Consider the following 72089-nt stretch of genomic DNA (forward strand, 5'->3'; position numbering starts at 1 on the left):
AAATCATAGACGCAAAAAAGCCTTTGTTTGGTGATATAATAGCATACCTAGAAACTTCAGAGAATTGATAATGAAATACTATTTTATTTAAGTAGCAAGTTATAAAATCAGCATACAAAAATCAATGGCTTTTATATACATAAACCATAAATGGTAGAGAAAACCCCCTTTGCTAGTAGTAACAAAGGATTTAATACTTAGGAATAAATTTAACAGGAAATGTACAAAACCTCTACAAGTACAATTTTTAAATGCTCATAAAAGATACAAAATAGGCTGGAAGAAACAGAAAAACATTCCCCTTTTCCTTCATAGTATGATTCAACATTATGAAGATGCCAATTCGACCTAATTAAAGCGTAAATTCAATGTGTTCCCAATAAAAATAATGATAAGCTATTTTATGAGGTTGGACCAGGTAATGCTAAATGAATTAGGAAAATCAAACATTCAAGAATAATAACTGAACCACCAAAAACCAAAAACTACAGGGCACCTATCAGACACTAAAACATAGTTTATAGCCACTATAATTAAAACACATTTGTACTGATGCACGAGTAGAAAAAAAGACCAATGAAATAGAATAGAAAGCCCAACATTAGACTAAAATACATATGGAAACAATATATACAACCAAGGTAGTATTTCATTTCACTGGGGCAAAGGCAAACTAAGCTTTAATAAATAGTGCTGACAGCTGAGTAACCATTTGTAAAAGAATAAAATTAAATCTATAGCTCACACCATCCAGAAGAGTGAACATCAAATGCATTAGAAATTTAAATTTGAAAACTAAAATCACCTAAGTGCTAGGTAAAAAAACCTGAGTTAATTGACATAAGGATAGGCTTTTCAACTCTGATTCAGAATCAAAAGCTGCATAACTATTGGAGAAAAATGGCGCTTACTGGAAAATGGAGACTAATATGACCATAGACAGAAAAATAATTTATTGGGAAGCTCTCCCAACAGTGGGGGTCTGAAGAACAGACATATTGGTGGGGGGTCTGAAGAGAGACTTTAGCCCCCTCCTGGAAGAGGGAGACTTGAATTTATGCAGAACTTTTCTAGGTGGGGAAATGATAGTTAGAGGGAGGGGGTTGAGGGTCTGAGTGAGGTACAGGGACCACTAGGAAGCCCTAGAGGTGAAAATTTTCCCTGATAGTGACTAGAAGATAGGGAGTTAGGGAGTTTTGGTTTTTTGGAATGCTGCAGGAGCAGATTTTTTTGTTGTTGTTCTGTAGGAATTTTATTTTTTTCTGATATGTAGGTAGAGAAAGTTTCCATTTCCCTTTATTCCCATCTTTACGTGTTTTATTTGTTTATCCTATGGGGAAGTGCTGTGCCTTAGGTCCATAGAAGGGGGTTTGCCTTTTTCCCAATGTATATCAGGGGAAACTGAGCTACAGCGTGTTGATTATTGCAAGCCTCTAACAATAACCAAGAACCACGAACTTAGAGACTTAAAACAGCATACACTTACTATCTCAGCTCGCGTGGGGAGTCAGGGTGCTGCTCGAGGTGTGGCCATGGCGAGCCGGGGCTGCAATCTCCTCGGAGATTTGGGGTCCTCATCCAAGCCCGCTGATGGTTGGCCAGTTCAGTTCCTTGTGGCCACAGGACGAACGTCCCCGTCTTCTTGCTGGCTGTCAGCCTGCTCCTGGAGACCACCCTCCTGTCCGTGCCTCGTGATCACATCCGTAGGTAGTTCACACCACGGTTGTTGGCTGTTTTCACTCTCCTGTCCCACTTCAAATCCCTCCTTCAGGAAGGCCTGAGTCATCTTTACAGGCATCACCTGCCTTGGTCAGTGCTCCCGGGATCATCTCATTGTTAGTTAAACCAACAGCACATCGGCAAAACCCTTTTGGCTTTGCCATATACCTTCACCTGATCTCTGGAGTGCAACCTCCTGTCATATTCACAAGTCCCAAACCTACTCAAGGGGAAGCGATTGTGCGGAGCGTGTATCCTGGAATTGGGAACCTTGGGGGCTAATTTAGGGTTCTGCCTACCACAGCAATAAGAGGTGAAGTTGTCAACTTGACTACACAAAAAATTTTAAAATTTGCATAATGGAAAACATTATAAACAAAGTCAAAAGACAACTGACAAACTAGGAAAAATTGGAACATACACCAGAGACAAAGGACTAAAATATTTAAAGAAAAACAAGGCACAAAAGACTAAAAAGTCAATTTTTAAAAATGGGAGGAAGATATGAAAGACAATTCATAAAAAAGATATAAAAATGGACCACAAAACTGAAAATATGCTCAGACTCACTTATAGAGGAATGCAAATTTTCAACCAAACTCTGAGATGTCATTTTCTCTCCTATCAGACTGGCAAACTTAAAAATATTGTGACGGCAGCACATTCTGCTGGAGCAGCTGTAGGGAAACACATGCTTTCGAAGAGTGACGGTGGGTGTGCAACTTGGGCCAACCCATCTGGAGGGCGGTATGGCAGGACATAAGAAAATTACATGTCTGTTGTCCTTTTGACCCAGAAATCCCTTCTTTGGGAATTTTCAGTGAAGATATAATTCAATAATATAAAAATACCTGTGGCCAACATTAATTGCAGTATTGTTTGCATTTGCAAAATATTATACATAGAAGACTAAACTATGGAACACAATTCAGCTGTAAAAGAGAATGAGGTGGATCTCTGAATAGTTACAGAATTATCTCCAGGACATACTATTAAAAGAAAAAAAGCAAAGCTGAAAAGAGTGTCTAAAGTGTGTTGCTCATCATGTATGAAAGAAGGTGATATATGAGAAAAGATGTGTGTACCTATTCAATTGTGCTATAGCAGCACAGGAAGAAGAAAATAAATGATAAAGGAGTTGGTTGCCTACAGGGTGCATATGGGAAAGAGGTGGATGAAAGGGGGCATGGGAATGGAGTGAGGAGTGATGAAAAAGGGAGACTTCTCTGGGATATATTTTGGGCAGCATTGACTCTTAGAAACAGTGTATTAGTTTGCTTATGGCTGCTGTAACAAAAGACCACGCACTTGGTGGCTTACAGCAGCAAAAATGTTATTTTCTCACAATTCTGGAGGTCAGAGTCTGCAGCTGACGTGCCATCAGGGCTATTTCCTCCCAAGGCAGAAGGGAGAACCCAGCTCTTGCTGGTCCTGCCTCTGGTGTCTCCAGGTGCTCCCAAATTCCCACCTTTGTCAACTGGCAGCTAATCTCCCCCTGACAAGTATCCTTGGGATGCTAGAGGGGGCCCACCCCAGAATCCAGGAGTATCACCTTATTTTAATCTCATTTGCAAACTTTTTTTTTTCAAATAAGGTAACATTCCAGATTTTCATGATTTTGATGTGGATATATTTTGGATTGGCACACACAGTGATATTTCAAAGGCCTGTTACACACCCCCAAAACTAAACAGCTAAAATCAACAAGGATATGAGGGGAAGCCAAAAGGTAAGACAAACACTAAAAGTTAACTTAACTGTATTATTAATACAAATAAAAATAACCACTCAGTGAAGGGTGTGATGTAAAAGAGAAATAACAAATACATTTGGAAAGTAGTACCTTAACTGAGTACTAAATGATTAAAGCCCGAAGAACCACACATAAATGCTCTAATTTAGTTAATAAATGTGTTTCTCAAAGGGTATGGGTTAGCAAATTTCAAACTACTTGCAGTGTGAACTTTAGTACTTAAATTGAACAAATATATACAAATATCATAGTTAATAAGAGTCAAGTTCCTTAAGGTTAGTGAAAGAAATTACCAAAAAAACGGGGGGGAGGTAGCTTAAGATGAACCATGTAATATCTGATAAGAATCCATCAGTACTAAGTCATAGTTTTCATGTATATAGATAGATAGAGTGATACAGAAATGGTTGGCGTACATATATTTCCCAGTTCTGTCTGCTGGGAGTGCTTAAAAACAAAGACATTGCTGTAGTATTGCACTGCAAGTTTCTAAGTACCTTTCTCCAATGAAAGGAGCAGGGCTTCTTGGAGAAGTGACTGACTCCAGGGCTAAGGCAAGAAAAAGACCAGACGAGCCTGGGATACCTCGTGGTATCAGAAAGTAAGCACGTGCTCAAAAAAGATGGGGACTTCATTAAAAGCATGAAGGAGTTCTGGAGAGAAAAAGCTGAAACAATTTTGAGCAACAAAATGTTATTATAATGGTATTAGGTTAGAATCCATAGAATAAAATTATTTTCTATGACTTGATACTGAAAAAAAAACAAATAAATGAGGAGAGAAGGGGCAGTTCTTCCTTAGAGTAGAATTCCAAGTAGCGAATGTATAAGCAATGAGGAAACAAAAAACCCTCATGAGGCAAATACCAAAGTGATCATTCTTGGAGAAAAGTTGCACTAATGGATGCTAAATTGGGTAGGCAAAAGTTTGAGGAGAAACAAAATGTTCATGAACTCAAAGTACGGTCCCTGAGTTATTTGCTATCTAAAAAGTAGGATAGTAACTTTCCAGTAAAGAATTTCAGCAAAAACCACCTTAGCCAAGGGATCAATCACATTCCACCAGAAATAAAACTTGTTAAGATTGTGATCCCCACAATATTGAACCCCAAGAAATCAAGTCTCCATGATATTCCTACCAAAGATGCATAGTCTCAGGCCAAACATTAGAAAACAGTAAACCAAATTAAGTTAATCAAATCCAAATGAGGAAAAGGGAAAAAGTATACTGCATATTTCAGTTATGCAACAGAAAAACTGTTTAGTTTAGATTAGTTTAACCCTAAATAAGGAATACTTGAAAAACTGACTGAATGGTAATTTTTTAATGTATCAAAGTCATGAAAGCTAAGGAAACACCGAGGAACTATTAGCAATCGCAGGAGATTAAGGAGAAACGACAACTAGCTACAATTTAGTAATCTGGATAGGATCCTGGAACAGAGAAAGGACATACAGGTAAAGTGGATGAGGTTCATACACAGCCGTTAATTTAGTTAATAGCATTGCACCAACTTAATGTCATCGTTCTCATCATTGTACTCTGTTTATATAAGTTGTTGGCTTTTAGGAGATATGGGCGAGGGATTTTTGGAATCTGTTCCAAGTTTGTAACTTTTCTGAAAGTCTCACTTCAAAATTTTAAAAAGTTAAAAAATGACTGAACACACACAATAGATGAAAATAATACAGTGTACCCAACAGTTGACTTAATAACACATCAACGAATCAAATCCCTAATGCTAGATGAAGACGGGCTCCTTCTTTCTTTTCTCTCTTCTTCCTTCCTTTCATTCCCTTTTACTCTTTCTTTTTAAGCTGGATGAGAAAACACAGCTGGTAGCAGCAGGTTTGTACAACTTGTTGTGGTTTCAGGACACTCTCAAAGGCTTCATCAGAAGGATTCAAGAGATAATTCCTTGATTAAAATCAAGTGTGGAAGTAATTTGTTTCCATTTGACGAGCACAATCTTCTTACCTTCTTTCTCTGAGCCAGGTTTACTTCCACTCTTCAGACTGTTTGGGCAACTGTAATCAATAGCTATTTCTTCCACTGAGCAGAGGAAAATAAGAAAAGTAACACAAAAATCGAGAAAACGCTGGAATGGGGGTGCGATTGTAATCACAGGCAGGCTCTCAAGAAAAGAAGGAAAGGGATAAAGCCAGTGAAATTTCTTTTCAGAAAGCACTTTAGTTCCAATATTTGCTCATCACGAAATGGGCAATTTGATATAGTTCTCACAGGTTGTTTAGGTTTGGGTAGGAGTCTTAAAATGGACCAAACTCTAAATGGAATATCCCGAATAGTTTTTTGTGGTTTTTTTTTGCCTAATTTAACTTGCATAAAGGCAGGACAAGATCCAGTATTCTTTTTGTTTGTGGGTGTATTTGTGTGTGGTACGAAATGGGTCATGCTCTGAGATCAAGTGTACCTATTGTATTCCTCCCCCTGGTAAAATTTTCCAACTACCTCACCGCCACTACTACCACCCTCTTAAGAATCTGTCCTTTGCATCATTACCTCACTGCTCCCACGTCTCTAACCATGATCAGATAAGCAGAACAATGCATGGTCAGTTAAAGGAATAAATATGTGTGCTGGTTTTTGTCCTGAGGATAAAGAGACTGCATTGCCAAATGGAATATTAAATAAGGACTCACTCTATCATATCATACAATTACAGGATAATTGTCAGGCATATCTCACAAAGGGGCAGACTAGATAAAAGAATTAAAGGAAAGTGATTTGAAGGCCATGTGCCATGGAGTAGGGGAGAAAGCATTGTGCAGACAAACAGAACAGCTGGGGTGCTGGGTCCTTAGACAAGTTGTTGAACCTTTTCAAACTTCACATCCCCCATCGATATTACTGAATATTGTCCACATCTATAATGTTGTGCAATTTCAACAAGTCTGTTAAATTTGACTCCATATTTACTGACAATTCACCCAATCATTTGATTCTTTCAAAAAAATATTTCTTATATCTATGTCTCAGTGTGTGTGTGTATATATATATATATATATTCTTTCTGTAATCATCATACTGAAGTGGGGAAACTGTGTCCAAATATATATTTACAAGACAATAAATACAGTGTATTTATCTAACTACTCAGATGGTTACAAAATTGTTTAGAGAGGTATTCTTAAAGATCAGAAATTGTAGCTTTTGGTGAATCTTATCTGAGGAAAGAAAAAGCAGCAGAAAAAAATGATACCTCTTAAGTAATCTCTAATCTGGCTTTGGAGCCAGCCATACCTATGAAACACTTTCTAAAGTCATTAGTAATAATTTATTGTGGAAATCAGTGGACATTTTTTCAGTCCTTATCTTAACTGGTGTGGTTACAACTTCCTTTACTTGAAAGTACTACTGCCAATAACTCCTCGTTCTCCTAGTCCTTCTTTTATCATTAATTCCTTTCCCTGATGCCCTCTATTTTCCCTGGATTTCTACCTTTGACTCATACTCACTGACTACTATCCGGTCTACTTTGATTTTTTAACACATATTCATTTGTCTCTTAATTCTAAAGCTCAGTAGGTTTTACAAGCTTCAGGTATAGATGCGTGTGTCTATTAGACATCTCTTTATGAATGTAACAAGAATACCTAATTGCCAAGAAATTGAAAATTGAAGTCGCAGCAAATAGACACAGAGAACAGACAACCGGGATGGGGGGGCGGGCGGGGAAGGGGAGAGAAATAAATAAATAAATCTTAAAAAAAATATTGACGTTTTTTATCTATGCCCTGCAAACCTGAGCTTCTTCCCCATTCTCTACTTTTGTTGTTGTCATCATTATACATCCAATCATCCAAATCATAAATCAGAAAAGCAGTGATGACTTTTCAAATGTCCTTATATGCAATAGCTAATATCAAACTTTCTGTCCTTATCTATTAAATATTTTTTGAATCTCTATACTATTTCCAATTTCTGATTTCTTAATTTATCAGTCAAACTAGTATTGTGTAACTTGGTCAAAAGTGTCTCTTCTGGCCCCATGGGATATAGACTTCGTTACTTCCTTATTTTTCTGGATGTTCCTCATAGCCTCCAGGGCCAAGTTCAAGCCACTTAGCCTAACACCTGCAGCCTGTGGACCTCTGATGTGATTTTCTTCCAGTCTTATTTCCACTTGCACTTTATGATCAATAGTAAAATACATGTAGTTCCCTTTTAAAAATTCATGTAATTTTACACCTCTCTTCTATTATACAATCTGTATCCCTTGTTTGAAATGTCCCCTACTCCCACCTCAGCAGTTTGGCAAGTTATTTTTATTTAGATATCTTTCAGAACTGGCCCAGAAATTAATTCCTTTTGGGAACCTTCTCTAACCTATCCTTTCTCTCTGTACCACCTCATTGCCTTGCACTTGTATCATTGTACAACTCCTAATCTATGGAAAACATGTTTATTGCTTGCTTGCTTTCAATTCCCAATCCCCCCTACCTGTAAACATCTATACCTAGTCAAGAGTCTGATGCCCGTAGCAAGATAGGATATGTTTCCTGATCTAAACGAACTGAATTTGAACCATACCAGAACACTTCTATGGCTGGCCTCCCCCAGTAAAGGGTGGGGAGCAATTGTGTTCCCTATACAAAAGCACTTTTTCTTGAGAAGCCTAGGGTTAGCAATTAAGTTTAAAATGTTTTTCTATCATATATATTGTTTCTTTTTTCTTTTTTGTTGTTGTTGTTCCACTATTACTGTAATAGTAGAATTGGGCAATGCAAGCTTATGCAGAGCAAACAGAGCTTTATGTATTAATATGTAGCACTCTTTAAGCAAAAGTCAAAGAATACCCTGGGCCTTCCTCTTAGAGAACGTGTAGACAATGAGAGAAAAGCCAAGAAAATGGTTTATGCCTACAACCCAAACAAGAATTGAAGAGCACAATGTTATCATTCACTCTAAAATCCTCCCAAATCCAAATTTCTGTGACTTAAAAAGCCCCTTTAGAAAAGAAAATAAATACTCTCCCAATAAAGAGTAATCAGGTTTTAAAGCTTTAAATTGATCCCCAAATTATCGTATATTTTTTAAGGCATTCAATAATGAATTTGAAACCACAAACGTCAGTTTCTATAATAAGTGTTCAATGCTTTGGAATGTAACTAACTTTGTTTTATGCTTTTCACAAACACTCCCCCTTCTTTATCATTTCTTTCTCATTTTGTTCATTTATGGGCCTCATGATTTCCTTTAGTTCTTTGTCCATGTTTTCTTTTTGTGCTTTGATCCTATTTATGAGAGTTGTTCTAAGATCTTTGGTTAGTAATTCCAGAGACTGTGCTTGCTCTGGAATACGTTTCTTCAGATTCTTCCCCCCACAACACCCCCCCCCCTACCCCCCATGACTGGGCCACAGTTTCCTATCTCCTTTAATACTGGACTTTTTTTTTTTTGATAACTTGACATTATAAGTATTTTATTGTGGTCACTCTGGAAATCTAGTCATCCCAGTCTTTTGTCCACCTGACTAAGAATAAGAAGGGGAGAAAGAAAAAAGGAAAGAGAGAGAGGGCGAAAAAATAAATGCCAAAAGACAGACAAAACATCCACCTACCCCCAAAAATCAGAAGGGAAAAAAATAATGAAGTGCCCTGTGCCTCCAATGCTAGTGGGAAGCCAGAAGCTGCTGCTTTCAAGGCCAAAACATAGGCCAGGAACCCCGCTCATCCCTCAGGAATTTGCCAGACCCGAAAACGTAAAACAGAGAAAGAAAACACCAACTAACCAAAAATAAAAATGAAAAAGAAAGGGCAAGGCAGGTGAAAGAGGTACACTGGCTTTCAATGTCCTGCGTAGATGCTGGTATAACTCCAGAAGACGCTGATTCTGAGAAAAACCAGGGCACTGCTCCCTCAGGGACACACCAGATGAAACAACACGAGAAAGAGAGGAAGCCAAGAAGAAACCCAACCAATGTAAAAGTGCCCTGGGTCTTTAATTCCTGGTAGCTGGAGTGAGACCAGAAGCCGCTGTGGCTGAAACTAAAGCCAGAGTCCGTGTTGTGTCCTCAGGGATCTGCCAGAACAGGAAATGCCACACAGGACAGGAAACAAACAAACACAAACCAAACCAGCTCTTTGCGTCCAAGTGGATGCTGGAGGGAGGCTGGACATGGTGCTGCTCAGAGGAGCAGAACCGAGGGCAGCTTCTGGGCTGGTTCCTCTTGGATCCCCAGACCAACCTCAGCCCCAGCTTTTGGAGGACACAGCCACCTTGCACAGCTGCAGCTGTTCTTGCAACTCCTGCCCTGGGGCTGAGCAAAGGGTGCCGGAGACTTACGGAAGCCGACTCTCAGCGGGCTCTGCTTCCAGTGGCACTCCTGCAGTTGTTTTAAATGTTCATTATGGTTCCAGGGTTACCACCTCGTTAATTACGGTCTTTTTTTCCAGCTCTTTCATTTTTCTAGTGGAGGGAGAGATTTCTGAAACTTCTTATTTTGCCATTTTGTGCCTGTGCTCCTTAAATTTGCTTTTTATCATAAGCTAGATTACTAGGTATATACATTAAACTTTCTCGTCAGCAGTAAATTCCTTGACCCAATATGGCAAATCTTTTTTTTTTTTAACTTTCTCTCAAAGTAAACTGTCACCACCCTCACCCCCAGGCTAGATATATCTAAAAGATTCCCTGCAAGGAGTAATGTGTTTAAAACAAGTATAGATATATAAGAAAAAAATCAGGACAGGTAATGCCATATAACAATAAAAATAAAGCTGAATAGCCTTAACAGGACTTCTGAATTTTACACAGAAAATTTTTTAGTAAACCACATTTCCAAGAATAAGAATTTCCATTAAATATTAAAAATAAAAATCAGAATTAAGCATTTATATTATGAAAAGAAAAGAAGGAGAATTATTTTTAAAGGTATTTTCCCTGTTTAGCACGTAAGTTTGATTCTGAAATAATGTAGTTTTATCATGCTAATTAAAATGCTATTTTAAAAATCCCCTTTTTACTAAAACCAAATGAACAATTAAAACCCATTTTAAAAATTATCAGACTTCATGAAAGTAAGAAAATGAAATTCCTGGTTGTTTAGAAATGCAAATACCTTCATTCTGCAAGAAAAAAGGAAAAAAATACCCCTAAATATAGGTAATAACAAACTAAGATCAGTAGATGATATCCTATTTATCTATTGATTTCTATAATTTAAGCAAGAAACATGTCAGTGTAGGTAAAGATCACTGAAAATACATAATCTATCACTACCTTTCACTTGCCTCCCCTTGCCTCTTATTTCACAATGAGCAAATTAAAACTCCTTTGGCCCACTAGTCAAAGAGGATCCAGTATGGTCACACGATTAATTAATTAATTTATGAAGCCTCCTGATGAGGCTTCATAGAAATGAATGAGATGTAAAGGAATATACAAAGTCTCATTTATGTAATGTTCTTACAAAATGATTAACATGAATCTTACAATCAGACTAATTTAGGTTGCATGCCTCTAAAATTGGTCAATAGCAATCAATAGTTAAACAATATTTGTACTCTTTGAACCTCTAATTTGACTTCTCGGATATAATTATTTGTGTGGACACAGATTTAAATGCTAGAATACTCACCACACTGTTATTAATAATAAAGATTTAAAACCTAAATGTGAAATCACATGGGGATGGTTATATATTCTGTGCAGATTGAAGACCATGTCGTTATTCTGAAAAATCACATTTTCAATGAATATTTAATATATTGGATAAGATAGGAAAATCTATTAATATAATATTATGTGAACAAAACAGCACATAAAAGAGTATATACTCATAAATCTAACTGGATGTGTAGGCGGCAAGAAAAGCATTGACCAAACGTAAACCAAAATGAAATGCTTATATCTTAATAGTGGAATTATAGCCTTCACTTAAAAAAAAACAACAGACTTCTTTCTTTTCCCCCCACCTCCCTCATTATTTGCATTTACTGTCTGCTCTCTGTATCTCTTTGTTGTGTACTCTCTGTGTCTGCTGCTCTTCTTTTAGGAGGTACTGGGAACCAAACCCAGGACCATTCATGTGGGAGGGAGGCATCCAATCACTTGAGTCACATTGGCTCCCTGCTTGTTGTATCTCTCATTGTGTCCCCCTGTTGTGTTTCCCTGATTGTTGTTTGTCCTTGTTGCACCAGCTTGTTGCATCAGCTTGTTGCAACAGTTCACCATGCCAGCATGCTGTCTTGCTCATCGTCTTTAGGAACCAATCCTGGGACCTTCCATGTGGGAAGTGGGTGCCCAACTGCTTGAGCCACATCCGCTCCCTATCCTTCACTTTTTTGGTAATTTTCTAAAACTTTTATATGCTTGTATAATCTTTGCAAGCAAACATATTTAAAGAGTGAAGATTTTAGCAGTAATACTTGCATTCAATTTATTAATGTATTCATTGTAAATAAAAGATACCTATTTACTGACAAAATTAACAATCTGTGTTAGGGAGTTTGTGATTTGATGTTCTTGAATGTAATGGATGTATACATTTTCTTAAATAATCTGTGACACAGGTTTTCATTGATTGTGACCAAATTTACTACCAACTGTTTATATTATATATAGTGCCATGTCTCTAAATTTTGAAACCTGTAAGGTGCCACAAATAGATTCAACAGCAGGAATACCATGAGTGGCAAATAAAAGACATAAAAGTAAAGAACAAAGAGTAAGACCCATAAAGAAGAAATAGACTATTAAAACAAACAATGAACCTCAGTAACTGCAGTACCAAAACCAAACAAAAAAATGTAGTATCTTGTCTAGTTGCATTCTTTAAAAGTGTCCATTTTTACACATCGAAGCTCTGGTTAATAAAGTAGAAACATTCATAATAAATAGGACAATGAACAGTCTAGATACAATTGCTTCATATAAAAAAATGCTAAGTATTAATCAAAAGAAATAAGTGCATGTCTAGGAATAGCAGGCTTTAAAACAATATTTAGAAATTTTGTCTAAAAGCTAAAATTCAACTCTTTGCCTTTCTTTCATATCTCTTTTACAGTGTTTTTCAAGAGTTTAGAGGCTGCTATATAGTTGTGCTTTCTTTTATGTTCAAGGAAATTACACACACTCTTATATTAAAGAATAAATGTAGGTCCTTAATGTAGACAAACTAAGATTTTTTTTTTAAAGTGCTTTAGGTGCATGCAAAGTTTTCTAGCAATCAGTGTAGTGAAAAGGGTCTATATGAACTCTTAACAGAATTAGACCAGACTTTGAATTTCACTCAACTCCTTACCAACTGTAAGAATGAACTTAGGTATATGGTATATCTTTTCTTTCTCTCTGAAAAATAACTATAACAAACAGGCCTACCAAGAGTTATTGACAGTATTTAAGGCCCATTGAAATTGCACAGTGCTTCGCACATTAAAAATGCTACTCTCATAAACATTCCTTGATTTAGCTAAAAACTGCATATCTCAGAATCATTCAGAGGTAGGTAATGACCATATACTAGAGGATATGATTCATGATTCAAAGAAGATCCCAATTTAAGTGGATACCAGATGAATTTTTCCATGGTCAAAATAAAAAGACACTAAATTACTATATTAAGAAATCAATGCGTGCTTTTAGTTGAGGAAAAAGCAATAAAAAATAACTTCTATCTTAACTATGTTCCTTTCTAGTGAATACAGAATCCTAAATTGTTTATTAGATGTTATACATCTTACTTGGCAAAAACCATGCATGGAAGAACATTTGAAGTCTATTTGAAAATATACTGCATTTCAGCTCATGCAAAACGCTTCCTAAAATGGCTAATATTGTATGCAAGTTAAAGGCCAACAAGGCACAGTGGAAAGATCTGTGAAATGGGAACTAGGAAATTTGAGTTCTGATATGACAGAAGTGAAATCTCAGAAATTAATTTCATCTCTCTGGACTTCTGTCTTCTTATGGATAAAATGACATCTTGAATAAAATATTTCATACATTTCTTTCCCCAGCAGGAATGAAAATGTATCCTACCCATTTATACTGAGGTGAACTCTGTTCTCTATTTAGTCTCGGCTTGACTCTGACTTCTATTTCTGATTAATTTTGCATTCAAATGCCAATATGGTTAAAAACAAAATAGTGGAAAGAAGCTGAATTACAGAATACCTCTCCTCCATATGTAATTAAATGACTCAAAAGTAAGTTTTAAAAAGGAACTAGGAATTTACTAGCTTACCTAATGAGAAAATAGTTTATAATATCGAGCCCTAAATTACAAAGTCATGTCCATGGCTAAAGAGAGATGTTGGTGGCTAAATTCCTAATCTCTCAATCTTGCCCTTATCCCTCCTCTACTCCCAGAATAAATACGGAAAAAGAAAATGAGGCGAAAACATCTTAGGAATTCATAAATACTCAGAAAAGTTGTCTGAAATACTGTGATAAAATAAAAAAATAAAACAACATTTAGGCAAAGGTTTTGAAGCTGTTCATTTTTAGAAGTCCCTCAAATTGTCCCAGGATCTTAACAGACAAAAGGGCCTCCAGAACCTTCTAGAGTATGGTGCTGGCTAGGGAAGCAAATGGAAACACAAAGGACTTAATGGGTAGAGTGGACAACAGCACAGTTCACTTAACTATTTTAGAATTGAGAAACTATTTCAGGTCTCCTGTGATGGTTAGACTAATGCATCAACTCGGCCAGGTAACTGTAACCAGTTGTTTGGTCAAGCAAGCACTGGGCTAACTGTAGTACACTGGCATTTGTGGACTTTAGTCACCAGTGACTTCACCACATAGATGTGTGATGACATCTACATCCATCAGGGAGATTGCCTTCAGCAATGAGTGAGGCTTTATCCAATCAGTTGAATGCCTTAAAAGGGGAAGTGATTTCAGCATTAGGGTAGAATTTCCCATCTGGTCTTTGGACAGCCAACGTCTCCGGGAAACTCATCAAGGACCTTCATTGGATCCCCTGGTTGCAGCCTGCCTGGGGAACCTGGACTTGTGCATCCCCACGGTAACGTGAGAGACTCTTATAAAATCACATACTATTGACAGATATCTCCTGTTGATTGTTTCCCGAGAGAACCCTGACTAATACATCTCTCATCAAGCGTGCCTCACCACTTTAGTGCCAGTTACACAGATTGGAGGCCACGTAAGAAAAAGCAGTACCCACCTCTCAAACAATAGCACAAAGAAGACAGAGCATTCCAATATGGGATTCATTGTAATTAATAAAAGTCACTCACACATATTAGGAAAATTAAATCTGCTCACATTAAGCAAGGGTACACTGAAAATAAATGCCATGTAATTGTAAAAATATAACTCTTTAAAAAGAATAATAACAAATATATTAAGGATGAAAAGAGCATAGTACGCTGCAAAAGTGTAAGAAAGAACCCTACGTGGAAGAAAATTAAGCACAGAATAGAAGACCAAGCCCCACCAATGTTTTACACTGTAGAAGAACTTAAGAAGAATAAAAATTTAACAAAAGTAAATTTCAACAATGAATTGATAAAATTACAGAAACTGACTTTCTAATGTAACAAATAGGGCAGCAGAACTTTTATATAGAGTCAGAATAATTTCGTGTGCTGTGGAGAGATACTTTCTGACTTTGAATTCTAAATCTTCCCCTTACTAGCTATTTGACATTGGGCAAATTATACAACCTCTTCATGCCTTGACTTATCATCTGTAAAATGTAAATAAAAATGCTATCTTCTGCATTAAGTTTGATGTGTTAATCAGCATGAATATTTTTGAATAAATTTCAGACCTAACAAACAGTTTAGTTGAAGGAAGAAAAGTGTTGAGCTAATTGCAGATGATTTGGAGTTAAAGGGGAAATTAATAAAACTAAAAGAAAAAGATAGACTTTAAAGTGCAAATGTCAGATTGAATATATGCAATAAATTCATTCCATTCTAAAAACACACTATAACTAAAATAATTACAATTTTTCCATAAATATCCAAGAATGATGAGAACAGAAGAAGTAGAGGTAACAATAACTATTGGAAACTAGAAAGCATATTGGTGCACAGTAAATTTCCAAGAGTCACGCCCTGCTGACATGGGTTAAATCAAAGCCCTAATCTTTTATCAAGTAAACCGCAAACCTTTAAATTTAATATAATCTAAGGGTATCACACCCAGAGGAACAGACTAGTTTACAAACACAATTTTACTTTTTTTGGGGGGTGGGATTCATAAATAACATCAACCTACCACAACTATCACTACACAAATGTAGGAATTATAATTATATAATAGAGTGTAAAAGTTGAAAATACAAATAGAAAAATACTTTTAAAATACTAAGTGTAAGAGACAGTGCTGATATTCCCATCCTTTATAGCATGAAGTAATTAATTTCTATTTACTGAAACTGAATTGTGTTGTTTGAAAAAAAAATGACTTCAATTTCCTAATGTTTTCCATGATCTTCTCTTCTTAACTTTAGAGAGACTTTATATAAATAATGCTTCATGACAAACAGTAAAGGTAAAAGTTATATTTATCTGAAGTTTAGCGTCCAGCCGTCTTGCTATACCTTTTTCTTCTATTAAATACCAGTAAACTCAAATACCTCACCTTTTATTTTTCAAAAGCATGTGCAGTATTATTTGCTTTTATAAAAGTATTTCTATTTATCCATCTGTCTTTTTAGGTAGGAAAACTCTCTCTGTATGCATGGACAGTCGTTACTTCTAGAAATTTTGTGTAATTTGTTGCTTCTTTCCTTGTATTTTAAGTATTGCTTGAATGCAGTGATCATGTATCATTGTCGTAAAAGCAAGAAGGCACTCATTTTAAAATTTTATTTTAAAAGATGTTGCATGCAGAATATAGGGTTAAAAGTGTGCTCTCAAAACTCAAAAGTACCAGAAAACTCTCAGATGCCCCATTCTTTGGAAAAATGATCCCAGTTTGTGATGCCTGACAAGGTGAGAGAAAGACAGGGTTTCAGTGAGATTGGTCACTTTGGAAAGGAAGTCCTGGCAATAAACTAGGATGTATGATTAAGTATATGACATTGGTTAAAATGTTAGTTTTTCCTAGAGCAGACTACTCTGAAGCATTCAGAGAGTGTCCATCTTGAGTCATAATTTGAAAAACCCAGCGTTTAAAGGAAACTGACTTAATAGACTACCACTGGCAACAGAGGCTGATAGCACAAAACATATTCACTGGTGAGGGAGAATATTTTTGACCTTCTCTCCAGAGAATCAATGTTTCTGCAATGGCAAAAGGACACCTATTCCTGGAGAAGCTCTGTCAATTACAATTGTCCTCTGATGGTACTCAAAATACGTGAAATTCAACAAAGTCCCTCAGGACTTTAACCTGAGTAAATGTGTCCATATGGTGAGGTCACATCAGTCGTAGAGCTAAGGACACAGCTCCTTATTTCCATATGTTCTCTCAGGGAGAAAGACAAGGTCAACCAGCAACCACTGAAATCCCTCCACATCATTAATTTGACACAAATTCCACTCAAGTTGCTAAGTCATGAGAGAAGTTCTGCGGAATCACATATCCCTAAGGAGAAATGCATAGGTGTGTCTGGCAGAAACATCATTCCCATTTATCAATGCACTGTTTATATAGCTGAGATAGTGTGCCGGTCCATATAACGCCACATGGAACTAGCCTCTACACATCCGCTTCCCCCTCAAATACCGTGTTGCTCAGATAGCATCTTCTATTCTCCCAACCTAAAATACACTTCTCCTCTCTGCCACCTAGGTAAATCCTTTCCACCTGCCAGGCTCTGTTCAAGTCATATGCACTTAAATTTCTCCAATTTCAATTTAGACCAATAGCTCTGCCTCTCTGGCCCATTACGCCAGCTGTCATGAGATTGTAAAGGGTAAGTGTTTGGTCTGTGCAGTCAGATGGCAGCATTGGAATCCCAATACAAGCGTTTACTAGCTTTGTGACCATCATCAAGTGATGTCAAGGCTCTGTGTTGATCTCATCTGTAACTTGGAGCTAATGATTGTGCTCACCAGCCAGGTTTGTCATGGTGACTAAATGAGATTATGCCCGTCGAGCGTCGTGTTGTGACCATTTCATGTGTGCCAGATTAGTTTTCAAAAATACTGCAGAGTGCTGGAGGTGCAGTTAATGTTGGGGTTTAAGATATATTTAGGGGATTTGAATCTCTGGACTGACAATGTGATAGCCAGATCCTGAGCCTCAACAGACTCCAGCACCTACAATCTGATTTATTGGACTTACCACACTCAGCTAAGATGGAGTTGAAGAAGGACAACCACCACACCATGGAGCCTAGAGTGATTACAACTGAAAATGGGAGGATTGCATCCAGCATCCAGGTGGAATCTGACCCTCCTCTTGACATAGAGGTGCAATGGACACAACCAATCCAATGTCCACATAGAAGAGGTGGCATTGGATTGGGAAAAGTGGACATAATGGACAAAGGGTATGGGGAAAGGCAGGAAGAGATGAGAGGTGGAGGCGTCTTCGGGACATGGAGCTGCCCTGGATGGTGCTTCAGAGGTAATCACCGGACATTGTAAATCCTCACAGGGCCCACTTGATGGAATAGAGGAGAGTATGGGCCATGATGTGAACCAATGTATATGAGGTGCAGAGGTGCCCAAAGATGTACTTACCAAATCCAATGGATGTGTCATGATGATGGGAACGAGTGTTGTTGGGGGGGGGGAGAGGGGGGGGTGGGGGGGTGGGGTTGAATGGGACCTCACATATATATTTTTAATGTAATATTATTACAAAGTCAATAAAAAATAAAAAAATTAAAAAAAAAATACTGCAGACTTTCGTGTGCTAAAAGCCGTGTCTGATGTCTAGTACAATGATATGCACTGAGCAGATATTAAATAAATATTGATTCATTTATTTCAGCACAATGCTATAGAAAAATCACAGGACTGGAAGAGAGGAAAACCAGATTTATTTTTCCTCTAGATCTGCCGCACCATGAAACTGTGTGATCTTGAAAAAATCACTTCAACCTTTCTATTCTTCAATTTACTAGTCCATAAAAATAGAGTAAGTCAAAAATTTCAAATTGTTATACATAGCAAATCATCTATGAGAACTAAATGGGGGAGATTGGAAAGATGCTATCTATTTGGTCTAAACTATAAACATCACCTTTCTTTTTTCCCAGCTAAATAAAAAAAGTTAACGGTTTTTACCTTCTTAATAACAAAAGCAAACTTTTCCAAAAATCAACTCCTTCTCATCAAGGAGAATTGAGTGTAAAATATTTAACATATGTCAAAACACATCTTGGAGATTGTCCAGGGCAGTCTGTATTAGTCTGTGAGTTTTTAGACTCCCAGTAGCAGCATCTAAGCTGGTGTATTCTGGCTATGCAAATCTCATCCATTTTTTTAAGACTCTGTTCTAAATATGGGATTATCAATAAAAATGCCACGAGAAAACAGCTTTGAAAATTTAATTTCTTCCTGAAATACAAGATTTCCTTAAGGCAGGTCTGGAATTGGTTGTGCTTGAATGCTAGCCACTTTCATTATACAAAAAAATTTTTCTTAAGGTTGTTAAATCCTAATTTTGTGAGAAGTTGCAAAAAAAGAAAGAAAGCAGCCCTGCACCTTTCATCATTAAAAGCAGCATAATTGAGGCCTTTATCATCTGTCATGAATTGTCTCTCCTGTAAGCCCACCATGTCATAATATTCTTTTAGATTAATGTGGAGCCCTACAATTACAGAGTAGAAATCATCAAGGTGCACGATATAGCTTGTCTAGGGGCAGAAATTACCCTGAATGCTAATGCATTAGCCAAGAACCATGGGAGGAATTGCTGCTGTCGCCAAATCCAGAGGATCTACAACTGAAAAATGGGCAGCTTTGCCATCTCTCAAAGTGATCGTGAGTAGAAGGTGAACTGCTAAAAGGGACCTTTATATTCTTCTTTTTTTTTTTTTAACCTATTATGTGTAATATCTAACACTGCCTAGGAAATTAGCAAAGATTTTAAGGCTTTACTGCTTTCCAGAATGCAATGCCTTTGCTAACTATTGTGTGCAACCTAGTAAAGCCCCACTCCTATGTCCAATCTTCGGTGATTCTATTACTGACCATACTTTCCCCTTTTCAAAATGCTAACATCAAATGAAAGTTTTTGGCATCTACCAAGTTTTCCCTGAAGAATTGTACTGTTCAAAACAGTGGTCATCAGTCATATGTCACCATTTTAATTTAAATCAATTACAATAAAATAGATTTAAAAATTCAGTTCCTCAGTAGCACTAGCCACATTTCCAGTGCTAAGTAGCCACATGTGGCTAATGGCTACCATATTGGACAGTGTAACTAAACATTTCCATCATCACAGAAAGTTCTATTAGACATTACTGCTTTAGAATGTGAGACCAGGAAAGATTCTGTATCCCTCAGTGCCTAAACAGAAGAAATGGGAAAACTAACCCCCTTTATAACAAAGGAACATTTTAAGTTGTTTCAATAGAAGGAATTGGATACAGGGAGTTGATTAGACAGAAGATGAGATGCTGAGATTCAAACAGGGACAATGCTGTGAGCTGGATATTAGCAACAGCAGGAAGTCATCACCCGACTAGGCTGGAGAGAAGAAAGGGACAGAAAGTTATGGGAGATTATTGGACCCTGGGAACTAAGGGTATTTGCCACCAGTGGGCCCCATGCAGAGTTGGCCAGCAGGCCTCCAGCCACGGAGAAGATGCAACTTTCTTTACTAAAATGTACCAAACTCTGGGGAAACATATATGGTTTCATATTATCCCAATTAACTCGATTGAGAATATATCATAACAATTAATTAAAGTTTACATAAATATTTTTTCTCTCTTTTGTCTCTCCTTATTTTCCCAGTCGTTGAGGATCTATATCTCTTTTTTCCCTGATTTTTCTAGTTCCTTTCCTAAGTTCAGATTCAGAGTAAATTTCTTACCACCTTAAAACCTTCAGAGTGTGGTAGACTTCTGATTTTCTTTTCAGAGAATTGCTGAGTTAGTTTCTTAGACTGCTCAAGCAAATACTATGCAGTAGTTTGGCTTAAAATATGGGAATTTATTTACGTATTTGGGAAACTGTCCAAATCAAGGCACCAATCATCAAGGTGATGCTTTCTCCCCAAACACTGTGGCATTCTGGGGCTGGCTGCTGGCGATCCTTGGTTCCTGTGTCACATGGCAGAGGCCCATCTGCTGGTCTCTTCCTTCCCATCCAGGTTCTGTTTCGGCTCCTTGCTTCTTGTAGCTTTCTCTCTGTGTGTCTGAATTTCATTCTGTTTATATTGGGCCCCAATTGAGGTGGGTTACAGTTTAACTGAAGTAGTCTCAATAACAGGTTCTACTTACAATAGAGTCACACCCACAGGAATGGATTAAACTTAAGAGCACGTTTTTCTAGGGTGCACTTAGTTTTAAACCACCACGCTTCACACTCTGGACCCCCTAAAACATGAACATGTTCTTTTATATACAAAATACATTCATTCCATCACAATAATCCAAAAACCCCAAGAAATTTCAGTAACAACACTTAGTACAAAGTCTCATCAAAATTGGTTATAGGTATGGTCTGTCTTGGGGCACCATTTCCCAGTCTGTAAGTCTGTGGACCTGTGAAATCTAGAGAACAAGTTATCTGCCTCTAGTACACAATGGAGGGATAGGCACAGGATAAACATTTCCATTCCCTAAGGGAGAAATTGGAAGAAAACAGGGGTGACAGGACCTAAAGAATTCTGAAAACCAGCAGGGCATACCCCATTAGATTTCAACCTCTGAGTCTTCTATGCATCAGTGTTTTTTCTTCTAGGCCTGATGAATCAGTCACGCACCACTTCCAAGTGTTTGCACAGGGCCATGCTCTCCTTGAACAGTGAGGTGAAGGCTCTACTCTCTCCAAGCATTGGGACAGTGGCCCAGGTTCTCTACAAATGCTGGGCACGGCTGTACCATCTCAGACACTGGCATGGCAGCACTCTTCTGAACGATGGGGCAGAAGGCATGCCCCCTCTAGGCATCACGGCAACTTCCCTTTCCATACCTATGGATGGGTTCATTCTCTAGGCCTGGGAAGATGTCTTTGGTCCAAGCCTCAGCTTCCACAGTTTAGCCCTAAAAGTGATTTTTCCTTCAATTTGTTCCTTCTCTGGACCTTTTAATCCAGGCTGGCAGTAGTTCTGTTCCTAAAAAGTATGCAAAAATCTTGTAGGTTTTACACGTAGTACACAGGGGTCCAAACCAGCAGATGAAAGAAATTTCCCACAAATCTTTCCTGGATAACAGCATTTCCAACTCTGACTTCCACAGAAATTTCTGACTGGTTCCACATTCAGTTAGAACCCTCACATGGGGCACTATTTGCTGGGTACTTGCTTTCTAGAAACTCAGGATTTCCCAAATCATCATTTTCTTGTTTCGTTGCACCGAGGAGTTTGGTTCTCAGCCTATCGCTTTCCTCTCACCTTTTTATTATAAGCAGCAATGAGGAACCAGGCTGCATTTTCTGCACTTAGCCTGGAAATATTCTCAGCTAAATATCCAAGTTCTCTGCCGCTTGAAAACAAGGATCGCCTTTCTTCCAGTTTTCAATAACACATTTATCATTTTCTTCTAAGGCCTCATCAGAAGTACCTTTAGCATCCATATTTCTACCAACAGTATCTTCAGAGCAATCCAGGCATTTTCTATGAAGCTCCTCATAGTTCTTCAAGCCACTATCCATTACCAATTCCAAAGCCATTTCCACATTTTTGGTATTTGCAATAGCAGCACCTCACTCTCCTGATACCAAAATCTGTTTGTTTCCTAGGCCGTTCAAACAAATACCATGCAGTGAGTGGCTTAAACAATGGACATTTATTTTCCCACAGTTTTTAGGCTAGGAAAATGTCCAAATCAAGGCATCATCAAGGCAAAGCTTTCTCCCCTATGACTGTGGCCTCCTGGAGCTACAGTGATCCTTGGTTCCTCAGTCACGTGGGGCATCTCCTGGTCTCCTCCTCCTAGTACAGGATCCATTCCAGTGCCTTGCTTCCTTGGGTCTCTCTCTCTTTATCTCAACTTCATTCTCCTCATACAGGAGCCCACTAATAGGATTCAGAGCCATCTTGATTGAGGTGGGCCACACCGCAACTAAAGGAACCTCATCAAAAATCTTATCCCACAGGAATGGATTAAGTTTAAGGACAAGGTAATTTCAGCTTCCAACCACTACAGTTACCCTTCCTGAAGATTCCCTTTTCTGCTCATGCAGTTCCGCATCAGCTCTTCAGTGGCCTTTCTACTTGTATGGCTCTGGAACTTGATGTCCGTTGACCACCATTGCCTTTCTGCTTCCCATATAGTACCTTCAGCCTGGGTCAAGATACTTCACTAATTGCTCTGCTGTGGTCCTCTTTAGTTCTCCACCTCACCCCACCCCACTTCTTTTTTTTTTTTTTCATTTTTACACATGAAAAATTATTCATCTGCTTTTCTGGCAAATACCTTTGTTTGTACTTTCAGGTGCCTTTACTGGCTTTCCCCTTTCAACTTTAAAGTCCTCAAAGCTCTTATTTCTATTTAAAATAAGGCCAGGACTTATATAGGTAAGTGTATGTTTAGAGGAGGAAGCATTTTTCCACCCTTCTATCACGCCAACTGATTTCAATGGTCTAACCCCAAGAGTCGTCTGTATGTGTACATGCATTTTAAACTCACAGGCTATTGTGAGATCCTCAAGTTGCCTCAGCCTAAGGACAGCAGAAGCAAGCAATGACTGCAGTCATGAGCAACATGGAGTCTTGAGACAGGCTGCCCTGGGTTGGAGTCCAGCTCTGACAACTGCTGGCCACGGAGTCCTGGGCAAATCTCATCTCTCAGTTTCCTCATCTTCACAATATGGATAATTAAAATATCTGCCATATAAGGTTATTTAAGTTAAATGAAACGGTATTTGTAAAATGTATGGAACATAACTACCCAATTAATGCTTCCTTTGATATCATCATCATCATCATCATCATCATCATCATCATCATCATCGGGAACTAAGGCCACAGCTGGGGGTGGTGGTGGGAAGAGGTAAGTTGTACAGAGGTGATCAGAGCTACAAAGGATGGATAGGACATAAAAGTTGGGAAGGGGAATGCCTAGAGAGCAGTGTGGTCCTGGGATGTGGCCATCAAAGTAGTGTAGGAGGTCTAATGTCATCACTTGGCAGCCCTGCACCGGCACTTTTTATATGTTCTTGCATGTGATCCTCACTGAAGCTCATGACATAGATCTTTGAGCTCTCATTTCACACACGATGAGAGTGTGGTTCAGAAAAACTAAATATGGCACCGTGGAAAGCATGGCTTTGGATCCAGGCAGACACAAGTGTGACTCCCAGCTCTGCGCTTACCAGTCATGTGGTGATGTGGAAGTCACATGACCTTTCAGAGCCACAATTTTCCTACCTAAAAAATGGCAATATTACTACCTATGCTACAGTACATTGTGAGGATTAGGGGGTGCATATAGCCTCTTGCACACTCCTTCTCAATAAATAGTAGTTTTCTTTATTATTGCATGTACCATGAATACATAAAGTAGTTTCTCTGGTGTCCTGGTGAAGAGAAGATCTTACTAAAGTGTTTTAATTTTCTGGACTTCGACTACGTGGAATCAGCTTCTTCCTAGGAGAAAAGCTCCACCAAGGCAGGGACCCTTATTTATCTTGCTCACTATCAAATCTCCAATGCTCGCACTTGGCCTGGCATATGCAGGTGCTGAAAAATTATTTGGGGCCTGACTGGATGACTTTCAGAGCAGGGTCCTGGGCAGAGAGGACTGTCAGCTGCACTCTGTCCATAAAACAAGCTGCACATGGAGCAGTGCTCAATGGTGAGCATCAGTATCACTGGAAATTGTTGTAAATTTCCCACCATTAGCAAAATGTAGAGATTTCAGAGGAAGGAGCTCTGCACATAAATGTCAAGGAAATTGGCCCTAAGAGATCCATCTGGCAGTGTCAGTGTATACTTTAAGGTGATTTTTAGAATTTGTTTACAGTCCTTGATTTCTTCCATCTTTCTGTTCTATGGGTAGGTCTGGCTCAATAGTTTATCACTCCCACCACATCATGTTTCTTCTCTCAGGGAGGTCTTCTGTTCCCTTAGGTATAATTAGCAATCCCGCACAGGAAACGTCTGCTATAGAACAAATGTTGTATCATATGTTTTTGTCGGTGGGGAGCGGGGAAAGCTCTGAGAAAGAGAGAATTAAATTTTAGAGCAGACCACATCCAAGCAGGCTCCACCTTCACTGCACAAATCAGCATTGGACTCGTCCAACACATGCCAATTGCTTTGCAATTTCTATGTATGATCCCTCAGTTTCCACAAACGCCAGGAAAAGAAGTACACTTCTTATAAGTAGATGAGCATATGTCATGGGAAAAGTCCCAGTTTCCTTGGATGGGTCTATTTTTCTGGAGATAGTACCAGTTACACTTGTTCTAAAGTAATTAGTAATGGTATCCTCTTTTAATCTGCAGAGCGCCCCGTTAGGGTGATCAAATGCACATCCCTACTTAACAGGAAATTCATAATCACATTCTACTAAAGCCATTCCACTTTATCCCCTCCACACCCTGATGTAAGTCCTTGTAAACATTCATTTCCTGACCTCCACCCCAGCTTGTAATCATCCACAGCTCTGTGTCTAATCTACACACATGGGACCACCCATGTGTCTCCTCTGTGGCTGAATACCTTCTGTCCATCCTTCTTCATTCATCCCTTCTCCTATGCCCTTTCCAACACCTTCCCTGTACTTACCACACAAACTCTCTGGTCCATATGTTACCACAGTACTTCGTTGGCACCATTCACTTTGTTTTTGATTACATATGGTTTTCCATTGTTCTCTAATTGTATCTTCCCAGTCAATTTGCAAATTTCTCTAGAGCTTAGGATAATTCACACATTAGATTCCATTCCTTTTTGGGTACTCAACAAGTACAACCTAAGGAATCTGAAGAATTAAAAGGGTCTTTGAGATTATTCAGTCTAGCCCCTTCATTTGAAGGATGAGGAAATGTATTTAGAGATGCTGAGAGTCTAGTTCAAAGTCATAGAGTTTACCAGAGAGAGGTTGGCTTAGAACCCCATTCTCTCAGTTTTCAGTCCAACATGTTTTCCATTTCACAATTCTGTTTTATTTAGTACTGTTCACTAATCTAATTAGCTCATATGTAATAATTTTAAAGACAAAAATATGTTTGTCTTTTAGTTTCTCAGAAAGATACTCAAGGCATAAACCCCAAGGCAAATGGGTCAATCAAGCTGACCTTACAAATAGACACAAAAAAATAATAATATGAGCTCAGTAGTTACAAAGAAACCAGCTCACTCCATATCATCTTACTAGTCTACTAAAATGCTCATGGGAAAGGCAGCTAATTAAAATTTAGTAGGCATTTATATGTGGCAATTTTGATTTATGAAATACTTTATTGAAATTTTGAAACATGGGAGAAAGAAGTCAAGTAACATTAGGTCTTTGTGAAAGTAGAAGAAGGAGGCTAACCTAAGGAATCCAAGAAACTCCCTTTGGGAGTTCTGGACAAATGGATAATACCACAAGAAATTCATAATCAGATCCAACCCTAAAGATTAGGAGCCATTGTGTTCAAAGAGAAACTCTGTTCTTTCTGCCACACTGGTTTTTAGGTTGAACTTATTTTCCTCTTGTTAAAATGGGTTTTCTTAATTTTATAACTCTCTTCCTAAAAGGAAAGAATGAATACGTTTGAAGCATTTTTTAGACCAACTTAGAATTAGGAAAGGGATGACCCAATAACAAATGTCTGAAGTTAAGTAAATAAATAAACATTCACACTTCCATGTTTAGAAAGTTCTGCAACCCAAATCAGGAAATGGTTTGGGAAAGATTCATAAACTCTGAGAACAGCAGATTTCAAAGATGCTCAATAACCCATGAAAAGTATACAAAGCCACAGGACCAGGATGTGGGAAAACATGAGGAGAGAAAGGGTATAATAGACAGCATTTGTCTGTAGCCTTCTCTGTTGTGGAATGTATCAGGGTCTGTATCAATTTCTTTACCCTTCATCTGTGCAGTAGATACTGACTTCTTTTAGATGCATGGCAGTCACTATTGATTACATGCTCAACACCTCCTGAATCCTTTTTCCTCACTAATAGAACCCCAATTTTGTTCAAGATCAGGGAATCATTGCATCAAGAGAAAGTAAACCCAGCTTTAGGAGGAGAATCATGCTTGGTCTAAGTCAGTCATAGAATCCTGTTTTCCTTTGCCAGAGATGGGCATATGGCTGAGCTCTTATTGGTGGAAACTGAGGAATATGTAATGAAGGTATATCCTGAAAAGATTTTCTTCCCCAGTAAAATGAGAAAAGTACTGGAAGAGGGAACGGACTTGGCCCAGTGGTTAGGGCGTCCATCTACCACATGGGAGGTCCGCGGTTCAAACTCCCGGCCTCCTTGACCCATGTGGAGCTGGCCCATGCGCAGTGCTGATGCGCACAAGGAGTGCCCCACGCAAGGGTGTCCTCTGCGTAGGGGAGCCCTACGCAGGAGGAGTGCACCTGTGGGGAGAGCCGCCCAGCGCAAAAGGGGGTGCAGCCTGCCCCAGGAATGGTGCCGCCCATACTTCCTGAGCCGCTGACGACAACAGAAGCAGACAAAGAAACAAGACGCAGCAAAGAGACACAGAGAACCGACAACGGGGAGGGGGGGGCGGGAATTAAATAAATAAATAAATAAATCTTTAAAAAAAAAAAAAAGTACTGGAAGAAACTCCTCTTTCTTTCCTGCCTTTGGACTTTGACATGTGAGGATGTGGTCGTTGGTACATTAGATGTCATGTAATTGTGAGGGAAAAGATAAGATACAAGCATAAATCTTCCCCAAGAATTCTGACTTGGGGTGAAGTGATTCCAACTCACCTTGGATGGCTTTTTGGGTCAGGAAAAAGATATGAATTCTGGAACTGCTGGCAACAGGCATTTTCTGCCAGATGGATGGAGAAATGTAGAAGGATGATCAGTAACAAAAGATAAAAGATAATCATGAAGAAAATTAGAGATAAGATACAGAATAAAAGGATTTCTTGAGTCTTTCTCAAAATTCTAGTCCCTATTTCAAATCTATTCTTGAGCGGTTGCTATGTTTGTGAGTATTTAGCACCTTTAATTACTTTTTTTAGCCCCCCTTGTAACTTTTTTTGCATGCTATCTGCTCTCCATGTCCATTTCACTGTACATTCTTCTGTGTCTGTATTTATTTATTTTCCCCTCCCCCCTTGCCACTTGCTTGCTATCTGCACTCTGTGTCCATTTGCTGTGGGCTCTTCTGTGTTCTTGCTTGTCTCCTTCTTCTGTTGCGTCACTTTTTGCTGAGTCAGCTCTCTGCAGAGTCTGAGAGCCAGGCAGTGACCCGCAGCATGCAGGTGAGCCTGCCTTCATAAGAAGACCCTGGGACATGAACCCAGGGCCTCCCATAAGGTAGACCAGAGCTCATCTGATTGAGCCACAGTTGCTTCCCTAATTACTCTTTTTGTTATATTATTCTAAAGTTCTTTACTTGTAACTAAAACGGGTGCTAATTAATAAGATTACCAATGTTACCTTTAGAAACTAATGGAAGTTTCCAATATAACTTAATTATTTCCTAATACCACTATATTAGTAAGCCTAAGGGGTGCTGATGCAAAGTATCAGAAATCTGCTGGTTTTTATAAAGCATATTTATTAGGGGTAAAATCTTGTAGTTACAAGGCCCTAAAAAGTCCAACTCAATGCTGGTTTCTCACCCAGAGTCATTTGCTATGTGCAAGATGGCGGGTGATGTCTGCGAGAGTTCAGCCTTCCTCTTTCCTCTTAAGGCTCCATGATCCCAGCTCCTTCTGATCTCAGCTGCAGGCTGGAATAGTGCTTGTTTCTCTCCAAGTTCAGCTGCTCTGTTCTCTTCACAAGGTCAGCTGTAAACTATCAGGTGAGTGGCTCATCTCTCTTCCTGGAGCCACAGGATCAAAGCTGACAAAATTCTCTCCTCTGGTATCTAAGGAGCCTCACTCTTCACATTTCTATCTTCTTCTCTCTTCCTGATTGAGTGTCCATTTAAACAGCCCACCAAGGGGGCAGGGACTTAAACTAAATTATACTCTACTGACATGGTCAAATCAAAGTCCTAATCTTGATTTAAAATAATCAAAGGGGATCATGCCCAGAGGAACAGACCAGTTTACAAACATAATCAAATATCTTTTTACTGGAATTCATAAATAATATCAAACTGCTACAACCACACTAGCCTGGATGTAAAAATTATGTCAAAATAAAAAGTATTATTTTTCTGTCTCTCACTGTATTATTCAATAAGGACTCTAGTCTCCTGAAACTCCATTTATCTTAATTTGGGAGTCTGGTGGAAAGTTCCTCATAAATATCTGCAAAATATTTGTTTCCATCATTTTCCTCTTCCACTCTAGATTGCTACACTACTGCTTCTTCTCACTGCTTAAACTATTAAGATCATCACTTACTCATCAAAGTGACTTAGGGAGATGTGCACATACTTTTCTCTTTAATCTATTAACATAGATGACATTTAAACCTTGTTTACTTTTCCCCTACTTTATTGACTGCTTTTTTTCTTTTATTTTCAATTCTTTATTTTTATTTTTTAGATACTTTAGATTACATAAATGTTACACAAAAAATACAGGGGATACCCCCATGCCCCACTCCCTACCCCTCTCATGCTTTTCCAAATTAACAACATCCTTCATTACTGTGGTACATTTGTTACAATTGATGAATACATATTGCAGCATTGCCACTAAGTATCGATTATAGTTTACATTATAGTTTACACTCTGTCTCACACAATTTTCTGAGTTATGACAAAATATATAATGGCCTGTATCCATCATTGGAAAATCATTCAGGACAATTCCAATGTCCTGAAAATGCCCCCTTGTTCTACCTGTTTCCCCTCTCCCACTCCTCAGAACCCCTGGTGGCCACTGCCTCCACCTCAATGATAAAAGTTCTTCCATTGCTAGAATCACAATAATCTATAGTGGAATAACAGTAAGTTTACTCTAGTCCATCATTCATTTACCAATCCTGAGGATTCTAGAATGGTGATGCCCACTCCTCCTCTAATTGAGAGGGTTCTTAGATCCCATGGGGCAGATGGATGGGACTATCTTGCTTGCAGTTAGACTCTCTCTGTTTCTTGGGATGGGCATTGTCCATCATCATGTCCTTGATAGTTGTCCTGGGTGAGTCCAATGAACTGGAGGGGAGATATTGCAACTCTGTTGAGATTCAGGTCCATGTGTCCAGCTGGCACATGGACAGCCCAAAGATTTAAGTCTCTTGGGTTTATACCTATCAAATCTAGTAGTAACTATAGGTTCAATAAGAAGAGGCAGAAGAGCCATGTGTAGGGAAAATACAAACAAGTCCTACTCCATCACACTGGGGAGTGTAAATTCCAAAGTAGGGTCCACTGGCAGGGCACCAAACTCCTGAGCTCTCTGTCCTACCTGTGGTGCCTGGATGTCTCTAGAACCCTCAGGAGCCCTGCTATTTGAGGTAATATTTACTGTGGCATATTGACTGCTTTTTAGTTCCTTTTCCCAGGTGCTTTTCTTTTTTATATCTTCAGTGTTGGTTTGTGCCAGGACTCGATCCTTAGACCCCTTCTATTTACCAACATCTCTCTAGGTGTTTTAAATACCATGCAAGTTCTAAGAACTCCCAAAAGCCTTGGCTTCTCTTATGACCTATCTACCAGAATATAAAAATTCTTACTCAAAATCTCCACCTGCCTTACAAATACTTATATCCCACTTAGCATCTCAACAAACAGAAACTCCATCCTGACAGTTGCTTAAATGCCAAACGTTTTGGAGTAATTTTTGAGTTTTCTCTTTGTTTCATACGCACTTACATACGATCCATAGGTGAATTCTATGAGCAATGCCTTCAACATGTATGTGGAAACTAACCGCTTCTCACCACTTTTAATCTTATCATCCTATTCCAAGCCACCACCACTTTCAGTATTGCAAGAGCTTCCAAACTGGTTTCACCACATCTGTCCTTGACCATCTACAGTCTTTTCTCAACGCAGCAGTCAAAACTCAACCTGCTAAAGCATAAGGCAAATGCACAAAACTTTCCATAGTTTCCTCTGTCACTTGAAGTAAAAACTAAAGTCTCTCCATGGCCTGAATGACCCACAGGATCTGGCCCCAGTTACCAGGCTGATCTTGGGTCCATTCCCTTCTCCCTTGCTCCACCTACTTCAGCCATGTGGGCTTCCCTGCAGTTCCACAGAGCAGACCTCAAAGCTTCTCTACTTGCTCTTACAGGCACCTGCATGGCTTGCTTCCTTACCTACTTCAGGAGATGTGTTTCCCCTAATAATCATGAATGAACAAAGATAAAATTAAATTAAAATTAAAATAAACCACTCTTATGGTCTATCCTCTTAACCTAACATAGAGTTCTTCTTAAAACTCAATTGTCAATTGACATTATGTATATTATTTTTTTGTCTCTTCCTCCTACCATATAAAATCCATACAATTAAAGCCTTTATTCACTGCTTTATTTTTCCCAGTGTCTTAATTAGTGCATGGTTAATAGTAGCTACCAATATACTAGGTGAATGAGTGAATACATAAATGAATCAATGGATAATTCCTCTGTCACTCAGTTGTTGACCTGAGCCCAGAGTTGCCAGAGGCCATTCTCCAACCCTGAGGACTCCTCTAGCCAGCTCTGAGCAGATCAATACAAAACTGTCTCTTTCCTCACCTCCCTCCTTTCTGATTTCTACATCTAAGGGGTGAGAGAGGAGAAAAGAGCAATAGACCATATAGATTAATGAGCCTCAGGTCTGAGCATAATTTTACTTTTGATTCTATCTGTGACTAGCTTCTGGTCAAAGAATCAACTACAAAGAAAATCTAAGTAAATATAATGTGTGTTTTGAAATTTTGTCCTGTAGCCATACTCTTAGCCTTTCTCCAGTGCGTAGGTAAGCCCTTCTGAATCACTGTGTGGGCTGCAGTCTCTCTCCGTGGTCCAACATGTGGTATGGACTGCAAATTCCCAAATGAGGACAAATTCATCACTCATCCTTCTTATGAGAGCATTGAGTTGAGTTGTCAGTATTATGGAGACACTTCAAAGAGGCAGTTTCTTTAGATTTTACTCCTACTGTGTTACCTTCCTTTGTGCCCCTTAAAACTTGGCAGGAGATCTTGTGGGCTGGGTTGGAAGACACAGATAAAAGCCTCTGGGCTCTACTTAAAATCACCACTACCCCCTCAGTCTCACCTTCTGATAACTGAAGCAAGTCTGGATCACTTGGCTTACCTTCTCTGAGGCTTCTCAGTCCCATACATAAGATTGCTGGATCTACCCAATCTTATTTCCAAGACATGGCCACACGTTCCTGAATATGATAACTGTGTTATCACAACAGCGACCTTCCCTACAGGATTTGTTAAAGTCTCTTAGATACCCGACCCTTTGCTGAGAAAATAAAAGTATGTGATTTTTCTTGATGAAGTCTCTGATTAACCAAGGAATTCAAGCTCTGGGAATTATTATTCTTAACTTAATGAGACACGTTAGTTGAATTTTTCCCATGTATCTTAAAATCTTGCTTTAACTAGTGTCTCCCAAATGTATTTGTCCACAAAACACTTTTCACACCTGGGAAATATTGAGTCAGTCTACTTTCTTGTTATGACACAGGCACTAGATAAACTTTAATTTTTGTTTGACAACTAAGGAAAATATGATCATAAAGTCATTATTTGGGGTATTGATAATTACACTATTTTAGGGCTATATATTTTAAAGCATAGGAAAGTAAACAGAATCCATATTCATTTTAGAGAATGCAATGAAAATTTGCTTTTTAAAATAAATACCCAATATCAATTTGAGTTTTTGAGATTTTTCTTATTTTCTTAAAATTCAATAAAAAACAATGATTAAATGAGCTAGATTCTAGTTGACCAGGATTAGACTTTAAATGATATCCTAACATCCTACCACACCATGTGTAAAGAGGTATGCTAATATATGTACAGAATAACCCTCATACTTAGGATTCAAGAAAGCTCAAAGAAGATAAAGCATATTTACAGAGCTTAGAAAATGATTATAATAAGGGAAGAAAAGATAGTGTATCAGTTCTGTTTACAAAAATAGTCAATGAGATGAGTAATAATTGAACATTGCTGGCTTTTCTCTGGAATGTCCTGGTAGAAAGTTAATCTTCTTAAACTGCCTATCTTTCTATAAGTTTAGCCACCTGATTTTTCTCCGTAAACATTCAGAAATGCTACTATTTCAGAAAGCTCAATGTATATCCCTGGAGCCAAATTCATCAAAACCTGGCACACTTGAATGTTATTAACTGATCTGATCTTGTAAAGTAAATCAGGTAGATAAACTCCAGAGAGATGTGACAGAGGTTGCTTATTACACATAGGTGGGTCTGGGCAAAAATCATTGGTTTTGAAACACCAAGACTTTTTTCTTGATACTTCAAGGAAGACTTCCAGAACTATAGAAAACTTGCAGGTAGAAATACATTGTGAAAAATTTGATGCGTCTCTACAAGGAGGCTCAGAACCAAACGATCCATCCCCATTGATAAATATATAGGACTTATTGGTGTTCATTATGATTATTCAGTTTATGATTTTGTTGTTACCCTTTCCCCCTTTACACCTCTCTTTACTATCATGTTACATGTGCATTTTTTACAAACTTCCCACATCCTTTTTTTATGACCATAGGCATAAGTGCTTGTATTCACAGATGGCTTTGCTATATTTCTATTGCTCTTTATTCAATCAATAGACTTTGTTTAACTGGCCAGTGTTTTAATGTAATTGCTTACTAAATGCTTGTGGCATATTCGAAAGTTGAATTTAGGAAGTAAAATTTAAATAAGAATCCCCATTGTAAAGAAATTTTATTCTCTTTTGGGGGATAAGAGAATTGCATATATGTAGTTCAACAAACATTTCTTATCAATTACGGTAGTAGGCAATAGGGGAAAACAAATATTTACCAAGATTGCAATGTATATCAAGTACTTGACATACATATTTAATTTAGTAATCAGAGCAATTCTTTGAAGTATATAGCATGGTCTTCATTTTAAAAATTAGGGAACAGAATAAGAGAAGTTAAAGAATTTGCTACAGTGACTTAGTTCGTTTTCCAAGTCTGGACATGTGGGAACTGGGCGTGTGAATGCCACAGTTCAAGCTCTTTCTCCTACATTTACTCATAACAGCGCAAGAAGTGAAATAATATCTTTAAGAATCCGCAAAATAAGGATCAGTGTGAACTGATACAGTAGATACAGTCTTCATGGGAAGAGGTGGAATTTGAGCAGAGTTTTTTAAAAATAAAATTTAATAAACTTTGTTTCAACTTCAAAAATTAAAATAACAGACAAAAGGCAGCTTAACAAATTATGGAAGCATTCCTCTAAAAAATTCTCTTCAGGTACATTTATCTCATTTAATTTTGAAAACGAACTCATTTGTTTCTCTAGTGTTCAGAAAGATACATAAATGAGCACAGACTGGTTAAATGATATGACCAAGGTCTCCTTGATAATGCGAAGGAAAAAATGTTTAATCATAGTCATAAAACTAAATACCATTTTTCTTACCTTTAACGTTGGTAGAGTAACTTCTTTGCCTTTGCTAGAAAAATATTACAATATTACTGTTAATTGCAGTCTATAAGATACAATAGTTGTATTTTTCCCATGTATGATCATATTCTTAACATGTTGTAGTTGACGAACATTCTTGTGTTTATATTACCAGCCACAGTTCTCATCTACCACCCAAATCACTATGTTAGACAGTCCCTGGATTATCGTCTAGCTATCTTTCAATGAACATTAACTTCCCTAGACTACACCCTTTGAGCAGAGCTTTAAAGGATGGATGGCATTTGGTTAGGCAATGTAAAGTTGACTTTTCAAAGATATGTCAAAGAGTTGGTACCATAAACAAGTGAAAATTCCACTTATAAAATACAATGGAGGAGCAGAGGTGGCTCAAGTGATTGAGCGCCTTCCTCCTGCATAGGAGGTCTGGGGTTCGGTTCCCGGTTCATTCTAAAACAAGATGAACAGAGAGCAGAGAGCAAGTGCAAACAATGAGGGAGGGGAGGAGAAACCAATAAATAAAGTAAATCTTTTTAAAAAATGCAATGGATTTTACAGATTTATTAAATAATATTAATGACAAGGATTTTAAAGAACTTTCACAAATGACCATAAAATTTAAGCTCTTTTATAAATAAGAAAACTCAGCCCCACATTATATGCTGAGCCAAGACCATAATCGTGGCCTCTTTTATGCTGAGTTGAAATATGATTTTTTGAAATATTGCTCTAAAATTATAGAGTACAAAAATGTTGTGTAGGAGGTTTCCTTTGTCAAATTCACATTTATATTCTACCAAAGAGCTGTTGTCACTTCCCACACAATTAATATTTTTTGTGATTTTCTCTGTTTTTTCAACAAATCTTAAAGCTTTTTCCCCAGAAATATAAATTACACAGATTACAAAATTGAGATATATTTTGCTAGTTTGATGCATGCCATTTGAAATAAAAATTGGTGAGAACCACCTATTGAATTTATATAAAACGAGAGAAATAAATTATGACTGGATGATGTCGTTTATAATAGCCCGACCAGGGGAGGAAATTGCAAAATTCACAATGCCTCTCCCATTTTGAAAAAGAAGCTCAGTTGCAGAAAACCTTCCTAATCAATTTCTCCCCAAAGAGGCGTTCAGAACAGCTATATGGGAAAAATAAAATAACAAATTAAAATAAAAGATATCTAACAAGCAGATGGATAAAGCTAGTATGGGTTAATATCTGAACATTTAAATATTGTTTAGGGGAAAACAGAGCAAGGCAAAGAGAAGCAGAAAGAGAGACATACAAAGAGAATGGGAAAGTGAGGGAGAAAATGATGAAAGAAAAAAAAGTTGACTAATCTAAATGCCATTTTACCCTGAAATGTTAAATCGTTCTTTATTTTTAGGTAGATCATAAGTCCTTTTTCCAGGAAAGTATTTTTATGCATAGTCTTGGAATAATTATTAATAACAGCCCACTTAAAAGTCTATCAGTTTGATGAATTATGTGTTCACCCTTCTCATTCTGAATGAACTAATATTAAGTATGTACAAGGTAAAGAAGGGCCTGGGATTTCAAGGGGATTTGTTCATCACCCCTACTCAGGAGACAGGATGTGCAATGAGGACGCATAAAGAAAATGGTAAATGTCTACACCGCACAATTCACTTCAGACCGTGCTAATTCTGAGGAAGAGCACACCTGTGCCTCCGTCCCTTCGCTAACATTTCTCTACGCCATCGCGCTTCGAGAGCAAGAGTTTTGTTGTGTCCTAAGGTTGACAATAAGTGGGTCTATTTTAAGAACAGGAAAACTTCCATAGAGTTTTAGTCATGGTAACAGGTCAGGGAAAATTTGTGTTACAGAAAGGGGGAGTAAAGGCAATTGAGAAAAGTGGACTTGGATTGAGAAGGTGGTGAGATTAGGGTAAGAGAAAGAGAGGAGAAAAGCAGAGTCAGAAGATTAAGGCTGAGATTTAGGAGTTGAATGAATGATACAGAGTCCAAACCAGAAGTGTTCATGTAATGAACATTTACCATATCAGTAAGAGTAATTTATTGTACTCTCTCTGTGTATAGATCCATATAGTACTATATTGGGAATAGATTATTTGCTATGAGATCCATGAACTATATAAAAATAGTGGTGCCCATGCACAGAGTAATGGGATAATGTGGGGGGGAGTCTGCTGATAAAGAAGGAAAAAGTCATCCTTCCAGAGAAGCAGAATTTCAAGCCAAATCCATCCTTCCACCCTTTTTTAAAAAATCTGAGGTAGTGGTGGCTGTGAAGAACACCCCAAAACAAGCCAGCAAGCTGGGCACCAGGTAGGACGGTCTCATTTCTGGGTAGCCCTGGAGGTGCCATTTAATCACAGATCATTTCACAAAAGAATGCTAACTGAAGGGAGATGACCATTTCATTTTTTTCTCCTGTTAACCAGACCAAACGGTGGGCACAGCTGGAAAATGACCGTCACTGAGGAGGGCTCCCTTTCTGCCCCAGGGGAGGGTTCAAGGAACAATCACTTGCCACCCGTCTTGAAATTCCTAGAGAGAAGTACTAATCAAAACTGCCTGATCCTTCCACTTCCGGAGCTCTCTATCCTGGTGCTCAGTTAGCAGGGGACTTCAGAGCATGAAACTCAGGGATCAAGATCTGGGTTCCAGGTTTCAGTTCTGCCAAGAGCTGGCAACCTAGTTTTGGCTAAAATAACCCATACTCTCATATTCATTTTTTCGTTTGTGAAAGGATTTTTGGGTCACTGTGCATATGAGCTAAGTACACCTAAAACACTTACCGCAAAGCCTGATATATAAAAAGCATTCAAGAGATGCTACCTCTTAGCATAAAAACTCACTTCAATTATAATACTCATTACAGAAAACACAGCAGTGATTTCATTTGCTACTCAGCAAGACCCTCCAGTCCTGGCACCCCCCTCACACCATTCCAGCCTTATGTCTTGCTACGCTTTCAGCCAATGAGCCAGCTTCTGGGGCACTCATACCCATCTCTCAATTCTCATCTAAATGTCCTTCACCATAGAGTTTTTCATTCTCCACCGCACACCTTAGTTCTTCACAGCACTTAGCAGTTTGTAAGAATACGGATTATATTTCACAGCAGCACAGCTTGTATATCATATACCTCTCTGGTCAGCCTCTAAACTCCAAGAAATCTAGAACCTGTGCACCACTGCATCCCCGGTGCTGAGTGCAGTACCTGGCAGATGATAGACCCTCAAAATGAGAGTCTGCTAAATTAACAAGCTACCTGATCCATGTGGATAATTCAGGGAAACGGTTCTAATTTTCATGGTCTAAAAGAGTTACTACATTTCCTCAATGCCTGAGTGCATTATGTAGACTCAGAAAAAATGCATTTTATTGTATTTGGGACATAATACACTCCAGGCATCTAATTATTAAGACTTTTGCCATTGTTGCTTTTGTGTATTTTATTAGTATACTTATTGAAGTATATTTAATATTAAAATATTTATAGACGTAATAAGTATATTTCTTACCTTTCAAAAATAATTTTAATTTTGATGTTTTATTTAATAGGTATCCTTTCCGAATGTGCATTTGTATACACACATACACACATACATATATATGCACTGAGAGACAGAGTGAAAAAGAATATGTGTGGATATATAGAACTCTCAAAGTTGATAAAATAAACAGGAAAGTCAGTGTTTCCCAATACATTTTTTTTTTCCTCTAAAGGATATGGAATATCTCTTTTCTCTCTTATTCTGCTCAAAGCACACCCTGGCTCTCTATAAACATTCTGTGTTTAATCAGCATTGGACTCGTCCAACACATGCCAAGCTCTACTGCTCTTTCATTTTCTTTCTTTTCTCTACATGGTCCATGCGGGAGGGGAGTGTCCTTCCTTTCCACTACCAAGTGCCACATTGTAATGAAGAACACAGCTCGGGACACATTTCCAGAGGGAATCTTCCATTTTCCTCCATGGCCTTAGCACCGGCTAAAATTCAGCCGAGATTCCTGGCACAGGATTCCCACATAACTGAATGCCAGTGAGTCTCCTCTAGAGTTGGAGGGTGGTCCCTCAATTTCCTCAGTTTCCACTGAACACTTCCCAGAGCCAATGCATGCCAAGGGCTGCTGTGTGCCCAGTGCTATGCAAGGCACTGGAGAAAGCAAGAGGCGAGAGAATGTTCCTGCCCTGCTGTCGTTGGCGGTTAATGACAAAAGCAGACATAGAAAAGCATTCGGTTCATGGTGGTCCATGCTATCAGATAGCAGAGTACAGCACAGGGAAAGTTTTAATGACGCATAGTGAGATTTTTGAAGGTCCAGGATGAGGGATAGAGTAGGAAGTGTCCCTTTTTATGCCTGTCGATATCATCTTACTCTTCAGAAAAGGTAGAGGTGAAAGCATGGAAATGGGAATCAAGAGAGGTTTCTAGTTACTAACTTTCCCTTTTCGCAATCTTGGTTACAGCTGAGGTGTTCATTACCTTACTTTCTTCACAAAATGAAAACAATATGATTTACCTATCATTCACAAAATGTGAAAAAAATTCTTCATCAACTGTCAAGTACCATGTGTTTTGAAATTATTATTAATATCACAAATATTAAAACACCATTTTGATATCTCTAAAATCTCTTCTAGGCAGAGTGCCATGTATGCAAAGGGTGCTAAATGTGTGAAAGTAAGTATTCTCGATATACTTCTAACATCGACAGTATACACACATATCTGCATGTAAATAAACTTAGTATTTTCCACTTCTACTTTCTAAGAAAGCATCTAGAAGGAAATTGTATAACTAGTCTTGGCACAATGTTTGGATGATTTACAGAAAATACAACCTCACTTGAAGTAATGTTCTTGCAGTAGGCAGTGCTCATATTATATACATTTTACAACAAGAGTCAGCATAGGGTTCTAAAAACAGGACTGGCATATTTGAACTGCAAATGAAAGCTCCTCTCGTTTCACTATTCTAACTGACCCCTTCTTTAAGTGAGCATTGGGTGAAGTGGGAATTGAGGACATGACATTTACACCAAATCCCTGTGAAAGTGTAAACTCATTTGAAAAATTTTCGCAAGGAAATCATTTTAAACTAGAGTGTGAAGAGCTATAACACTGTCTTTGGTCCTACAGTCATCTGTCATTAAGACTCTATGCAGACTTTCTGTGTAATTTCTTCCTCGTTGTTTTCAGGGATCTTCCCTTGCAGATACTCGTTGTAAAAATAAAACAAACAAAGACAACTTCCCTGATATTTACCCTTATCTCTTGCACTAAAATGTCAAGAAATAAATGGCAGCCTGAGAGTAGTGTTTCATATCATATTTTGGCCCTGGCCAAATAACATTAATAACCATAATAAATAAGAAATTCTTCTTTAAGTGCAGAGAGACAAAAAAAGCAAGTGAAACAAAAATATGAAGGACAAACATACATAATGTGAAAACTTGATATATGAGAGAGGTGGAATTAGAAAACAGTGGGGGAAGATGTATGTTGCAAGGACAATTGGTTGCACAGATGGAACAATTATAATTTAATTCTTACCTCACATCATACAAGAAATGAATTATAGATGAATCTAAAAGTTATATGTGAAAAGCAAAACCATACGGCTCTCCTCAGAAAATAGAAAAGAATATTTTAAGGTATTTAGGAAATGATTTTCTGTTAAAACAAGACATAAGAAACAAAACCTACAGAAAAGATAAATGCACTTGAATGCATTCTAAGTAAAAACATCTGTTCATTTCAAGGCAATATAAAAGCAACCAATTAGGTTGCATCTACCTAATCTGCATCTACTTAATCAACAAAGGATTAGCATTCAGAATAGGCCATTCTCTTCGAATCTATAATAAAGAAACTACCCTCATAGAAAATGTGCAACTCAGTAAAAACAAGAAATACACAGATGAGGAAACTCAAATGGCCAAAGAAATGAAAAGATGATCAATTCATTAGTAGTCACAGAAACGCTAATTAAAATTCTTAAACATAATTCAGCAACCATCAAAATGGCAAAAAGTAAAAATATGTTGAGAGAGTATAGAGAAAACGTACTCTCATAATCTGGTCATGAGAATATACATTAGTTGAACTTTCTTGGAAAGTAATTTTGCAATATTTAGTAAAGTTACAGATGTTTACATTCTTAGATCCTATAATTCCATGACTTGGTGTCTTAGAAACACATGTGTGTATTCTTAAGGAGACATGTATAAGACTTTTCAAAGTAGCATAGGAAAAAATAATGGAAATAATTGAAATATCCATTGATCACTTAAAAATCTCTGGGTCATTCACACAATGGAATACTAAGCACAAGTTAAAATGATTGACACAGAACTACACGTATTGATAAGAATAATGTCAAAGAACATAATGTTAAGTTAAAAAAGCAAGCTGAACAAGAATACAAGCAGTATAAAATATATGTGTATAAAATTTCTTAAGTTGCTAACCAATATTATATATTATTTGTGAATAGTTACACAGCAGTAGTTTGGAAAAATGCATGGTGATAGTAAGCACCAAATTCAATGTGGCAATTTCTGAATAGAAAAAATATATATTTTTGCTGGATAGAGAGGAATAGACAAGTGTTCTGAAACACTTGTTTCTTAAGAATATCTGAGGCAACCATGATAACATTAGGATTTGTTTGATCTGAGTAGTGTAAATGTAGATGTCACTTTGCTATTCTCCTTAATTTTCATTTATTTGAAATATTTCCTAATATAAAATGGAACAAAGGTTAAAAATACCACAAAATAAATTGGATTAATATCACAATAAAATGGAATATTATTTTATATTATTAAATATTTAAGCATCTAAATTGCACTAAGCCTGTCCAGTCCCTAAATATTTCATAAGGAAATGCATGGTGCAAACTTGAGGTAGATTAATACAGGATTATCATATTTCTAGAAGGAAAACCTCAACGAGCTCTGATATAGAAAAAAGTTGACACGTAAATCCATGATGGACTCACATCTTAACGATACTCCAGACATAGCCCGATTGCCACAGTGGCTGGGCCCCCCACAAACCACTTCTACCCCCAAACCTGAGATGGCAGATTGGAAGCACGTCACGATCAAAATGATCCTGACAATCCTTACCTGACTAAAGACAAGAGTGTGGATCATATCATACTGCTAATCTCTTCATCCCCACACTGCGTCTGAATTTCACCCAGGAGCTCCAAATCCTCCACTTCCTCTGTGATGTGGATTCCTCTCCCTCCTCCTCAGGCTTGGAGATGGTGGTCAGCCTGGCCCTGGGCACCCCCCACGGTGGATCTCAGGGTGTCCAGGCACTCCTCCATTATCTAAAATGTTACTCTCATAGGTATGATTGTGGCTGTTCAGGAAACACTTTTTATCTACCCCCTCTAATACACTGCGTTTTAGTTTTCAATTTGGATTTTAAATGATTTAATTTAACCCTCTGGACAGCATTTTGTGTATTTTTATTACTCTTCTTTTATAAATGGGAAAACGCTGCCTCAACTACATGACATGACTTGCTGAAGAAATGACAGTTTTGTTTCTAATGAAAATTTTCTAGCACTCAAGTGCCCAGACCTCCTCCCAGAAGGCATCAGGGAAAACCAACTGTCTAGAAATCTGACTGGGTATTTAGTGACTTGTAAGGGAGGTTCATACAATTATACATGGAGACAAACTTAGAAATAATCCATTTTAATTGCTATATTTTATCATTTTACTTTTAGATCTTTACTTTTATGATTACAAATATTACATAGATTAACTAAATACATATGGCTCATAAACCTAACTTGAAAACAAAAGCCTCAGAAAATTCTATGCCTCAGAAATAACCATTCTAGGTAACCTGAAGCATTTAATGACAACTCTTTCCTGAATGTATTATCATTAATAGCATTATCATTTTTACATATGAATAAAAATATTTACATTGTTTTTCAAGTTGATTTTTTTCACTTAATATAGCTTGGGAATTTTCACTTGTCCATGCATTGCTTGCTTAATTCTTTTCAAGGACTGTTATTTAGTTTTTTAATTATACAAACAGCTCCATATCGCTGTGTATTAAGATTGTTCTCATTAGTTGCCTTTAAAAGAAAGCTACAACTTTCTTGTAGCTCTCTCTTCAAGCACTTGTAGGAACATTTATGTAGAATAAAGCTCATAAAGTAGAAATGCTAAATATAAAGGTATAAACATTTTAAGTTTTTACAAACATTACTGAATTGTCCTCAAAAAAACCTTTCCAGCCCCATTAATATTACTCTTTCAGGTAACTTCTAGCATCCTTTAAGTCTTGTGAACTTGGGCATGGAACGATTTTGCAGCTCAGGATCCTGAATTATAAGAGGAGAATAGAATAATGTTTGCCAAATCTATTAATATTTCACCACTTTGCTAAAAAGACCAAACAAAATATTCTGAAGAAAAACATTTTGTAAAAGTTTTAACTTCAAAACCCAATTTTTAAATTAAAATCTATTACTGACATGTGTTTTTTAAAAAAGTACCTGCATACTGCATATGTAAACAATTTAAAAAAAAACTTTTATAAAACAAAACTAAATGCCCCTTCCACGTCAGCAATCCAGTCCCATTCTCCCTTTCTGTGGAGGCACAGGACAGTTTTGTTTAAAGATGAGCATAATCATGTACATGTATATGTATTTGTATATAGATAACTGTGTGTATGTGTACTTTTTATTTCAAACACAATATTTTTGATGGATCTGGCAGAATATGTGTAACTTCCATTCTAAACTTCTGGTATGCAGAAACTGGAAAGCTAAAACATACATTCTCTTGAACTCCTCACAGCTAGGATACCAGATGTGATGCAATTCCTACCAAATAGATGCAGAAGTGTAAGATTTCCAAATAGGAAATGGGGCAGAGCAAGGCCTTTGCTGCTTTCATGGTGGCTACTGACAAGCACAGTGGTGGAAGCATTTCTTTTCTCTGGGCATCCATCCTTAGGCGAGGTCCCAATGCCAAGTCAATACTTCAGAGTTGTCAAGAGGTGTTAAAAACTGCTTTTCAACTTTGGATTAAAGGGGGAAATGGAAAGGGCAAATGAGTTTATATGGCTATGAGTCTCCAAAAAAGAGTCGGGAGGTCATCAGAGGGGTAACGCTTATGCACGCCTCAGCAGGGTCCCAGAGACAGCCAAAGAAGGTACAATCCCAGGTACTGGTTCTCCTGAGGGCTACAGAGACCCACAGGTTCTATGATCATAGCATTTGGCTCTGGAGCTCAGTTCCATGTCAGTTGGCCCTACTTTGGAGTTTGTGTTCCTGAGTGTGATGAAGTTGGATCAGATGTGACCTCTCTACACATGCCTCTTCTATTGCTTTTACTGGACCTGTGGTTGGCACTGGGGTTGGTGTATACTCAGGAGACCTGAATCTCTGGACTGTTCCTGTGACAGCCAGGTCCAAGCCTCAACAGACTTGCAACTCCTACCCTCTGGTTTATTGGACTTACCCTGGCTAGCTAACAGGGAGGTGAAGAAGGTCAACCACCACACCAGGGAAACAAGAGTGCCTACAACTGCAAGCAGGAGAATTGCATCCATCATCCAAGTGGAATCTAAGCACCCTCTTGATGTAGAGGTGGCTGGGCATAACCATCCCAGGGTCCACAGGCTGGAGGAATAGAGTATGGATTTGAGTGGACTTACTGATATTCTACTATGGAATTATTGTGATTAGTAATGGAAGAAATTGTAGCATTGATGTGGAAAAAGTGACCATGGTAGCTGCTGAGGGTAGGGAGAGGGAAGAAGAGATGTGATGTGGGGGCATTTTCAGGACTTGGAGTTGTCCTGGGTGGTACTGCAGGGACAGATGCTGTACATTGTATGTCCTGCTATGGCCCACTGGATGGACTGGGGGAGAGTGTAAATTACAATGTAAACCACTATTCAAGTGGTACAGCAGGGCTCCAAAATGTATTCACCAAATGCAATAAATGTGCCATGATGATGAAAGAGATTGTTGATGTGGGAGGAGTGGGGTGAGGGGGTTGGGGGGTGGCATATGGGAACCTCATATTTTTTAATGTAACATTTAAAAAAAAATAAAGAGGGGACAAAAAAAAAAAACAGATGGTCATCCTTCTTGGTGTGGATCACCACAGATGTGGCATTGTTCTAGAACTGGGAGGGAAATGGGAATTTACTTATCTAGGCCTTATCCTGATCATGGTGGGACAGAGAAATCTGGGAGCACCACCTAGTATGATTTAACGAGAGTTTCAAGTTAACAATTCAATGGAACTTTTCAAGTCCTTGCCTTTTCTTTTCACCATGCATGTCACACATGGCCATGCTTAGTAATTTACCTTCCTCAGGGTTTTATGCAGCCTTTACTTTATTTTTTATCATAATTGGATTGGTCTGATGTGAATTGATTTAATTCTCACTGATTTAACTTTTTCCATCTTTTCATTTCTATAGCATGGAGTCATTTTGTTATCAGGAAAGCATTTTTGTAAACAAGATATAGCTCAACGTGATTCATTGTTTGAAATTTACCTGATAGTAAGTTTCTTTCCCTGAATCATTCTCCCATTCAGTCCCTATATTGATTTTACAATTGGTAATATTTTTATTTCAAAATCTCTAAGAACTAGCTGTTCTTCTGTAACCATTTTTACTACATTTTTACTCACTTATTTATATGTTTCATTATATTAGCAATTTCCCCCCTTATTTCCCTAAGGCTTTTGTTCGTCTTATATTTTTCATTTTTATTCACGTATAACTTACAAAATTGTCCCTTTTTAGTGTATAGTCTTGCAAGTTTTGACATACATAATTGTATAATCACTACTACCATTAAGACACTATCACCTCAAAAAGTGCCCCCTTGCCTTTTTGAAGGTCAGTCAAGACAGCTGTTAGTTGTGCCTTTGCCAGAATGTGCCATGAGTGGAGCCATATAGTATGTTGCATTTGGAGTCTTCCTTTTACGAAGAATAATGCATTTAGAATTTTTTTGTGTTTTTGAGTATGTCAGAGGCAGGTTGCTTTTTTTGTTCTGTTTTTATTTAATTTCAAATTCCATCTCCTTAATCAGCTCCATGAAGGACATTCTCAACACTATACAGGACACAACATTATATTTCTTTCTCCCAGCATTGAAAGAGAAGACATTCACGAATAGTTTAAGAAGCTCTTGTATAGTCAGGGTGGCAGTCTCATAAGGTAGAGTAAAAGACCCCTCTTAGCAATCACATCCTTGATGGAGATTTCTTGTAGGTACATTTGGAGGTTGCTTCCCAAATATGTTATGTGTGCATGTTGCATCTGAGCTGCAATTGCCTCTGTAAGCCCCTCCAGAGTAGCCCCCCTGGCTTCTGCCACCATGGTCTCTAGACCATCCATATCCATATCCATACTCACAGCTCCAGGCTGACTGTCATACCGGCTGCTCCCAAATCCCTGGTCCCCACCACCTCCAGAGTAACTGTGACCATGCCCGTGACCCCCTCTGGTTCCCCTGGGGGACTTGCTCACAGGGCCCACATGGACCCGGCAGCCCACCAGGAACTCTCCATTCATGGCCTGCATGGCATCTGAGGCATGCCTTGGCTTGGAGGTGAAGCCAAAACCCTGGGACCGCTTGACCAGGACCATTTCAGCTGCTGCTGGGGTGGTCTTCCAACGCCTGCTCATTGTTGTTGAAACTAAGACTTCCCACAAAGGGTTGCCCTTCTTTAGACAACATGGCAGGGAATTCAAGTCCTGGAAATCAGAAAACAAAATGACCTGAGTAACAGCAAAGCTGAGGGCAGAAAGAAGACCTTGCTTCTTATCATGGAGTATTTCATTGCACAGATGTATCACAGTTTGTTTACTTAGTTGCCAGTTGCAGGGCACTGGAGGTGTTTCCAGTTTGTCTATTAGGATTAAAGCTGACATTAGCATTTGGGTATAGGTGTTTGTGTGAGTGTAAATCTTAAAGTTCACTTGGGTAAATACATGGGATTGAAATGGCTGAGTCACATGGCAAGTATATATTTAACTTTATAAAAGCTGCCAAAATGTTTTCCAAAGTGGTTGTACCATTTTACATCCCCAACAACAGTGGATGAGAATGCTAGCCATTCCACATCCCTGTCAGTATTTGGCAATGTCAGTTTCTGTTAACATTTTTGTTTTTGCCATTCTAATAAGAGTGTCTTGGTTTTGAATTGTGGTTTTAATGTATATTTTCCTGATATGCAATTATGTTGAGCATCTTTCCATGTGCTTATTTGTCATTTGCAGATCTTCTTTAGTGAAATGACTATTCAAATTTTTGTCCCTTGTATTATTGGTTTTTTTCCTTATTATTGAGTTTTGAAAGTTCCATATGTATTCTAAATATTGGTCCTTTAACAAATATGTGCTTTGTATATCTATGACTAGACTTCTCATTCCCTTAGCAGTATCTTTCAAAGTCAGGATTTCTTAATTTTGACAAGGTTCAAATTAGCAATATATTTCTTTTATGAATTGTGCTATTGGTGTCACATCTAAAAAATCTTTGCATAACCTGAAATTGCAAATATTTTCTCCTCTTTTTCTTTCTAGAAGTTTAATGGCTTTAGATTTTACATTTAAGTCTACGATTCATTTTAGGTTAACTCCTTTTATGTGGTACAAGGTATGAATTGAGATTTTTTAAAATATGGTCGATCAATTTGTCTAGTGCCATTTACTATCCCTCATTGAATATACTTTTGTTCAAAATCAATTTCTTCCTAAAGTTTTCAAATCTTGCCTTTATTTCCTTAATAACAGTTTCCTCAAGTATAAGCTGTTATTTTTCATGAGTTTGCCATTCTCTTTTACGTTCTGGCTTTTCATTAATGTTTTGGTGAGTTTTGACTGTGTTTTAATCTTTTTGGTTGAGATTGTTCATTAGATTGTTTGCTGCTTTGTGTGTAGCTAATATAATGAAGGGAGTACCTAGCAGCAGGTCTCCTGGTTATAAATGACTCACATTTGATGTAGCCATCTTCCTTGGGGTTTTTTTTCCAGAAGTTTCCATACTCAGCACTTTTACCTGGAGATAAATAATCATATCACTGCTGTTTGACCCTGCCTTGTGCTCCTACTGCCACCAGTTTTTCCTGGGGCCTCTTCTAATGCTGACTTCTAACACCTCCAGAAGTGAAGTGGAGCTGCTGTGTATCTCATCTTCTGTGATAGTGTTTTGTGTTTTCACCACCACATTTTCTCTCTGCAAATACAGAAAGTCCACTCAGCTTATACTCTTAAGATGAATAAAAATGAATTCATCTCAAGAGGATTTCATAATGTTCTGTAGGGTGGTGGGAATCAATGTGTCTCTAAAGGAGGCTAAGAGATAACCATACTGGGGACAAGAAGCCATGCCAGAAGAAAATCCAGCACCATCCCCTTGTTGTGCACACCATTAGTAGATAAAGTAGAGGTCACAAAATTCCCTTTGCTTCATATTTTTTTCTGTTTTTCTTTCTCCAATTTGATGGTACTATATCCAGGGACATAGAACTCTAATCACTTTAAATGATATGCCACTTAATGTAGTAATCATCTGTGCCTCCCTAAATAATTAGTATATATTTATCCTGAGTTATGTTGACTTACTACATATGATGACATACTTTATAAGCTTAATCTTTAGTAGTAAGATTGTAATTAAATGCTTATTGATTAGGTAATTCTAAACTCCCTGCCAAGGAACATTATTGCACATACCACTTACTTGTTTCCAATTCCTCATTATCTTTAAATAGCTTAATAGAAAACTTATTTTGACAGAAGACAACTCATTTAAAAATGTTTGTTAGAAAAAGGATTAATATATTAAGAAATAAAATTAATTGAAATGGAAAATTCCTTCTATTTATAATATAACAAAGATAGAATGCTTATATTCTGAACCCCAGAGAAAATGTTTGAGAAGGAAACCTCTACTTACTGTTGATTGGAAAAATCAACAAATTTTCTTTATGACTTGCTATTCAAGGGTTATTTAGGCAATGTTAAATCCATGAATAAGATTAATCATGCAAAAAACCATGACCGGATTCTGGGCCATTTATGACATCTGCACATATTAAACTAATTGAACGCTAAAGCCATTTTTAAATGTAAAGATTTTTATTCCTACATGGAGCCAAACATTTAGCTAAAAGAAAATATTAAGACAGCTGATTTTTGCAGCTATGTTTTTAAGCAAATGAAAAGAAGAAATTTGTCCGGTTTATTGTTTAATAGTTCTACATAGAAAATGGAATTTTTCTCTACATTAGAGCATCCTAGCAAGAAAGCATGATCTCAACACAGGTCCAACTGAACATGTGGGCATCACCGAACCCATGCAATAGATCCCAAGAAGAGACAAAGAAGGAAGCACTTCACAGTTGGAGATGGCTAAGAAAGCTGGCACAGCATGTAACACTGAGCTTCTGAATCTATTTTCAGAATTTTGCTTTCTCAGGCAAATTCCAATCGCTTGAATCAAGAAGCCAAAACGGAGGTCAATTAAGAGCTCTTCCTGAAATAGCTTCAAAGTCATCAACTGTGAGGAAAGAGGGAGACAGAAACGAAGGCAGCAAGGCAGAAGGCAATGGTCCCTCCCTTCTAATCTGAGGTCCTGTCCCTTAGTAAAGTCATATGTCAAGCACCTCCTATTTCGAGTGAGAGATGAGAGAGTTCCTCCAACACACAGCACAGAATGGACCTGAATTAGCCACAGGGCACACGGGTGGCCTGGAAAATTATGCAACTAGCCAGCCCTGAATTGGAGGAAGAAATTATAGATGCTCTTTTTGGTAGTGGAAATATCCCAGGACCTCTAGCTTGATTAATTCCATGTCAGCTGTGTGCGTAATTGTTTCTCACTCACGTTAAAAAACATATATCTCTTCTTGGATGTCAGAGCAAATTTCAGCTCAGCAAAATGCTGAAGGGACTAGTTCTGATTTTTGCCAATTATTTGGGATGACTCCATTTCTAAAAGAAAAGCCTTTTTAAAAAATACGAATTTCACACTATAAAAGTGGGCCACCCTGATCCTCAAACCTTCCCTTTTGATTTATTTTGTCCTTGCCTTCTAGGTCTTTCAAGAAAAATAGCTGTTCATTTAAAACGGTAACTATTACTGCTTAATACCAAGTACGAGTCCTTAAGCAGAACGGTCTTGTTGAAACCCACAGTGAAGTTTACATTTTCCTATTGAATTACACCCATGAACGCTTATCACAAAAGATCCTTCACTCTTGCTATAATATTTCAGAATGAAGGAAAACACTAAAATACTGGAATAAGCAAAAACTTTAAAGGGTTTATTTTCTACCTTACACATAGGTCTTTAGTGGATTTGAATCTGCTCGGAGTTTATGCAGAATCTATGAAATGACTCTCAGGGACACTTACCTGGCAGACCCAAAAAGGGAAAGCCACCAGACTCATAGCATTTTAGAAACTGAGGAGGCTGTAAAAGTAAGTTAGTCCAGGTTCTTTTTTGACTGACAGGGAAATGGAATCAAGAGTTATTAAATGATTGATTAACTAGGATTACTCATCTCAGTAATGCCTTCTCACTACATTGACTTCCTCAACAACATTTTTAATCTCCTGAAAACTTAAGAAACAGCTTTCAGTTTCCTGGTGCCAGTATGTACAAGAGAAAACCAGTGTGTTTTGAAAGGTGTGCAATTAATGTATGTGTGTGTATATATATGTCTGCAAGTGTGTGTAATTTATTTCAACTGTCATGGAATCCCTGGGACTTTCTTCTGCTTTGTGCAGCTAGAGTGGGAGAAGTTTCCTTAGTTTCCGTGGCTTCAAGCAAAGAAAAGTATAGCTTCCTGAGTAAATTGTTGCCGGGAGATTCAGCTCCATTAACCAAAACCCCTATTGTAGGTTTGTTTCTTTTACTCATTTTCAAACATCCTTTTATTACAATTTTTAAGAAAAATTTCTTTCTCAGTGAGGTTGTGCAGTTTGACGATTTCAGGTCCATCCCATGTGAGTTATCCCAACCTATCAGTATTTCCAAAATAAGTTAAACCCCAACCTGGAAAATGACAAGAGAAAACCGATGTGTTTGAAAGGCGCGCAATTAAACCTAATGACTTGGGTGAGCCAAAAATATTGTATTTCCAGGTTCTAAGCTGGGCATCCTCCCAGCAAGAGGATGGGTGGATCTTCTGGAGCTGTAGTTGACCTCAGGGCTGCAAGGCGACCTGCCCTTCCCTGCAGCACTGCCTGCAGGTGGAACACACTTTGAGGTTCCTGTTCAGTGCTCCATTAACATAATTTTTACCCTCGGATATTTTTCATGGGAAATTTGAAAGAATACATAATCTCAAGAAAGAATTAATCAAAATATAGTTAAATTGTTTTAAAATGGTAGAAATCTTGATTAAAAGGAATCATGCTCCTAAATAATTGTAAAGTATAAAATATTTTTTCTCTCCTTTCACAATTTTAATGGTAAAAGTCAAAAAGGTTGATTATTAAGAATGACTATTCAATTTCATTTTCCTGCAAGGTATTTGCTCAATTCCCATCATTATAAAAATAATCTTTGCCATAAGAATTTGGTTCAATTGCTTGAAAATATCACTCAATAGCCTTTATTCATTGACTACAGGTTTCTGGGTTAGGATCCAGAAATCGACAGTTGTAGGAATATATATTTTTTCTTTTCTGTTCTATTGTTGACTGGGGGTATGGAAGAATCTAACAAACTCTGGAAACAAAGATACAGTGGCAAGTTTACCTTTGTTTACCTATTTGGTTTGCTAACCAGACATTTAAGAGGAAAACTGGCAATATTTTCTTATGAGAACTTATCAGAAACAAAGCTCTTTTATTTTAAATTGTATTTTAATTTCTTACATGCCCAATAAAAGTATTTCTAAAAGAGGAAAAAAAGCAGAAATCTGAAATCTTACATGACAATGATCTTCATAAATGACCAACAGAGAATATTTACCAAATAAATACGACTCATTGAATCTGATTCTTCAGGTAAGGAACCAAAACCTTAGAGATGTAGTCAGACTTTAGAAAATAAGCATTAAAAACTCATTAGGATTGATTAATACTTAAAAATTTATTTAGAAAGATTTTGGAAGGTCTTAGAAGAGATAAATAAAACAAAGGTGGGAGAATAAAAACACAAAAAGTCCTAATGTTAGAGCAAAATAATCCATTATTTACAGGGTTTTTAAAAAAAATCAAGATTCAGATAAACACAGACTCCAACAACACATGGAATTTGTTGGAGAAATGTAAACAGCAGTTGTTTCTAAAGGGCAGCCTGATGGATGCAGATGGATAGTGTTCCTCTCATAGGAAGAGAAGGAATGCATGCCCAGGTGGGCCTGAGGTAAATGTTCTCCTGAACCTGTGAGGACTCAGTTTCCCACAGCATTTGGGGAGAGAAAGGAAGCCCTAGGAGCCCTCCAGTGCCCGACACGAGGGTGACAATAGCTCCGGTGAAACTGCAGCTGGGTTGGATGGCAGAGCGCACCTTTGAGCTCCCAGAGAATTGGTAACAGATTCTGAGCTTTGCTGAGGGGGGACCTTGTCCCTTCCGGGCTGGATTCCCACCGCTCTGCGCAAAGATGACGCATCTGGTGAGTCGTAGCAGCAGCGGCTGTAGTGCAAAGGCCCATGGGTCCCTGATTTTACCAAGAACAGCCACCGCAGGCACCTGGTGCCCACCTGGAGACGAGAAGGTGGCTGCTGTGAACTGCTCGAGAGTTCTGTCTCTCCTTTTAAGTCGGGAAGAAAAATTCACAGAAGCTACCATTCCCAAAATTGCACTGATTGGCTCAACCCGATATGACGGTTTAGTTACTTTCATACATCACAAGATAACCCTAGTGTAGACATTGTTGCTAAAATATTTTAAGCGTGTCATTTTACCTTCTTTTCTTTCCATCTCCATTATTTTATGTTAGGTGCAAGTTGCCTCTATATTGTTACTCTTTCAAAACAACAGCCTGAGTCTTTATTCAAGTTCATCAGAAGATGGATCCTAAAGGTATAGCGAATCATAGATAGAATTAGAAAGAAACATGTGTTGTGTCTACAGTTCAATGAAAGAATGAGCATATTAATTCTTGAAAAAAAAATGGCTTGGAGTTAACAGAAAGGTGGGCATTCAATTTGTAAGATTGAACCTCCAATTACTATCACGCTTATGTATAGATAAATAGGCAAAGAGATAAGATTCACAATGACAGACCAGGTGAGAAGGACTAATTCTACTAACTCAGAAGACACTGGGCTATTCACACATCAGCAGTCAACATATAGAAAAAATGCATTAAATTCTGATGGGATGGGCCTTCTTTATCTGAGTGCTCATTTTACTGAAGACATTTTACACTTTGATTTTCAATTATGGAATAAGCTTCTCAAGGGCCAAATCCTTTATGTAATTGACTAAATTTATCCATTCAGATTTCCCTTTTTAAAGTAACTTGAAGTTGATAGAGATAAACTTGTGTCTGAACAGCAAGTTCTCAAAAATATTGCTGAGGCAAATAAGAGAACAAGATTATTAAATTACCACAAATGATAGCAAAATTATAAAACAGCAGAGCATGAAAAGTATTTCATATATAACATTGTATTTATGTATGCATATGTATGTATGTAAGTGTACATATGTATATCTACATATTACATATTCATCTATAACATAACATGAAATGTATTTTAGCCACATATACTGCAATACAAGGTATGGGGCATGAGATGGTAAAATGCTGAAAACAATTCAATGAAACTGTACTAAGATTGGATTATAGAATTGTGAATGTGCTTTTGTTTTTTTTTTTTAATTAAAACTGAACCCTGGAAATAAAAAATAAAAAAATATTGCTGAGGTGTACACATTTAAAAAATACAAGTACTATTTCCCTTGGAAATACATATTTAAAGCTTTTTCTTAAACAATAAACTAGGGTGAACATTTTTGCTTTTGTGTTGGGAATTCTAAACTCTTGAAAAGGAATATATACCTTGGATCAAAATGTCCCAATATTTTGACCATTTCTAGGAAAACATTTAGTCTAATGTCTCCTGCTGTGTTCATTAAAACACTGCTCATAGCCTTGCACCCTTAAGCAGGATCTTCAATACAGTGTCAAGGTGGGGGGCAGCTCTGGGAGGGCAGCAGCCACTCTAACCATGTATTAGAGTAGTTCATCCAATCCCAGGAGGTTGAGAAGCTTTCCAGTGTCTTTCCTTTGTCTATTCTCTTTTTTTTCTTTTTCTTTTCCTTTTTTAGGTCCAGCCTATTCTTAACAACCCCTGGCTAGGTTAATTTGGCTGTCTTGAGTGATTAATTGCTGTGCTCAGAAATAAATATCCTGTGCCACATCAAATGTCTTCATGTACTGTGTGTGGTCCCCTTGCATTCATCTGCAGATATGTATATGCAGTGATTGAGCAAAAGCCTGCTCTAGCTTATCACACAAAACAATCCCGCATGAGGACATATTCCTGGAATAGCAGTGCTGCAGAGAGGCAAGATTCACTGCATATGAATGCATCACTACCAACGGCAGCTCATACTCCCAAAAAGGGCTGAAAACTTTTCTTTTGTGGGTTGTCAAAATACCTTAATTAGGAAACTGCATATCAGAGAATGACCTGGGAGCCTTTCTTCTCTTTTCACATGTGAGCATTCGCTCAACCAGTCTGTTGAACATTCAGCGGCTATCAGAACAGCATTTTAAACTAATGGGCAGATAGGACCAGCGTTACATACTGCCACCCACACAAACGTCACTAATTGCATTAGTATCTGTCCAGCATGGGGTACACTGAGAAGGATAGGATCACCTAGATTACTCTGGATTGAAGCGGTGCAGAAGGAAATCGGGGTTGATGTTTCAACCATAAGTTCTTGTTCACAAAAGATTAGAATAAGTTACAGGCAAGCAGACGGAACTTGCACATAGCTAGCTGTAAGACTGAATCGCTCTGTTTTGGAGGCTCGAATGCAGCTGGTTCTTTGCACAGAAAGACTTGCTATGACACAATTAGTGAGATGCCAGCACCAAGGACCTCGAGGAGCTAACTGCTGTGGGAAAAGGACCATCATACTTTTAAAAATAGGGGAGGGGGAAGTTCACGAAGTGTTAGCCAATCTTTAAAGTAAAAGATTAATAAAAAAATAATTTAAAATGTTCAGAGATGGTAGAATCCAGTCCAAATGGAGAGGAGGGGAAATTCTCTTGTGCCTGGAAGAATTTAAGGGTGCAGAATAATCATCATTAGCCGTTCACAGGATTGCATTCAGCATGTGAAATCTTGATGATCTGCTTCATCAAGCCATAGAGATGATTTCTCGTGCAGCCTCCCAGGGACATATTCAACAAAGAACTGAGGTAGTGAACTCACAGACGAGAGTTCCACAGGAAGGGGAGAGCATTTGGGCCACCTGTTTGATAAAAGGGAGTAAATTAAGCTTAAACCTTATATCAAATAAGTACCCTGAAATATTAGTAGATGATACCAATGCAAGATCTACCTTAAATGGCTGATCAATGTTCAGTTAAGCTGAAAGAGCTAAAACAGAACTAAAGTACTGTAACTTGCTGGGAAAGAAATGAATGCATTGGGGAAAGAAGGGAGGAGGCAGGGAGAAAAGTTATTCAAGAAAATAATAATGTGTTTCCAGGTCACATGAGGTCTTCAGTGGAAGATATTTGAGCAAAAAGCCAGCAGAAACACAACTTTTCTGAGAGGGGGAGTATGAGATTTGCAGGGCTATCAGTTTAAGACACACATTTGTTTTCGTTTTTCTCTATGACCAATATATAGTATGCTAGCCCAAATAATGCTAACTTATTCTAATAGGAGTATCTAGGCAGGAACTAGAACACAGTTGTTTCCTTATTGATATATGGATACCATCTTCTCTTTTAAAATAGCTTTTCTTGAGTGTAAGAAGGTGTAACAAAATGTCTAATGGTTGAAGGATGATTTCTTCGCCTAATAAGTTGACTTTTTATAAGCTTTACACTTTACAGGAAGCTATAAGAAACACTTCAAACACTCCAAAACCTTGACTTAAGACTCCTAACAATCCTAACAGAACCCTGTTTCAGATGAGAAAATTAAGGCTCAACCAAAGTTTTGCTGTAAGGGCGGGTAGCCGAGATCAGTGGTATCCAAAATAACCCTGTTGATTTGAGAGAAACTGACATCTAAGTAGGAGAGGAGAAGCAGGGGTAAAAAGAAGATTGAGAGCCATATTTCAAGATGAATTGTGTAGATTTACTGGCCCATGAAACAGCCTGGGCACAAGTAGATCAGAAGACTACTGAGTTTCATAGGGAAAAATACATTGTTTTGCCAAAGAAACCACAAGCCTTGACCAAAAATATCGTTTGACACTTCAAGAAATAAAGCGCCCCTTAGGCTCCTGATATTCCACATGCAAGAAGCAGGCTTAGAAAATTGTGCAATCAACCACATGGACCTATACCCACTTCAGAAACTGTCAAAGAGAATAATGGGAAAGGAAGAACTTCCAGGAGGGTGGAGCCGGAGTTCTTGGAAAATATTGGACCAAGGAGGTCCTCCCAGAGAGTGGAACCAGGCCCTAATGAAGGGACCTTTTTAATTTTTCCCTCATGTGATTTCATCTTTACCGTGGAGCACTGTCAGCTGTACTTCATGCCTCCTCCTTCCCAATATGAGTTTTCATTGCAGCTATCTCATCACTATTTCAACATTATATATGGGATGTGTCTGAGGAGGAGAAGTGCCAATAATTTGCCACATTTAGTCCATAAGCCTCGGGAGCAGACGAGATGTATCGGAACATGATGAAGAACATAAGAGAGATCTTGGACTTGAGCTGGTCGCAGTAATGTCTCTCAGGGAGGAGTGTGTGCTCAATGTGTGTAAAGATACTGAACGAATATCGAGTGGCCGAGAGGCAGGCTGGTAGAGGCTATTAGGGTTTACCAAGTATATCTGTGCTTCTCTACCTTCTCCAGTTTTTCTTGGAGTTAGGGTGGAAAAATGAAACCAGTTCTGGCAAGGGAGTGGGAGGGAAGTGTGTCATTTCTGATCTGAGGTAGTTAAGAGACATTCTGTAGTTTGTCTCTACCTTCCTTGGCCCCTGTGAGGAATCGAGGAGGCCACAAGTTCTGTGTGGGGTGGCCTGAGCCTCCATTTGACTGAGAACTGCTCTTGGATGAGAGTGGCCCCGCTATCATCAGGCTCCGATATGATTGAGAGTTAACCTTTCCTTGTGTTAAATCGCTGAGATTCGAGGGTTTGTCTATTGCATCAATTACTCTGACTAACAATAATTAAGAGAACTCAAACTTCAAATTTTTAATTTGAACTCCCATAGATTTCAAACATAGCAAAGCACCACAATTCATAATTGAAACTGGGACTTTTGACATCTATCATCTGTCTATATATCTATCATCTATCCATCCATCCATCTATCCATCCTTGTATGTATCTGTGTTTCAATCAGATCTTATTCAAACATCAAATTTCAACTGAGCCCATACAATCCTGGTCAAACTCGGGGGGACATGGGGCTGCTCATTTTTTGAGTCTTAGTTCAAGAATGGCCTCATATAGAAATCCATTCATGACACTCTTCTTCCCAATAGAACTGACCACTCTACTTTGGGTTTCCCACTGACCCACTTTACCTCAAATAAGAGAAACCAACTCTAGCTAATGCATTCAGAAAGATTATTTATTAAAGGATATTCTGTAGCTCACCAGTCCTTTGGGACAGAGAACAGTGAGGATCAATGGCCAAAATTACATTGTAGAAGAGATCAATGTAAGGTATCACTGCAATACCCCAAGTGCAGACCCCTCAGCTTGTGCTGCCAACACTGACAGTGCTGGTGCAGAAAGGTCCAGTCCGCCCTCATTATTTGCAAATGTGCCTATATGCCAAAATTTATTTATAAGCCTATATCAATAATCATGGCGTGTTTGTTGTCATTCATAGACCTGTACAGAGTGACACACATTCCCAGCTGAGATCAGACAACTTGATGCTTTGCCTTCTTGTTCCGGCTCTCATGCTGTGTCATTTCCTCCCTGCATGTAGTGCCCTATTTTTCACATTTGTAGCCTCTCTTCTGGTGGTGTTGATGTTTGAAATGGCTCCCGAGCATAGTCCTGAAGCACCGAATGTGTTCCACATGCAAGGAAGCTGTGATGTGCCCTACAGAGGAAACCCGTTTGTCAGATGAGCTTTGTTCAGGTGCGAGTTCAGTGCTGTTGGCTGCGAGTTCCATGTTAATGAATCGACAGTAAATATTAGATAATGATTCTTTAAATAGAAGCACACATAAGACCAAGATTCTTTAAGGATTGGTTGCCAAAATATTGTGACCAGAGGCTCACAGGAAACACAGGAACTAAGCCTGTGTTTTCTCTAGAAGGCGGGGTTCAATATTTGCTAATTCAGTGTTAATGGTGACTTTATACAGCATAACTCCTGCAGATAACAAGAACCACCTGTAATACACAGGAACCTGGTTAGAGCAGTCGCTTCTGCCTGTCTCTTTATAGCATTAGCTTGCTCTTCAAGGCCTTGCTTATGTCACATGCCAGCGCAGCAGCTGCAAAGTGAGGCTCAAAAGGTGAGCAAATGGTGTCCCCAGAGAGGGGCAAGGAGCAAACAATTTGGGGCATTTCCCAAACACATGAAAGGAAGTTTAGGTGGTCAAAAGAAATGACCGATTTGCTCCACAGCCATGTGCATAGTGCTGCGGTGTACCCTCACAGGAGCGTCACAGATGCTTGATAAGTATCTGTTGACTGCAGGAAACGTCAAGCCTTAGGTTATTGCTATTCACGCGGCATCATTTTAAACGACTCAAGAGTGACTGGGCTGTATGGCATGGCTGCACAGCTCCCATGAGTTCAGGAGAATAATTATTTCATTCCCATCCATTTCAAGAGCAATCAAAGCCGGAGCTACAGAGAATGAACTCCAACTGACACACTCAGCCCCAGCGTGCGACTACCAAGAGGAACTCGGGGCTTAATAGGAAGCCACGCAGAAGAAACTGACGAGGCCTCCGCTATCAAAGTGAAATGCGGAATTAGAGCAATTTTCCTGACACTCCAGGCAAAAGTGGGCAGTTTGCCTGGATTATCTAGGTCACGGCTTCAAACTCTCAGATTCATTTTGCCCATGGCGAACTGTCCTATTAGCTCCAGTCACCACAGAGTGACTGACTCAGAAATATGCTCCGGGTAAAACCAACCTCCTTCCTAATGATCTTCTTTGAATTTTGCCTCTATATCTGTGCTTTTTGGTCATATTGATCTGGACTGGATTTAAAAGAGCAGCCCTTTGGAGAAGAATTGCAAATGCCACACGCTTAAATCGCTGTTATTTTTAAAGGAGAATGTGTCCAATCAAGCCAGAAAAAATGAGGATCCAATTCTCTTTCGGGCTCACTTGCAGAATTCCCCCATGAGTAGGATAAGAATGAATCATCCGCAATGATATTTAGGTTAGTAATGTCATTATAATAAAGTGTGTAATTTAGGTTAGTCTCCATATGTCAGGAGGATTGCCACACACTCCCCTCCTTCTCTGCTGCTCAGCTTTGCCCTGTGGCTTACGCAGGGTACTGTTAATTGACACAGTTAAAAGTGAAGACTGATTTGCAGCACCCAGAGGATCTACGGGGAGAATGAGGTTTATGTCCCTGGAGAAGGTTTTATATGTTTGCCAGTGGTTTCGTTCCTCCCTGATACCCCAAGTCTTCTCTTGATCAGTGAAAAACTAGGGAGAGGGGAATCCAATAGTATCAGTGTTCCTGGAACTCGCTCATTTTATTTTTCTTGATTTAAATCAAGCACCATTTTAGCTTCCGGTTTCCTTTCAGAATTAGGAAGGTGGCTTCCGGCTTGCCTCGTTCTCATTCACTTTCCCATGAGGATTTCTTTCTTTCTCATTATTTTCTGATACTATAATAAAACATATTAAAGTGTCATCGAAAGACAGAAGGTTTTGTAAATAATCTTCCCATGCTGAGCAAGGAAAAGGGTCTGAAGGAATCAATACATTTTCTTTATTATATAAGAAAAAGCAATGCCCATTCCCATTACGTGGATTTAGCTTTTGAGATCTTTATCGTCCTTTGCCTCACAGCTCACTATTGAAATTCCTATTTACCAAGCAACCACTTGATCCATCTAGCTTAACATCTTAACTAGGGAAATGAAAAAAGCCTGGAATTAAGTGGTTGTTTTCACATGCTGAGTCAGAGAACAAAAACAGGGACCCACATCTGTACTTATTTTAGTTCTGTTAAGTCTTGCATCTCTTCTTAGGAGATCAGCACTAGAAAACTGCTGTTAACTGGGATAATTACACAGTACTCTGAGCAGTGAGCATAATAACACTGTGAGTGTCCAAGGGTTTGAACAATTTAGACTGATTTTGTATAGTGTGTAATTTACAGTAAAGATTCAGACTGTCTTCTTTTTTCCTTTAAGAACAGCTTTCAGGCTTTTGCTCTAGATCATTATACATGGAGACTTGCATTCACAGTCAAATTTGATACAGATAAATCTAAACATCTGCAAAAATAGAATAATTTTACTGGCATTTACCCAGTGCTATCTTGGGGCATTTCTGCTAGTGATTGTAGAGTCCTAGAAGTTATCTGGAGCTCATCCAAGTCTGAAAGTATGTCTAAACTGCCATGAAAATCTTAATACAATTGTAAAGAAATTAGTCAGGAAATATAAATGAGGAAGACCATTTAAAAATATATGCCAAAGCAAGGAAACGATCAAAAGTATGAAAGTGATTAAATGCACGAAATATTGAGCTATATGCAAGATGTGACTGCTGTAAAAAATAAGAAGAGTGAATTTTTAAAAGCACACTTTAGTAAGTTTCACTCATGCTCTCATTCACTGAGTTATTCAACAAACAACTATTTGCTCTGGGGAGAGAAGTATTTATCAGACTGAGGCCACTACTTTAACCCAATCAGACACTCTGTCTTCAGGAAGCTCAAATTAGCTTCCATGTAAATGTATGTAAAAGACAAGAATAACAGCAGTCAGTAATACCTGGGATAATTTAGAAATTTACCCCTTTCATAGCTTATCAATATATCAATTTTCTATTAGCAGTGATATTCCAGGAAAACCACGTCAAATAAGAAGTACAGAATACAGATAAAGAAAAGGATAAGTATACCATAATGTGTGTAATGAATTCACTTAATCATAACAAGTGTTTTAATCACTATCCCACTTTGAATAGGAAACTAACCAACCAAGAGTTTAGACATATTTCTTATAATGGATTTTCTAAAATTTCAGTTATTGGAAAGTTATTTTTCACACTGGATTCATCTTTTGAAATCCATCAAGTGCGGTCACCCCTCAGGCTGAAGTGTGGTTTGCTGGCCTGGCGGGGGAGCGGCCGCGGCAGGCCAAGCCGCTGCCCCCATAATAGGGTGGCTGGTCGGACTCACCGCCACCCCTGAAGGGAGCTCGGCATGGGCGCAGAGTGCCCTCGGGTCTCCCCTTCTTGGCAGCCATGCTTCCATGGCCGCCCCTCCTCCCGGATGGCGCCACACGATGCCTGTAGGGCGGCACCCTTCTTCTTCTTTCTCCCTGCGCAGGCGCAGGGCGGAAAATTCCAGTCTGCCCTTTTCCCCTCCCCCGACAGCAGCAACAGCCAGGTGTGGGCGGAAAAATCCAGCCCGCCCTTTTCCCCTCCTCCAACAGCAGCAACAGTCAGGTGTGGGCGGAAAAATCCAGCCCGCCCTTTTCCCTTCCCCCGACAGCAGCAACAGCCAGGCGTGGGCGGGAAACTCAAGTCTGCCCTCCACCCCAGCAACAGCAGCCACCAATCCCTAAACCCTGCCCCTTCCCCCAGCAACAGCGACAGCCAATCCCTAACCACCACCCCTCCCCCGTCCAGTACCACCCACTGACCTTTCTCTGGCAACCAATCAGAACAGGGCGTGGCTTCGACCAATCAGCCTTCCCCAGCCCCTATAAGACTGTTGCCTCTCCCTCAGTAAAGTGGACTTGCGTGTTTACCTTGTCTCCGCGGTAGTTCTTCTGCCGTGCGCCCTCCAGTCCTGAGAGCCCCCGACAAGGGCCTGGCCTCCCTTGTCCCCAGTTCGTCGCCTGCTTCTCCGGGCGACCCCTTCGTCGCCTGCTTCTCCAGGCGACCCCTTCGTCGCCGGCTTCGCCGGGCGACCCCTACGTCGCCGGCTTCGCCGGGCGACCCCGTCAGCCGAACCGCGCAACCCCTTGTGAGACCGATCCCTCGTCTGCTGCCGGACCGACCCCTCGTCCCAGGTGGGACCGACCCCTCGTCCCAGGTGGGACCGACCCCTCGTCCCAGGTGGGACCGACCCCTCGTCCCAGGTGGGACCGACCCCTCGTCCCAGGTGGGACCGACCCCTCGTCCCAAGCGGGACCGACCCCTCGTCCGCAGCCAGACCCCACCTCTACCGACCGAGCAAGCCGCCGCAATCAAGGTTATCTTCAAAAGTTGATTTAAAAGATTTTCAGAATTATCATTTGGTGCTTTCTAAATCCCAAAATAAATTTCTTGTAACAGAGAATTTCAACAAACTTGGAAATTGTAATCAATATTTAATGTTTCATTCTTTCCTAAACAAATTCCAAGATTTAAAGACTTTAGAGACTTAAATGGAGATCATTTAGTGGACATGAAAAATAAGTAATTGTATAGGAAAAGAATAAGGAGGTATTTTAAAAATCTATTAAATATTTCAGCTAAGCAAAAAGGTATAAAGAATTATGTAATAAATACCCATGTATACACAACTGAGCTTAAGAAATACAGTAGTACATAAATATTAGAATTCCCAGGTATACTATTATGAGGTTGCATTTTCAAATCTTCCTACCAATCACTACCATTTTTTTCATTTCACACACACATATTTATATTTTACTATATATACATAAATTCATAAATAATTCAAAATATTGTCTTTCATGTTTTAAACTTTGTATAACTGGTACATTACTTTACATTCTTGAGTTTTAGTTCAATGTTGTGAAATTTATCCAGATTAATAAATATAGCTCCAGTTCATTTGTACTACTACAGAATTTTCTATTGTATGAATAGACCATAACTAATTTATTTTCTTGTTAATGAACATCAGGTTATTTGCAATTTTTCCCTATTATGATGATACTATGACCATTCTTAACCAGGTATTAATTTTACGCAAGTGTGAGAATTTCTCTAGAGCAGATCTTCAAGGTTACTTAAAGGTACCTTTAGAGACACTCATAAAGTTATAAATGGAAAAACTTCCAGTTAAAAGTGGGACATGAATAAGGGGATCAGAGCTTTGTGTACATACTTGGAGCATGACAGTTTAATGGAGAAGCTCTAGTTTTGGGTATCTTTATATTGTTCCTTTTTGGCTGGTCAGATTTTCCAAAGAAAGACCTATGATAGCCTGGCTGGAGTTCACTGACCTGGTGGCCAGCATTCTGGGCCTGGCTGGGGGGAGAATGCTGGTTTCTCAGCCTTCAGTGGTTTTCAGCGCACATTCCTAACTACAGCTGAGCCTGGAATTGCCTAAACCAGAGACTGACCATTTTACCCTTTCCTGCTGGCTGCCAAAGTGTGGGAAGAAGTTTGGGGTTTCTAACAGCGTCTCATGCAGACTTTCAACCAATCTCCTTATTTTCAGGCCCAAATGTACCCCCATTTAGAATAAATGTAATTGAGCCTTTGGGGGGTAAGGAGCTCTATGGCCTAAATAAAGGAGTTTAGTGGCTTTCTCCACTGCCAGCTAAGAACACAGCTTTGTGGGCAGCTGCTAACTCCACAATCAATTGTGTAATGCTTCCCAGCTTCCAAACTGTTGACACTTAGTTGTTTCCTTTCCCATTCTCTTGATCCTAATGGGTCTATGATTTCCTCTTGAATTAACTTTTCATTAGACTCTCAAGTTCCCTTATTTCTTATTAACTCAACTGTAAATTTTAAAAGATATTTGATATGTTTTATGTTTCGAATTAATGGTTATTTTTAGGATGACTACAGAGGCATAAAGCTGGAAAAGGTATATTGTACTGGTGGCCCTTGCTTATGCCAATTAGAAGATGCAAAATCACCTTTGTTCTAGAATCTGTTCTTTTCTAACTCTTTTTTGTTCTAGAAACTGACCTAAAGAGAATTACATTAATCAGGGTTTGTGATCAGATATGATTACTTTACCCCAATACAAGTGGAATTATTGCATTGCAACATACACAAACAGCCTTATAGTTATACTGCTATTGCAGAATAATTTCTGTTCATGTAATTGACAATACATGGAAAACTGAGTCTATAACATGACTTCTAATGCTGTCTCTGTGTGTTATTCAACACACATGGCTTATCTAAAGCTCACTTAGAAAGTAGCTTCCTATGCATTTCTGGTTAAAAAGCTTTCTATTTATTTTTTAATAAAACCCTTTAACTCAACATCACTTCTCTAACAAAGAGATATCATCAAAGTTTCCTTGTAATAACTATATAAAGTCATTAACTCGGAAGTAGTAGATGAATCTGTATCATTTATTTAACAAGATATTTTTTCAGCATCTACTATGTACTAGGTCCTGCTAGGCACTGGAGAATATATTATGATAGGGATATAGAGAAAAAATTGGATGGATAGTAATTGACCTTTAGGAGATCACATTTTAGTAGAGGATGGAAAAATGTAAAAGAACCATTAAAATATAATTTTGATAAAAGGAAGAACATAGAAAGTGCTAGAAAAGGCATCCCCATGGAAAGGAAACCTGACTATTGATGAGGCGCAGAGAAGTGTTGGGAAGCGTCATTGAGAAGTAGGAACAGCATGTAAAGAGACGCATGAGGCTATGGTGCATTCGAGGAATTTGTGTTTAATGGGAAGGGGACGTGGCTCAACTGATAAAGGGTCTGCCTACCATACGGAAGGTCCAGAGTTCGATCCCCAGGGCCTCCTGACCCGTGTGGTGAGCTGGCCCACATGCAGTGCTGCCACACACAAAGAGTGCCCTGTCATGTAGGCGCACCCCCACGTAGGGGTGCCCCATGCATAAGGAGTGCGCCCCGCAAGGAGAGTCGCCCCACGTAAAAAAAGTGCAGCCCACTCAGGAGTGGCGCCGCACACACAGAGAGTTGACGCAGCAAGATGATGCAACAAAAAAAAAAGAGATGCAGTTTTCCAGTGCCACCTGATAATGCAAGCAGATGCAGAAGAACACACAGCAAACGGACACAGAGCAGACAACCAGGGAGGAGGGGAAGGGGGAAAAGGGAAGAGAAATAAATAAATAAAATAAATATTTTTTTTAAAAAAGAGAGAAGCTGTGGGAGAAGGTGCTGGTAAGGCAAGAAAGAGCCAGCTTGTGAAAGATCTTGTATGTTAACATAAGAAGATTGATTGGTCTTGGCTCTAATAAGGCATTGGGAAGATTTTAAGCAATAAGCACTCCAGAATAATATTTAAAATTCAGAGAATGAAATGGGAGAGGGTGGGGTGCTAAGACTATACAAGAAACAGTTATAGATTACAATGATAAGCGATTTTTTTTTATTTCTCTCCCCTCCCCCGCCACCCCGGTAGTCTGTTCTCTGTGGCTATTTGCTGCGTCTTCTTTGTCCGCTTCTGTTGCTGTCAGCTGCATGGGAATTTGTGTTTCTTTTTGTTGCGTCATCTTGTTGTGTCAGCTCTCCGTGTGTGTGGTGCCATTCCTGGGCAGGCTGCACTTTCTTTCGCACTGGGCGGCTCTCCTTATGGGGTGCACTCCTTGCACGTGGGGCTCCCCTATGCGGGGGACACCCCTGCGTGGCAGGGCACTCCTTACACACATCAGCACTGCGCATGGGCCAGCTCCACACGGGTCAAGGAGGCCCGGGGTTTGAACAGCGGACCTCCCATGTGGTAGGCAGATGCCCTAACCACTGGGCCAAGTCCGCCACCTGATGAGCGATTTTGACAACAAGGCAAGGTGGTGGAGGCCAGCACTGCTGTCAGGTGCAGCCCACAGCTCCAGCTCCCCGCTCTCTCCTTGCTGTACTCCTGCCCACAAGGCGAAGCCTCTTCAGGGACAATGAGACGTACCGACTTGGAGGCTGCAACCTTCCTTCCTTGGAATCCCTTGTCCAAATTGCCACTTGCACACTCTCGGGGTGTAGTTTATAAAGGGAAACAATATAGCTCCGTTCTAGATTACTTCCCATTTCTCCTCTCTTCAAGCCTCCACTTCCTCCTCAGCAATCACCAACAGAAGATAACCTCAGTTTCCCCCGTTCTCCCAATGAACTCGATCCATTCACCTTTTACTTCTCACCACTCCACTGAAATGTCTGTTTTCAAGATCACAGATACATTCAGTAGTGCCAGTAAAGCAGCCCTTTACTTTACTGATCCTCTGGAAGGACTCTTCCTTGAAACTTTTCTTCACGTTGTATGCAGAACACTTTGCCCTCTTGTTTATTCATTCACGCAGCCTTACCGGCAACTCTTCTTTAGCTGGTTCTTCCTCCCAGTGCTGAACCTTAAACTTTGGCTTCCCCTGATCTCTTCTTTCTAGGGTCTAACCCATAATCCCATATATGTTAGATTGCAAGTACACTTTCCTAGTGATCTCATTCAATCCATAGATTAAAATATGGCTATTTATAAAACAAATTTATAAAACCCCCATACGTTGTTAACTCCAAAAATTGTATTTCTATCAATTACCTTACCTTTAGCTATAGTTTTATGTCCAATTACCAGGAGCTTTGTCTCCTTGGATATAAATCAGATTCACAAACGTCGATCTGAAATTGAACACTCATTAGTGATCGCCTTACTCTACCCCCAGGGCCGCGGGAGCTTCTGCTTCCCCAGCCTTTCCGATATTATCAGATGGCAACTTCATTCCTCTAGCTACTCAGGCTAAAAAATTTGGAGTCAGCCTTGACTCCTCCCATGCTTTCATGCTCAAATAAAATTCATCAACAGATCCCAGTAGTCCTAATTTAAAATATATTTAAAAGTCTCTATATATGAATTTCAAGAACAGGTAAAACATGGGAGTGGATATGGCTCAAGCAGTTGAGCACCCGCCTCCTGCATGGGAGATACTGGCTTTGGTTTCCAGTGCTTCTTGACAAAAACAGAAACAAACAACAAGCAAACCAAATGATAAAACCCACTCAGGGAAGCAGATGTGACTCAGTGGTTGACAGCTGGCTTCCCACATACAAGATTCTGGGTTCAATCCCTAGCCCTGGGTAACAAAACAAAACAAAATGAAAAACAAAACAGGTAAAACCAGTCAATGGTAAGAGAAGTCAGAAGACTGGTTACCTCTGGAGATGGGGGTGGATATTACTGCAAAGTAACACAAGATAAATTTCTGTGGAGATGGAGAAGTTCTTAATCTTGATTCTTGTTCTGTGTAAGGGCTGCTAAGGTGAGATACATGTTAAAATTGGTTGAGCTTTGGGAAGTGGACTTGGTCCAGTGGTTAGGGCGTCCGTCTACCACATGGGAGGTCCGTAGTTCAAACCCCGGGCCTCCTTGACCCGTGTGCAGCTGGCCCATACACAGTGCTGATGCGCGCAAGGAGTGCCCTGCCACGCAGGGGTGTCCCACACATAGGGGAGTCCCACGCGCAAGGAGCGCGCTGTAAGGAGAGCCGTCATGCCGCTGACAACAGAAGCGGACAAAGAAACAAGACCCAGCAAACAGACACAGAGAACAGACAACCGGGGGAGGGGAGGGAAATAAATAAATAAATAAATCTTAAAAAAAAAAAAATTGGTTGAGCTTTTATACTTTAGAATTGATCAGTTTATATACCTCACTCTATGTACTTTATTAAGAAGTGAAAACAAAGATGCCTATACTCACCTGTCCTCCACATATGTGTATGTGTATGTGTGTATATCTGCATCTGGGAACCCATGACTTCTCACCTCCCTTACCCACCATACTCAATTTTTACCACCCTTGCCTGGCTAAGCCTTATCCTACTATATTCACTACCCTTGCCCCACAATGCCATATTATTGCCACTCTTTCCACACTACAGTCTATTCTTTTTAGAGATCCTTTTAAAATGCACAAAAGATCATATCATTTATCTGCTCAAAATCCTCCATGGCATCACATATCACTGAGTAAAAGTTATGGCTTTTCTAAGAGCTTATAGGAACGTGTGTGATCTGACGCACACACTTTCCTAACCTTGCAACCACTCACCTTCCTAATCACTGTGCTCCTGATACATTGGCCTCCTTGATTTTCCCTAAACACTCCAGTCCAGCTCCCATTTCTCCTTCACCTGGAGTGTGATTCCTCCAGACATCATTTACTATGTACTCCCTTCTCTTCTCAACCCAGGTATGACTATAGTAAAGGACTTTAATGACCAACTAATGTAAAATAGCATCCCCTTTACTCTCTATTCTCTGTTTTATTCTTCTCCATAATACTTACAACCTGACAATATTTGTTATCCATCTCCCTCTATGAGACCTACTGATCCAGGAGAACAATTATTAAAACATTTTTGTTGATAAAATTGATATTTGAGGGAATCAGACTTGGCCCACTGGATAGGGCGTCCATCTACCACATCGGAGGTCCGCGTTTCAAATCCAGGGCCTCCTTGACCCGTGTGGAGCTGGCCCATGTACAGTGCTGATGTGTGCAAGGAGTGCCCTGCCATGCAGGGGTGTCCCCGTGTAGGGGAGCCCCACGCACTAGGAGTGCACCCAGTAAGGAGAGCTGCCCAGCGCGAAAGAAAGTGCAGCCTGCCCAGGAATGGCACCACACACACGGAGAGCTGATGTGGCAAGATGATGCAACAGAAAGAAACACAGATTCCCGTGCCACTGACAACAACAGAAGCAGACAAAAACAAGAACATGCAGCAAAATGGACACAGAGAACAGACGACTGGGGGGTAGGGGGAGGGGAGAGAAATAAATAAAAAATAAATCTTTTAAAAAATTGATATTTGAGTAGAATATTTTGGAAATAACATGATGGATTTTAGTTTTGGTTATGTTGCATTTGATATGAGCATTGCATATATTTTTTTGGAGCCCAGGAGAGGACCAGCTGGATAGAGATTTAGCATTAATTAGCATAGGTGGCATTGAAAACATAAATGTGGTTATAGAGTATATAGAGTATTGTAGACCTTGGCAATACGGCTTCTGATGGAGACATGCCCAGTTAACATGGACGTCTGAGAACATAGAAGCTGCAGGGCCCATGATCAAGAGCCGTTTAGGATCACTGAGAATGAACCTCACAGGATACATATATTTTATGTCTGGTCAGAGATAGAGCACAACAGAAATTTAGAATTAGCAAGAGCTCTAATTAAGTACTTGGTCATCTTGCTCCACCATCCAAAGATGTAAAAAAAAAAGTTTTTAAAAAGAACAATTGGATCTAATATCTAGGATTAATCAGCCTGTGCAAAGGACATTAAGTAATCCTTCCCTATTGGCCTAGAATTGTGAATTGGGCCCAAAGATGACCACAATGAGATAATTACTCCTGTACTCTAAAGGGAGTCAACATCAAAAGGCCCAGATATCTCCCTAGAACTTAAAACTGTTCTGTCTTCCCATCCATTTTCCCATTAATCTATTTCAGAGAAAGCTATTTGGGAGAAGATTCAAGGAAATATCAATATCATTGGGGGTGGCAGTTTTTTGCTTTAGAATGAGAGTCCTATGGCTTTTTCCTCTCTCCCTGTTTAGTAGTGGATGGGGGGGGACTTTAGTCCTCATTTTATAACCAAGCAAGGAGACACTAAAAGAAAGATTGGTGTCTCATTCCTTATTGTCCAGCTTCTTCAGAAAGATACTTCTGGTCTGTCTTATGCACCTTGTGAATTGAGGTGTGGGGGCATAAATGGCTAAACAAAGGAATCACAGTGCAGAAGCCTACAATCACACAAGTTTTGGGTGATCAGGCTGGGAGGTTTTCTGTTGCTTAAGGAGACATAGAAGCCAGTCTTGAGCATCCTGACCAAGCCCAGGTATGAGAAGTCCTCTATTATCCAAAACCTGGATGAGGAAAGCTTCTCATAAAAAAGAGACTGTAGCATGGCCAGAAAATGTAGCTGAGAGGTATTGCTGAAGGTCAAGAAAGAAGAGTCTTTCTAAGGTCCAAAGATGGAGCCAGTCCATGAGATGCCCCAAAAGATGGCTTAAAGAATGTGGGAGATGACCGGAGGCTACAAATCTGTGATCCAGGCCTCAGGAGAAGGCCAGAATTTGCATACCTGAGACACAGTCCATGGGAGATGCTCGGAGGCTGCTTACCTGTGTCATGGGAGGACAAGAGAGGACCATGTCAGCTCTGGTTAATAAAAACATACTTGATTCTTTTATTCTTTTTTCCACCAATGAAACAGAATAGAGAGGGAAACAGAAAAGGAAAAGAAGAGCCATGATAGAACAAGTCACTCTCCACTAACTCCTAGTTGGCAGGCCAAACTTGACTGGCAGAAGGAGAAGAAAAATGTGGACATTAATTAGATATGAAATTAAGAAATCAACTGGATAGATTGGGCACTGTTTAACTACTGAAGGAGGTTGGAAATCTATAGTGCTTGGCTGAGATGTCATCAGGGTCAGTAGAGGGGATTTCTCAAGGATGGGGGAAAAATAAACATTCCATATTTGTATCGGTTGCATAAGTTTTATAGATGCTGTCTTATTGGGGGCTTTTCCTTTTCTTTTTCTTTCTTTTTTTCTTTTTTCATTTTTGGAGTTTGCCATTTCTTCCTGAAAATATATTTCCATCTTGCATTCTTTTCCTTCAGTCTGTAGAACTTCCTTTAGAATTTCATTGTAGGGCAAATCTCCTGATGACAAATTCTCATAGTTTTCTTTTAGATGAAAGTGTCTTTATTTTACCTTCAATCTTGGGGGATGTTCTCACAGTAAAGATGGTTTTCCACTGGCTCAGGACAGTTTTGATGATTAATCAGCAATCATTTGAATCATTGTTCCCCTCTATGAAATAATTGTTTTTTTCTCTTGTTGCTTTCCAAGTTTTCTTTCTAGTTTGGCTCTCAGCAGTTGACTATAATGGCCTATGTGTGATGTTCTTTGTATTTACTCTGCTTGGACTTTGCTGAGCTTCTTGAATGTTTAAATATATGTCTTGCAACAAATTTGGCTGATTTTTGGCTTTTAATTCTTCAAATTAAATTAAATCTGTCTCATTCTTTTGACTCTCTCTAAGATATATTACTCACACTTGGTAACTTTCAATGTTACTCCATGGATTCCTGAAGCTAAAAATATTTCTCAAACATTTTTCTGTCTGTTCTTCAATTAGATATTTTCTATTGATCTAGGTTCAAGTTCACTTGCTGTTTCTACTGTCATTTCCAACTGCTGTTAATGTCATCCAGTGACATTTTTTTTCATATTAAATATTGTATATTTTAGTTATAGAATTTCTATGTTGTTCTTTTTTTAGAATCTCCTGAAATTTCCTATATTTTCATTCATTATGAGCAAATTTTCTTTTCTGTCTGCCTTAGTTTACTACAGGTCTACTATGACAAATGGCACACAATGGATTGACTTTAAAAGAAACAGGAATTTATTATTTCATGGTTTCGGGGCTAGAGATTCAACATCAAGGTTTTGGCAGGGTTTGCCTTCTCCCAGAGTCAGTACCATTCTACAATCCTCCACCACATGGTAGTATGTCTCTCCTCATGTCTCTTCTCTGATTTCCCTGACCACTGGCATCTGACTGTGTATGAATTTACTATGCTTATAAGGACTCTGGTCATGTGAATTAAAGACCACCCTGATTCGGTCTGGCCTTGTCTAAATAGGATTTCTGAATTCCTATTCACAAGTGAGCCCATGCCTTAACTAATAATAACATCATCAAAGGTCCTATTTACAAATGGGTTTGGGGCCCTTCTCATCTTCAACAATGTCCTTAAGCATAGTTATAATCCTACCGAGCTAACGTCAATGTTGGAATCATCTTGGGGTCAGTCTTTACCGATTGTCTTTCTCTTGAATATGGGCCAGGTTTTCCTATTTCTTTATGCACTAAGTAATTTTGGATTCCAAGAAAGCATCCAGACATTGAAAGTGAAGGCATTAAAAATGATATACTAGAGACTCTGAACTCTGTTGTTACTCCAAAATATGCAGTTAACTAAGCTGAACTTAAATTGCAAATTCTGTGTCCCCACTGATAAACAGCAACTGAAATATTGACTAAGTTCTTTTGGCCTTATCTGGGTTGCCTAGCATCTGCTCCATCCATGCATGGCTCTGGGCTCAGCCAGAGATTTGGGCTCCTCTTCCTGGCTCTTTCTTTTCCAGGATTGTCTTGCTCACTTTCCAGATGCCACAATTTCACAAAATTCCTTCTTATGGTTCTTTAAGCCAGTAAGAATGAAGATTTTCTGTTAATGATTTAGCCTCTCTGCATAGCACAGACTAAGGCCTACTTGCAGGAAAAATCTATTTAAAAGATGGAAATTCACCCAGTGCTATTGTCATCTTCCAAGCATTAACACTTATCCAGTTATCAGTTTTCTTTTGGTTCTCACTAGGGCCTTCGGGTAGTTTATTTTTAAATATTTAAATTATTGTTGTTATCTTTGGGAGTATTGATCCAATAGAAGCTATCTGGCCATTTCCTAAAGTAGAAGACTTCATTGACTTTTTACATGTGATACAAATATCATAATATCATATTCTTAAGGTTTACCGAAAGAACAAATATTTAAAACTCAATACTGGGCAATGTTGGACAGGGAAGTATAT

Source organism: Dasypus novemcinctus, chromosome 22 (assembly GCF_030445035.2).
Source record: "Dasypus novemcinctus isolate mDasNov1 chromosome 22, mDasNov1.1.hap2, whole genome shotgun sequence".
NCBI classification, from domain to species: Eukaryota; Metazoa; Chordata; class Mammalia; order Cingulata; family Dasypodidae; genus Dasypus; species Dasypus novemcinctus.